At 38.7% G+C, this 65,633-nt stretch overlaps 2 protein-coding genes across 7 annotated transcripts; both read left to right on the top strand.

Moving 5' to 3' along the window:
• The first annotated feature begins 7,148 nt into the window (after nt 1-7,148).
• LOC139194461 (uncharacterized) lies at nt 7,149-28,712 on the top strand. 6 transcript variants are annotated; one of them, XM_070819099.1, is made up of 5 exons: nt 7,149-7,350; nt 16,719-16,993; nt 17,243-17,342; nt 17,954-22,211; nt 27,895-28,712. In XM_070819099.1, exon 4 carries the CDS (start codon nt 19,551-19,553, stop codon nt 20,850-20,852), a length of 1,302 nt encoding a protein of 433 aa, XP_070675200.1. In that variant the 5' UTR covers nt 7,149-7,350; nt 16,719-16,993; nt 17,243-17,342; nt 17,954-19,550; the 3' UTR covers nt 20,853-22,211; nt 27,895-28,712. The 6 variants fall into 6 exon arrangements, with proteins under 6 accessions (XP_070675200.1, XP_070675197.1, XP_070675198.1 ...); XM_070819100.1 differs by lacking the exon at nt 7,149-7,350 and adding an exon at nt 7,363-16,491; XM_070819096.1 differs by lacking the exon at nt 16,719-16,993.
• A 9,139-nt stretch (nt 28,713-37,851) lies between these two features.
• LOC103425480 (outer envelope protein 61) lies at nt 37,852-44,429 on the top strand. The gene is made up of 11 exons (XM_008363566.3): nt 37,852-38,284; nt 38,869-39,099; nt 39,769-39,825; nt 39,927-40,055; nt 40,157-40,234; nt 40,372-40,442; nt 40,678-40,727; nt 40,816-41,017; nt 42,364-42,898; nt 43,555-43,698; nt 43,972-44,429. The coding sequence occupies exons 1-11, from the start codon at nt 38,183-38,185 to the stop codon at nt 44,116-44,118; spliced, it is 1,746 nt and encodes a 581-aa protein (XP_008361788.3). The 5' UTR covers nt 37,852-38,182; the 3' UTR covers nt 44,119-44,429.
• The last annotated feature ends 21,204 nt before the right edge of the window (nt 44,430-65,633 follow it).

The following is a 65,633-nucleotide window of genomic DNA, read 5'->3' as shown; positions in this document are numbered from 1 at the left end:
CAATTCGGCTAGGAGGTACAGAACAGTATAAACCTAGCTTCGGCTGGAGTCTACCGAATGGTGATGCCATGCTTTGGTAGGTATGCACAGAACAATAATGCTCTTCTTCGACAGAGGCCTACCAAACCAAAATTTGGGTCCGTCTCTCTCTCACAATCCTATTTTTCGAATGTGTTTTACAACATATGGTAGAATCAGGCCTGCCAAGAAGTGGAATCACTCTCGAAGCATGACATTGGAACCTAAAACTTCAAAGAATAAAAGATAGTATTCCCAAACCTCAACCCTGCTGAATCTAACTCTGTTTTGACGGAATAAATCATTGGTTATGCACTTGTATGTGCCCCTGCCAATGTTGTTGATGAGTACCATTCCTGTAGTCAAATTTTGAACTAATTTTGCTCCACCTAACACATTTGGAAGAGCGAATTTTGACATGAAAGGCCTATTGGCCGAACCCCCTTGTCATTTTGGTTTACTTTGTGATAATTTACTTGGAGAGCAAGTTTCTCTCCTCCTTAATACTATAAATAAAGGCATAAGGACTGGGGAATTAACACACAATTCCTCGGGTCTATTCTCCAATCTCTTTCTCTTCCCTTTGCCGCACCTCTCTATTAAATATAGTCCACAACAATAATATATATGTATGTGTATTTCTGTTATTATTCAGCTTAACTATTTCACTTTTGTATCACTTTGGAATTATTTGTTATAAATCAAAGTTAACGCCAATTAAAGCTTGATTTGCGGATCAAATATTAGAGAATAAATCAAATTGTAATTACTGTAATTGGGTCCTAAAATTCAGCTATTTGCCTGGTAATTTACTTGACATACCACCAACCCGGAATGTCCACTTGGACATCCGAATTGCGATGTGTTGGCCAACACCTGGAAGGTGATGAAGCCATAAAGTGTAGTGATGTGGAAAAAGTGAATAAATTAAAACCTAAAAGTGACTAATTTAGAGTGCACATGTGAGCATGATTAAACCCATATCACACAAGTGATGTCAGAGCATAGATAAACTGCAGTAAAGAAAAGTAAGGACATTTGTACCTATATGAGGAATCCCATACATAACAGCTTTTACCAACAATCCTCGTCATCACAAAACCTCTACCACTAAAATCCTGGAGGGGCAAAAAACAAGGGTGAGTGGGCCTGAAAATAAAGTTTTGTAAAACCTTTACGAAAAGTGTAACCCCTCGCTGTAAAACAAGTATATGATTTCCCAGAAATAATATAATATTAGTATGTAATAATGTACCCTGCAGCAAAATTGAGTGAAAGATGTAGGGTACACTAACAAGATATATCAACATTTAACCTCAAATCGATATCACAAGAAAACAATGCTCATTAATTTATGTAGGCACACAAGTCCATTGCAAAGGTATTCAAACAATGGAACATGCTAGGTGTAGGTTTTACATTATAGTACTACATCACGTGAGCTGCGCTAGTCGCATAACATACAAGTCCAACACATCATGCAAAAGGACAGGCTGGCACCTAACTCTGGATCCAAAACGAATGTAAATGATGTATGTAAACTACACGTGAAGCTAGTCATTGGCCCAGGATAGTACAAATAACTAAGAGATACCATGCAAACATTTAATAATGAGCAGGTAAAACGCAAAGATATCATGCCACAAGTTTATGCTCACAAATAATATTAAAAACATAAAGTGTACGAAAAGTCTATTTGTAAAGCTAAACATGGCATGTCACATCAATATATATAAAAGAAGTTGTTGGGAAATCACACACACACACACACACATATATATATATATATATGCGTAAAAACAAAAGACCCACTTATAGATACTTGCAATGTCACATCCATTCGAGTTGGGAAAGTTGGAGTCTCCGATACTAATCGCACCTAAGCATAATATTGGGACCTAAGCATAAATTTTGGAAAACGGAGTGCGGATTCAGAATTAAAGCGTCGAAATACGCTAAGTGGGGTTCCAGAGAATATTCCAGAATCTATTTCGAATTGGGCTGGGCCAAATCCGAAAGAGGGTCATGGGTTGGGCCGGTTATAGGTTTGGGTTTTGAGCCTTTTTTTTTCTTTTTTTTTTTTTTTTTGTACCGAGTTGGGTTGACTCGTTTAGACTTTTAGGCCAGGTTAACTATGGCCCATAGATCAGGTTGGCCTTTTTTTCTCCTTATTCTCCCACCGGTTACTGCTACAACTGCCGAAACTGGCGATTTGGGCTGGAAAAACTCCTAAGCTCCTAACGAGCTCAAAACTTAACCATTTTCAATGAAATAAAAGTCAAAATGAAGCTCGTGAAGTAAAGGTTCAAGATATACCTATGAGGGACAGAGTTGGCAAAAAAACGGCTCGAAGTCGTTAGATCTCCGTCGAAAAACAAGAGGAAGGGTCACCAAGGTATTTCCTACACTAAAACATCACCAACTTGCACAAATGATCCAGAAAACAACCCAAAACAATGATAATGACGCGATTTGAGGGTGTAGGGTCCCTACCTTGTCGAAAAAGTTCACAGTTCGCCAGAGTTTTCCCTTGAGTTCACACTGAGTTTCATGGCATGTCGGTCTCTGTTCGAGTTTAACATTCATTATGAAATTCTAAGACTCAAGAAGGGGTGAAAGGGAGAGAGGTGGAGGTTTGAGTGGAGTTCGCCGGAGGAAGTGGCGAGGTGTGTGTGGATCTCGGGTTGTCGAGGGGGAGAGAGAGAATCCCAAGTTTAAAGAGATAAAGGGAGAGGAAGTACAGGGAAAATGGAGTGGGGAGCTAAGGTGGTTCGTCGGAGTTGCAGCGACGAAGTGGTGGTGGTGTTCTTGGGGAGTGAAGGTGAGTGAGAGAGATGAATGAGGAGGGAAGATGATAGAAATGAGATAGAGAGAGGGAAAAGAGAGAGTGGCGTGTGAGAGAGAGAAGAACCAGTTCTTAAAAAGAAATGATGGTGATGTGTGAGTGATAATAAGAATTGATGGTTGAGTGTGTAGGTTTAGATAGAGAGGGAGAAAGTGATGTGAGACACATCATGAAGAAGGTGGAGAGTTCGAGATGTGGGGGTCCCACATTCAAAATAAAATAATAAAATATCTTTTATAAATATTAAAATAAAGATATAATAATATAAAATTTTGAATAAATATATATATAATATAAAGTAGTAATTTTTATTAAAGTATGTTTTAGATTCGTATTTCCGTAAAATTTTCATCGTAACTTCGATTTCGATTCCGCTTTCGTCCACGTGTTCGCAAAAAAATGAGTACTATTTAGAAATAGTAAAATAAGACCGGAAAAGTGAAAGGAAAGTTGAGGTCCACGTGGAAGGCCTACGTGGCATCTCAAGGGTATTTTGATAATTTCACTACTACTGAGAATAAAATATGATAAATCTCGAGACGGGATGTCACATTACTCCTTTTAGACTAGATGTGTTTCTATATAAGGATTATAAACGAGTTGTACAAAGATACATAAAATATAAGAAAACCTTTTCTTCATTATCAAATTCTTTATGGTATAAGAGCGCCATCTTGGTGCCTGCTATTGCTCTCTTTTGCTTCCACCAATATCATTGACAACCATGTCTAAAACTCCATCAGAGAAGAAGCCCACCACCATCATCTCGCCTACAGAGGTTATGGATTTCAACAATCCTTATTATATTCACCACTTAGACCACATTGGGCATTCTCTTGTCACTTGAAGGGTGACAACCACGCGACGTAGAGTCGTGCCCTGATGATTTCTCTAGAGGCTAAGAACAAACTCAGGTTTTTCAGTGGCTCAATCAAAGCGTCGTTAAAGGAGTCTCTTGTGATAAAACCTATTCTGTGGTTTTTCAGTGAGCAACCTGGGAGACTCTATATGTCTTAAGTATAGTTATATCAGGCAGACTACGAACATTGGTATATAGCCTCGTTGTCTGGAGTCTTCCAATGCACCATCTGACTTTTGGACAGTTTATGCAACCTAAGGGTTATGGGTTATACACTCAAACCTAGGCTCTGGCCATTTGGGAGAATAATCGAAAAGAGTGAACCAAAAATCAGCTGAGTAGTGGCTTTGAATTCCTGCTATGAAGTACGATTACTTCTTTCCAGGACCAGTGTACTAAGTCAAGTACGTTATGCGGCAATCCCTTGCCTAAAGCAAAGTCTGAATGAGGCATCTAGACTAGGAAATCCTCAAGATGAATTTTATTCCATCAGAACCCTGATTCGCAGAAGTAACTTTGCAAAGTCAACTAAATGTGATTTGATCCGAAGAGTTCAAGTCCAAAGCATATAGGGTTTGCCAAAAGGATTCCAAAGGTGTTTTCGATGCAATGTGCATACGATCAAGTCCCTAACAAACTTTTGTTTAAGGTTTACTAAGGACTAACGTGCAATTCGAACTAGGAAGGAATCCCTTATTGGTTACATGTTGCAATTATTAAAAACATCATACCCAAAATAAGGCATGGTGAATGAAGAAATGGAATTAAAGTCATGCTCAACTTCTTATACAACACTTAAATTAATCTTCTACAAGTGTTAAATAATCATTATTACTCAACCAACAAGTCTATTGAAACATGTCGGATTGACATTAAGATCTGGAGGTCATTCCGGACAAGATTCGTCACTTTCTCATCCTTAATCTAATCAATGCATCAAAGCAAGTTTTAGAGCAAGAAAATTTTCATGGGTCATATGCTTGGTGTCGGAGTAAGATGGTACTCTGATTATCGCAGTGGAAATCTTTATAAACACTAAGTTTAAGGATAATATTTTTCTGCAATGTTATCGAGGGGATCGTCTGAAGCTCACCTAAGCCTACAACCTTATTCTTTTTTAACTCTATATAGTCTCCTAATTTAATAGGGATTACTCTCTCAAGGTCTCGATAAATATCGTAGCCTGGGTATTTCTCTCTTAGTATTTTATGATCCAAGACTCTTTCCGACATCTCTTTGAACTTCAATGATCTTATATTCTCTGCACCTAACATAGGCTCACAAAATCTCTACATGTTGTTTGGCTATGCGTAGACATGGAGAAGCATCTCCTACGCGCCTAAGCCAAGGCACCTTCATCAATGATGTATTTTGATGTAACACATCATATATACTCTTTTCTTAGAACTACAACAATGATTTGATTCTCCATCCCTCGAGATATGTCTGTATTCAATTACACTCCTCCTCTCCCAATCAACCCATTCTCCCCTTGCCGGAATTTATGAGAGTTTCGACTGAATTACGCCTCCAGTCTTCCCTCGCTAGAGTTTATGGGAATTTCAGCACCGACAAACAAAACTGAAACCAGATTGGATCATTTAAAGTTGAACTGAGCCAATTTTCATAAAAGGAAATTTTGGTTTTCAAATCGAACAATACCAAAGCTTTACCTTCGATTAGTCCCAGGTTCCAAGCCCATTTCGAATCGATCCTACTCCTACTTAGACCCTCAGATTGATTTTTGAGAGCCATGGACCCAAAATTACCAAAAACAATACCACTCTTTGTCCATTGTGTAACCATTCTTTGCTAGATGAGTTGGTGTGAAAAACTCCAATTCTAGCTTCCTTCGCAATGAACTCGTTAGAGAGCAAAGCCTGCTGACTTCCCCTATTTGTCTCTATGGAGATTTTTTTTCCATGCTTTTTAACACCTGAATCACGGTTCATTCTCATATTTCAAACAAAAGAAGAAAATTAAAAACAAAAAAATTATCAAACAACTTCCAAAACAACAATTAAATAAAAAATTTATATGACACAAATACATGATGGTTACAAATAGACCCGGCAGTTTCTGACACGACACGAAAATAACGGGTTTCGGGTCAACACGATAACTAATTGGGTCATTATCGGGTGACCCATTAAGAACGGGTATACACGCAGGTAACACGTGGGTAACCTATTTTGACCCGTTAAGAAAAAAATTATGTTGATAATTTTAAAGTTTAATTACTTAAAGATTTATTATAAAATACAATAGCCATATTAATATATACAATATATTCTATATTAAATATATAGTTTTGTATTATTATTCTATATAAGTTAAAAAAAAAGTTTTAGTCATTATTTATTTTTATTATGAGAGTTTCTTATTATCATTACCAGGATAAATTTTAATTAACATGTTGCTGTCCAAAATTAAAATAAACTAGTATATTATTTGTATAGACATGAGCTAAGAAGACATACATGCAAATATGAAAAATGTGAAGGAATATATAAACACTCGTGATTCATCATTATTCCTCCATGAGTAGATAATGGTTACACTTACATTATCGTTTAGATTTTTAAAATCCTCCAAACCCTCATGAATAATATTTTTTATTTGAGGGAAAAATTAATAATAATTATTGTAGATGTGTAAAAAAATGTAAAAAAAAAATATATACAATCACTCATAGTAACAAGCTTTACAACTTTCATGAAGGGGTCAGCTTCGAAATCCAACACTATAATCCATAACCTTAAATTTATATTTAACCGTTGATTGTCATTTACGCTTTATTCTTCTTACTGAATTTTATTTTTAAAATTTTATTTTTTGAAAACATGATCATCTGGCGGATGTAAGAAGATGAAAGGTTCAGATCTTTGATATCACGTTTCGATATTTATGGTTAACTGAAATATGAGTCGATGTTATATAGTTTGTAGAAACTTTGTAAACATCAAGCAATATTTTCACTAACTGTAAAACTCTGAACATAATATCAACGATCCAAACCGTTCATCTTCTTGCATCCTCTAATAGATCATGTTATCAAAAAAGAAAATCTGAAAAAAGAAAATTTGATGAGAAAAATGAAACGTAAATGTAAATAACAATCAACAGTTAAATTTTTATCTATAATTTATATGATTATAGTGGCGAATTTTGAAGTTAAGCTCTTCACGAAAGTTGTAAAGCTTGTCATTACAAGCTTTTATAGATTTTTTTTTCTATATTTTTTGCACTTCTACATTAATTAAAAAACTATTAAAGACTTTATTTAAATAACAGTCGTAAGATAAATGAGAGTAAATTTCTACCGTTGGATTCTATTTTACTTATATTATTAGAACTTTTTGGACAAAAAAAAAACCCTTATATTTTCCAATATTTTCCAATTTTACCATCTGATCAAAACAAAAGCCCTAATCCCTTTCTCTCTCCCCACTCCCGTAACCATCTCTCTAGACCTGCCGTATGTTCTTCCTAACCCCTCACTCCCACCATATGTTCTTCTGGTAGCCTCTCTCAGTATCTCTTTTCTCCTCCCTCGTGTAGTGGACATAATCATTCTTGTCATCTCTGGTCTTCTCTACATCTCTGCATTCTCCAAATTCCACTCCAGGTTTGATTTTGCCTCTTAATTTGGCTATTTACTTGGATGAAAAATATGTAAGACTTTGGCTATTTAATGAATAAGTTCCATTACTGTTTTTTCATTTTAAGTTTCGTTACTACTTTAATCGATCTCCGCAAGAACAGAGTTTTTCTGTACTTAGAATTACCTGATGATGTTGATTTAGATTCATATGTGGGGAGGGAATTTAGAGGTTAAAAAGGATGAGGATATGGATTTTGGGAAGCCTAGGATGGGGATGCCTATTTATATATCATGTCGAATTGGAGAGAAAGAAAGAGGACGAGAGAGAGTTCGATCAGAGAGAGGATACGAAAAGGGAGATCTGGGTTAGATGGGAAGGAAGCTTTCTTTTAATTGGTGGGTTAGACGAGTTTGTTAATACTATTTTGTCTCTAAAATGATTTGTTTTGTTGCTTGTGTCTGGAAGAAAGTTGCGAAGGGTTTAGGTACCCTTTATTTATCTGAATCTTGACTTGTTATTATCTTCCTACAATTTTTTTGGGTATCCTAATTGCAAGGGACTATTTGTTCTAGTTAGGGTATCTATCGTATGTTTCGCCATACTTGGAATACATAATAGGAGATGAAAGTAAAAGAGATGACTTATCTTTCATAGATTCTAGGTCATTTTGTAAGTCATTTTGCTGCCTTTGCTTTTATGGTGGTGAAAGATATTGCTTCCACATGTATTCTGATTCTGCTACATTTCTTTGAACTGCTTGTGAATTACTGATAAAATGGTTCTTGAAATTCATTTAAGTTAGTAGTAGTTGGTGCCTTGAACGCTTGAACTGCTTCCATCCTCAAAATGGTTCCTATATATTGACAAGTATACCAATTGAATTTCACTCAATGCACCACATCGAAAACTTGGTATTATCTTGTCTAATGCTGAATGCTTTATTGATGGTAGAGTAAATTCGAGTTTCAACTGAGACTTCAAGAGTTTATAGAGTTGGTACGAGCTGAAAATAACTTATGAGTATCTCATATGCTCAGATTAATCTTTGTGGTGGTAGTACCCTTTGGGATATAGTTTTTCACAGATTAATTTTTATATCTGTTGGTGTTTGGGCCCAAAATAATATTATTGGGCCGATCATAGGTTTATGTTTGGTCCAAAGCTTTTCTGAAAATGCTATGGGTTGGCCAGGAGTCATAGGCCGCTCAGTTAAGGCGGTCAAGTCCTATTGCAAGAAAGAGTGATTTGGATAAGAACGGATGGGTCTAGTCCTAGTATGATAAGGAGTCTCAATGGAATGAGGACGTTGAGATTTGAAAAGTGAAGGTGGCTGGATAAAGAGTTTGGTTCAAAGTCCTAGTGGAGGTAGGATTGGCCGAGTTCGAGTTAGATTAGGATGAAGAAGCCTAATCCGAGTACAGTTCTGATTCGGCCAAGATGAGATTGGCTGCTATAAATAGAAGGGGGTGCGTCATTCAAAGCCTCTTCAATTCAACACACAAACTGCCTTGCGCAAACCTCGCCCTACGCAAAACCTCTCAAACATCTTGAGATTTTTATTTTCTTCTTCACCGACACATCTTCGTTTGGATAAACAACATTATGAAGGCAACCAGCGAACATCTTCAGTTTGGATAAACATCACTGTTGTCGTAGAATCAGCTGACCGAGAAGCACCTTCAGTTTGGATAAACAACACAGCGACAAGGCCGATTGATTATCTATCCAAGTCTCGATCGAGAAGGATTTTCGAGTCATTATTGGGAAAGGTCATGTCATTAACCTTCTCGGCGAAGTGAGGTGTTACAGATTATCAGGCTTGCACATTGAACGCCGAGTTATTTTATGATTGGATACTCACAAGTAGGATTTAGAGTTTAACATTTTGACGACCGAACTACATTTACGATTAAGAACATTTGCTTTAAGTATTTGTGCCCGTATAGTCTGGTGTCGATTCAGCATGCCTATACTTTTACAAATATAATCATTGTGGTCGAACCCGAGGCCGAGACGTGCTCCTTCCTCAGTTGCAGTCGTAAGGTCAAGAAGTCAACAGCGCATTCAACGCAACATTAACAAATTTTACTCACCGATCGAGCTCGGCCGTCAAGTTGGCATGCCTCGGACACAACTGAATGATGTAGTTAGCTTATTAATTATTCGGCCTGCGCACCACATAGCCTTGGTAGTTTTTAGGATCAACATTTTGGCACACTCGGTGGGACCGATGCTAAAACCTCGGAGTTCATGACCGATGAAACACGGTCAGTAAAAAAGAAAGCAATCATGGGAAAGTCAACGACCGGCCTTCCAGTTCAGAGTCCTGGACAAGAATTGTCACATGCAAGCAATCTTCTTGTTACTGTGACCCTTGAGGTTGCGAGTGCAACATACCGAGAAAAAGAAGTTTGTCTCGGTAGCCAGCCTCGTAACGCAGAAATTCTCAACAAAGCTGCAGGTGTTTTCATTGAAGGAATAGTAGATGACTGCGATGAAGATGATGGTAAAGGTTCTGATCCACCAACTAGATCTTTTCTTCGGAGAAGACTCGAATAGCAATCTTAAGTTCTCAGCCGAGAAGTAAGAAGCATACTTGAAGAAATACGTAGTAATGGCGAGGCACACAACAAAATGCTCAAACTACTGGTTAGTAAAATTTACGACATTGGGCCCATCGATAGTTTTCGACAATTTCCACCTAAGGGTAATCCGTTGTCAATGCTACAGGCCGACACATGATCTGCTTGGCTTAAAATTATCGACTCGGATAAAAAATGAGGATCAAGCAGTAGATCAGACGGATCCGACCAGAGAGGAGAAACAACATCCGTGGATATGATTGAAGTCCAAAGAATGATCGTTTCAGCCTTGAAAAAAGGGCTGAAGTTTCCGAAATTCATCCATCCATACCTAGCTTATGTAGAAAAGTTTGAATATCCTAAAGGCTTTATGATCCTAGATTTAAGCTTTTTTGCTGGAGAATAATCCATGTCCTTGCTAGAACATGTGGCCCGTTTCACTGCGCAGTGCAAAAACGTTAATAGTGACTTCCATAAACTGCGACTATTCAACTTCTCGCTGACAGGCTCGGCATTTGCATGGTACATCAATCTCCCACCTAACTCCATCCAAAGTTGGGAGGAACTGGTCGAGAAGTTCCATTATTAATTCTTTTTGCCGGGGATGGAAATGTCAATTTCTTCATTGGCTAGGATGGCTCAATCGTCTGATGAGTCACCAATGGATTATCTCACAAGGTTTAAATCGGCCAGAAATTGGTGTCTAGTACCTTTACCTGAAGTTGAATTTGTTAGGCTTGCTTTCAATGGGCTGGACGTGGAGTACAAAAAGAAATTCTTAGGGGCAAACTTCTGAGATAACTAGCTAAGCACGTCGAGCAATATGATTATTTGCTCCGAGAAGAAAAGATCTTGAAGTCCCTATCCTGGGAACGATTTACAAAAATTCCACGGTTAGCTACGTATCGATGGAAGGTGAGGATTCCCAATATGTTAGTGTGGACGCGGCCGAGATAGTGATAGATAAATCGTACGTTTGCAAGGTGTTGGCTTAAATTAACTCCAAGGATGCCAAAACCTGTTCGGCTATTGAAGAGACAGTTAAAACATTAAAAGTTTAGACTTTCAATATCACCAAGGCCGATGCAATTTTCGACCAGTTGTTGATGGTAAAGATCATCAAACTTCGGCCGAAACATAACATTCCTAAGGCCGAAGAGTTGAGAAAGGAAAAATGTATTGCAAGTATTATAATTCGAATAAGCATACCATAAACAATTGTGTCGTGTTCCGTGATGCTATTCAAAGCTGGATTGATAAAGGCAAGCTAAAATTTCCTGAAAAATAGATGATTGTCGACGTTGATCCCTTCCCTTTAGCGATAGTTGGCATGGTAGATGCTCATTTGCCCAAGAGTAAAGGGAAAGGGAAGGTCGAGTTCATTCCAGTACAACACGTCCCAAAACAGAATTCTCGGCCGCGAATCAAGATTGACCTATTTTCCAACAAACCACACACAGAGTTTTCAGGACCGGCCATAATCGAATTTATGTCACACTCCAGTGCAGAGGAAACTGATGAACCAATGGTTTTATGCAGCAGTTGTAAAGCACGAGTCATTTTAACTGAACCAAAGGAATGACCACCTCAGGCTCCTACACCACGGTAACCATCCAAGGCCACGACAACACTTCCAAAGGAACTTGGCCTCGCCAAAGCCAGAAAGTGTTAGATAGGCTCGGCCTTAAAAAACGAAAGGACGACCCCACCTCAGCCAGACGACATTTTGATTTCGACGTGCAATTTTATAATGAGGATTATTACTCGCGTAACTCTAGCAGCTCAAGTTCATCAACGAATCAAAATTTTTTTAACCCGCCTAAGCCACGCGACCAGCGTTAGTATAGCTACAATTCTCCCATGGGTGTGTATACTGCCTTATCCAAATCCCAAAAACGTCAACGCTAGCAGATAGACTGCATGGCTCGACGACAGGCAGCCCAAGCTACTGCGGGTACCAAATGGCAACCAAAAGAAGCCGCAGGAAGTGGAAATGACCGACAAACCCCGATAATCATGGCCGAATTATAAGGGAAAAAGGTAATTGATCGCGACTTTGAAACTACCATTGAAGAGTTCGAGAAGTGCATCAAGCTCCTCCTTCGACCTGAGGATATGAAAGCTCGTTTCGAGCACTTCAAAAAAAGAAGTCGAAAGCAAGCGTCCCCCATTATCCTCGCAAGAGCCGTTAATAAAAGTTTAAAGGAATCTACACCCTCCATTCCTCGACGAATCCTTGGAGTACATGCAAGAATTTCACAAGAAACATTTTGCCAATGATTTGTACGGCCTACCCAAGGCGTGTCAAAAAGCTCTCAAGCTCTTGACTTGGCACTGATTTGCCATGATGCCGAGCAAATTATCTAGAAAACCACCGATCCAGCAATGAAGGCCAGATTTCAGCATATAAGTGAAGTTCAGGTCCTCAATTTCGAAGTCGATCCATACACAGACATAGAAACCGCCGAGCTCTTTTTTTCTCTTAATGACCTTCAGTATTTACGACATCATTTTGAAGTCTTCTCGGTTGTATCTCTCTTCGGTTTTATGGCTGATGAGAAAGATCGTGTGGCACGTTTGGATGCCTACCTAGAGATAAGGGATGCCCAGATCGCTTATGAAGAACAAGTTCGTAAAGTACTGCAAGGGCAACATTAAACACCAATAATGAATGAGCTCGAGGAAAACAGTCAGAATCAAACATGGTCAGTTTACATACCATAAGGGTAAGTACCTATTGAGGCACAAGATGATCAGGTCGAGGATGCTCCAAGGCATGATACCACAATCCTCGATAACCCGGAAGACAACGACGAAGATTCGATGGGCCCTTCAGTCTTCGAAAATATGGAAATCATCATGGTTCATGTTCTACTTACTGAGTTTCACCCAACTACACACCAACCAAATTTTTTGGATGGCGATGTGGTTGCCGAGGAAGCAACACAAGTCGATTTCATCGCCACCACAGAAGATGGGCAAGCAAGTAAAGACAACAAACTTAAAGCAGCTTTGGCCATATTGTTTCCCCGCTCGACCTCTGTTAATCTTTAACATTTGAAGTCGTTGTATGTCACGACTCATATTGAAGGTTATCCAATCTTCAAAATTTTCGTTGATTGTGGGGGGACGGTCAATATCATGCCCGTATCCATTATGAAGGCACTACGATGATTTAACGACGAACTCATTCCATTCGGAATAACCATAAGCAGTTTTGTCGGCGACAAGTCTCAGACCAAAGGAGTTCTCCCTTTAGAGGTAAGCGTTGCAGGTCGCACTCATATGACTGCATTCTTTATCGTCAACTCCAAGATCGAGTATAATGCCTTGCTCAGTTAGGATTAGATCCATCAAACAAATTGCATTCCCTCTTTCTTATATCAAGTTCTCATTTTTTAGGACGGCAAATCAGTTGTGGTTCATCCGACCGACAATCAGCCATTTGTAACCAATATGATTCAGGCACGATATTATGACGATCACGTCGGCTATATTACCTTGCAGGGTTTGAACGAGGAAAGATGACTGACTCGAATTTCGGTACAAAAAACAGTTACGATGGCGTCGAGACTGTCCATCAGGATTTGACAAGACTTTGGTTGGCCGAGCTGCGATTTCATCTACAATGGAACGACTGCTGGCCCATTGGTATGCTATTTCTAAGAAACCAAATTCGGGTGTAAACTTAATAAAATTTTTGGCCGAAGGAGATAACGGCCTAATATTTTCACTTGACAAAGTTCAGGCTGCACCAGCCGAGCTTGAGGATAGTCAACATCAAGTCAAGGATCCTTTGGAGGAAATAAACGTTGGAACGGCTGAAGACCCATGACCTTTGGTCATTAGTGCATTGTTACCCCCCAACATGTAAAAATCAAGCTTTGTAACTTGCTCAAAGAATTTAAAGGTTGTTTTGCTTGGAGTTACCATGAGATGCCTGGTTTAGATCGCACACTAGTTGAGCATGAATTGCGCATCAAACTTGCGTGTAAACCATTCCCCCAACCACCTCGACGATTCTCAACCAAAGTACAACTCGGCATAAAAGACGAACTCGTTCGACTTTTAAAAGCTGGGTTTATTCGGATAGCTCGATACGTCGAATGGCTGGCAAACATCATCCCTATTTTAAAGAAAAGTGGTGCCCGGCGCATCTATATTGATTTTCAAAATTTAAACTTGGCAACTCCTAGAGACGAGTATCCAATGCTAGTTTCAGATTTGTTAATCGACGCAACGACAAACCACGAGATCTTATCTTTTATGGATGGACATGCTGGTTATAACCAAATTTTCATCACCGAGGCCGATATTCATAAAATTGCTTTTCGTTACCCGAGGGCACTCAGCACATGCGAATGGGTCGTCATGCCATTCGACCTCAAGAACGCCGGTGCCACATATCAACAAGCCATGAATACTATTTTCCATGATTTGATTGGTACCATCGTCGAAGTCTACATCGACGATGTTGTAATCAAATCAAAACATTAGCAAACACATCTGAATGATCTCTGTCAGGCTTTCTTACTTATACGCCGGTACAACCTTAAGATGAATCCCACCAAATGTGCTTTCGGCGTATCAGCTGGTAATTTTTTAGGATTCCTTGTACATCATCGTGGTATTGAGGTAAATGAAAACAAGGCTCGAGCAATCATCAATGCTCCACCCTCGACGACTAAGAAACAACTACAGTCATTGCTTGGCAAGATTAACTTTCTCCGTCGATTCATTGCCAATTCGACAAGGAAAATGAAAGCCTTTTCCACGTTCTTAAAACTTAAGGATTCTGACATCTTCAAATGGCGTGCAGAACACCAAGAGGCATTTACGAAGATCAAGGTCTCCCTCACAACTCCACCCATCTTGGTGTTGGAGATATGCCCTGAAAGTCAATCTTTGGAAGAAACCTTTCAGGACAATGAATGAGTGTATAGATGACTCTTATACATCAAAAGGCAAAGATACTAATTAGGACTGTCTCAATAAATGATATATGTCCTAAATAGTGAATCCATGGACAATGGATCGATGGAAAAAGTAATCTAATGATGTTAGACTACAAAGACCTTCACATAACCATCATGTCCAAAAAGGTTCTTGGTCATAGGATTGTCAGAGGGATACTGACAATGCATAGACCAGTACATATTATGTCCCCTTTAATTGGAAGGATGGAAAGTCTCATCCCATTCGTGTAGTGACACTAAGACAGGTATGTAGGTGCTCATTATGGGAATAAGTTCACTGAACACAATCGAACGAGAGTACTTGCAAGGAGGTCTACTCACATGTCAAGCAAGTAACTCTAATGGTTGGAATAATGTAAGTAATCATTTGACCTGAGACATCATAGTTGTCTTGGGGATACGTTGCTGATCATTTTGATAATGAGACGTGACCACACCTCATCTTGGGTGTGTTCTATGCATTGTTGGGGTCAATGATTTATTCTTAGAGGCATGTGAATGATCAACAAGGGATCTCTAATCCTCGTTATGAGAGGATGAATACTCTACGATATGATTCGGGAATCTTCAGCCGAAGTATCTAGCGTAATAAAGGAAAGCGTTCCTATACGACTCAATTGAATCATATAACATGAAATAATCACATTAGGGGTTTGACATAATATATCCATACCCTAATAATGTGATTAAGAGTATTGTTTTAGAGAAGGATCGAATTACATTGTAATTCCAACTGAATAGGTTCTCCGAACAAATTCTACATTAGCTTGGGTAGCCATGATATATGGTTAGATGTCACTCATGGCTTGTGAGTTCTTCTAGATGATTAAATAAGTAGTCGTCAAAGAAGAAGGAGAATTAAAAGTAAGTTTTAATTCACTAAGTGATTGGATTAAATATAATCAATTGGATTGGTGCCAATCACCTCACTACCTTGCTAATTAGAACCTAAAATGATTGTACACCGATACACTCTTGTAATGAGACAACTAATGGATGATGGAATAAATTAATTGGATTAATTAAGTGTTATGATTGATTAGAAAGTCTAAAGAAATCATAGAAGCGATGAAAGATCGTTTTTGGACTTAAAGAAAAGTTCGGGTTAATATGGGCCCATTAAGCCCAAACCCATTGGGCTTTTATTTAAGCATAGGATGACTTGAAATAATAAAAGCCCAAAGCCCAAACAACACTAAAGGGGCCGACCAAATAAAGGGAAAGGGAGAGAGAGGGAGTCAAGTTGTTGGCTAACTATCTTTTAGATATAAAATGAACTTTTAGTGAAAAGTTTCATTAGGGTTTTGTGTGTTCATTTTTCACAAAAGAAGAAAACATCTCTCTCTCCAAAAACACACACAAGGCCGGCCACCATAAGGGAGAAGTAGCTAATCATCTTCTCTCTCTTTTGGTTATTCCTCCATCCATCTCACTACACTAGTGGGTGTGGATCTTTAGAGGTTTTCAACCTTGGAAACTAAAGGAGAACCAAGGAGCACTCATTCTAGCAAGGTGGAGGAAGCAAGGAGGGAGGCTAGGCTCAAGGAGTTCCAAGAACAAAGAGCTTGGAGGTGGTCAATCCTTGGTCTCAAGTCTAGATCAAGAGGTATGAAACTATACCTTCACTTTGTTCTTCAATAATTTCTTAGATGCATCATATATGAACCTATGCTTCTTGAAGGGGGTTTTCATGACTATAGCTTTGATATTATGTGATAACATGCTTCCGTTGCTAATGTATATAAATTTTGAATTGTATATGCATGCTAGTCACTAGAAATCCCACATAAATCTCATTATTTCCCTTCACTTGGTTCCGCCACGACGTGGCAGACCTCTTAAGTTGTACATCTTGGTTGTCGAAGAATCCATCAGATGCCTTCTTACACAAGACAATGATGCTGGACGAGAGCAAGCCATTTTTTATCTTAGCCGAAATCTCAACCCACTAGAAATTAATTATTCCGTCGTCGAGAAGCTTTGCCTCGCCTTATTTTTCGCTGCATCAAAACTCATACATTACATGCTCCCGTCGGTCACTCAAGTCATCGCCCAGACCGATGTCATTCGTTACATGCTCACTTGGTCGATAGTAAAGAGCCGAATCGGTAAGTGGACAATGACATTGTCCGAATTTAGTTTGCAATATGTGCCCCAAAAAGCTGTCAAATGCCAAACGTTGGCCGATTTCTTGGCCCAACACCCCTCGTTGTATGAGTTTGGGGGCAATGACATTGAAATTGGCATGGTGGACTGATAGGAGCATATTTATGCGACTTAGTTAGCTTGTTTCTTGGCATTTATGTTGTTAGTTCATAGTTATTTTAGTATTTTAAGCTATTTTCGTGTGTTTGTAGGTCTAAAGGGTTAATGTGGCAAAGAAGTGCATTTTGGAGCATTTTTGGGCATGGAATGGATGGCATATGCTTGGAGCAAAAGGAATGGACGAAATTTGAAGTTTGTGCATCATCCTCTCCTTATAAATAACCATTTTAGCACACTCATTTCACCCAACACATCCATTCACCTACCACTACACCCATTACATCCACCCACTACACCCATTACATCCACTCATTACATCTCCAAAACCAAAATCCCCCTTTTACTTTCTTATTTCAAAGTGTAGAAAATCTTTTTTGTTTGTGTTTTAGAGTGTTTTGAGTCAAGTCAAAACCCAAATTTCGTCCAAAGTTATGTTAGAGTCAAAAACTGCCTAGTTTGTGTTTTTAGGCAGTTTTGAGTGTTTTTAAGTTGTTTTGAGTCTTGTGAACCTGTTTTGAGTACTTTGAGTGTATTCAAACGTTTTTAACTTTGTTTTTATGTTTTTGAGTTAGTTTAGAGGTTTTAGCAAGCCCTCCTAATCCTCGGTTTAGAACGATCCCTACTTGCATTTATATTACAATTTGACAACAAGAGGGTTTAATTTGAATGCTTAACTTTCATCACATCAAATTTTGGCGCCGTTGCTGGGGATTAGCAAATTGCTAATCCCTTGTTATTTCTTTTTGTTTATTTTCATGTGTTTTTGTTCATAGTTGATGACTTTACTTGTTTTTTTGTTTTAGGTGGTTTATGACTCGAAGTTCTCAACCTATTCATAAGCACATCCGTGACTTTGACGACAATTTTGAACGAACTTTGAGATGAGCAAGGAATCAACAAGAACCCCAACCATCTCAACCTGTACCAGATCTTGGAGAAGACAAAGTAGAAGAGCAAGAGGAGCCCACGGCACAGGTTGTAAAGGAAGATCCCAACGTGGCAGCGGACAATCGAACAATAAAGGAGCTTTCCACTTCAGGATTGGACAATGTCGCTCCCCTATGCATCCAATACCCCATGGCTGCCCTAGGGAAGACGGACGAGTTCGAATTGAAATCAAGTTTGTTGCATCACATTCCTAGGTTCCATGGGATGTCCATGGAATATCCTAATAAACACTTGAAGGAGTTTGAGGTTGTTTGCTCGAGCATGACCCCTGTGAACGTTGATGGAAGCCATCTGAAAATGAAGGCTTTTCCCTTTTCTCTCTTAGAAAAGGCTAAAGATTGGTTGTATGAGTTAGACCCCGGAACTGTCACATCATGGAAGAATATGAAACGAGCATTTTTGGAGAAGTTTTTCCCAACCTCTCGAGTCATTCTACTACGCAAAAGGATTAGTGGCATTCAGTAAAACCAAGGTGAATCATTTCCCACTTACTATGAGCGTTTTAAAACCCTTGTTGCTTCATGTCCACAACACCAGATGAAGGAGGAGCTTCTTCTTCAATATTTCTACGAAGGGCTTCTACCAATTGAACGCCAAATGCTAGACGCCTCAGCGGGAGGAGCTTTGGTGGACAAAACACCCATGATTGCCAAGACCTTAATAGCTAACCGAGCATTGAATGCTCAACAATATGAAGGCGTTGGTCAAAGGGACACCCCACGGCAGCATGTGAATGAGGTAAGTTCCACATCCGACATTCAATCGCAATTAGCTAATCTTACTTTCATTGTGTCTCAGATGGCCGAAGGAATGAGGATGAAAGAACCAAGTGTATGTGGTGTGTGTTCTATCCAAGGACATGCCTCTGAAAAGTGCCCGCAATTGATTGAAAATGGTGGATGGGAAAGTGCCAATGCAATTGGATTTCAAGGTCAAAACCAGCCAAGGAACGATCCATATTCTAATACGTACAATCCAGGTTGGAGAGACCATCCAAATTTCATGTGGAGAGAGCCTCAACAACCCTAACAACAAGGAGGCTTTAGGCAGCAACCTCCGGGCTTCTATACCAAGCAATACGCACCAACACAAGCCCCACAACAACCTGCCCAAAATACCTCAGGTACATATTTAGATAATGAGACACTTCTTAAGTTACTCACCAATTTGTCTCAGGGGCAAGAAAATCAAGCCAAAGCAATGCAAAATCAAGACAAAAGGGTGGACCAAATGGAGAAGCAAATTGGGCAGATTGCAGAGTTTGTAGGACAATTCAGAGAGCAAGGTAAGTTGCCTAGTTCAACCGTTATGAATCCGAAGGGCGGATTTGAATCTGCCAAAGCCATCATGTTGTGTAGTGGAAAAGAAGTTGGAAGTGAGTCTGACACTCCCAAATCTATCTAAAAAGAGGATGAAAAGCTGCAAAACGAGGAGGGGAGCACTAGTACACCCATGGAAAGGGTGAATCAACCATTGCCCCAGGCCCCTATCATTCCTAAATTGGCCAAACAAGGTAAGTTAAGTTCAAATTCACTTAATACTAATTTGACCCATGTTCCTTTTCCTCGTAGGTTCATGCAATCGAACAAGGACGAGAGTGAGAAGGACATTCTTGAAACATTCCGAAAAGTGCAAGTAAACATTCCACTCCTTGAGGCAATTAAACAAGTCCTGAAATATGCCAAATTTCTCAAAGAGTTATGCACAACCAAGAGAAGAATGTCAAACAAAGAGGTAGTTAAGGTAAGTGAAAATGTTTCAGCCGTATTGCAACGTAAACTGCCCACTAAATGCAAAGACCCAGGAAGTTTTACGATTCCCTGTGTGATTGGCAATACTCGATTTGAAAATGCAATGCTAGATTTAGGTGCATCTATAAATGTCATGCCTTACTCTATTTATGCATCTATGAACTTGGGTGAATTGAAAAAGGATAGTGTGATTATACAATTGGCTGATCGTTCTAACGTATACCCAAAAGGTGTTTTGGAGGATGTTTTAGTGCAGGTGAACCATTTGATCTTTCCGGCAGATTTTTACGTTTTAGACATGGAAGATTCAGTCCATTCCACCTCTTTGCCGATTCTCCTTAGTAGGCCATTCATGAAGACATCCCATACAAAGATTGATGTATTCAAGGGAACTTTGATGATGGAATTCGATGGGGAAGTTATCGATTTTAATATTTCTGAAACTATGAGATATCCCGTTGATGATCACTCTTGCTTTTCTATTGATGTTATTGATTCTTTGGCGCAAGAGTATCTGGAGGAATTGAACGAGGATGCCCTTGAAATAGCCATTATGAAGGGCATAAAACTCAAAAACCAAGAACTTGGGGCAATGCAAACCCATGGCCAGATTTGGGATCCCAATGCCGTGCCATTTAATGAGGAAGTTGTGGAGGTTGTGGCTGCCCTTGAGTCACTTCCACGACAATATGGTAAGGTTCCGCTCTCAATTTCAAGTTTAGTTTCTACTAAGATGTTACCTTCTATTGTTCAGGCACCTACTCTTGAACTTAAGCCGTTGCCGGACCATTTGAAGTATGTATTTTTGGGAGATGACGAGACATTTCCCGTCATTGTTTCTTCAAGTCTCACGGCACATGAGGAAGAAAAGCTTATAAGGGTGCTACGAGAGCACAAAACAGCCATAGGGTGGACCTTGGCCGACATTAGGGGAATTAGCCCCACCACTTGCATGCACCGCATACTTCTTGAAGAGGGGACTAAACCATCCCGAGAGGCTTAACGCCGTCTCAACCCTCCTATGATGGAAGTTGTGAAGAAGGAAATAATCAAGCTCTTAGATTATGGCGTGATCTATCCTATCTCCAATAGCCATTGGGTTTCACCAGTTCAAGTCGATCCCAAGAAGTCTGGAGTTACCGTTGTCAAGAATGATGAGAACGAGTTGGTACCTACACGAATTCAAACTGGATGGCCTGTTTGTATTGACTATAGGAAGCTAAACGCTACAACAAGGAAAGATCACTTTCCATTGCCATTCATCGACCAAATGCTTGAAAGGTTAGCCGGTTGTGCGTTTTATTGTTTTCTTGATGGATATTCTGGATATAACCAAATTGTGATAGCACTGGATGACCAAGAGAATACCACATTCACATGTCCCTTTGGAACTTTCGCCTATCGTCGCATGCCATTCGGCCTATGCAACGCACCTGCCACTTTCCAAAGGTGTATGGTAAGTATATTCTCCGATTATGTTAAAAAGATAATTGAGGTATTTATGGATGATTTCAGTGTATTTAGGGAGTCTTTTGATAATTGTTTGGATAATCTGACCTTGATCTTGAAACGATGTGTTAAAACTAACCTTGTGTTGAATTGGGAAAAATGCCACTTTATGGTTAAACAAGGTATAGTTTTAGGCCATATTGTTTCAGAAAAAGGAATTGAAGTAGATAAATCAAAAATAGACCTTGTACGTCACTTACCCTCTCCTACTTCGGTTAGAGAGGTTCGTTCATTTCTTGGCCATGCAGGGTTCTATAGGCGTTTTATCAAGGATTTTTCCAAGATGTCCAACCCCCTTTGCCGATTGCTTGAAAAAGATGTGCCCTTCTAGTTTGATGAGGAGTGTGAATCAGCATTTAAGCAGCTCAAGGAGAAGCTCACTTCGGCCCCTATCATTGCTCCTCCCGATTGGAGCCTTCCTTTTGAGCTTATGTGCGATGCATCCGACTATGCATTAGGCATTGTTTTGGGGCAAAGAAAAGACAAGCAGCCGCATGTTATATACTATGCCTATCAGACTCTCAATGATGCCCAATTGAACTACTCCACAACGGAAAAAGAACTTCTAGCTGTTGTCTTTGCTTTAGATAAATTTCGATCTTACTTAATTGGAACTAAAGTGATTGTTTATACTGATCATGCAGCTTTAAAGTACTTACTAACGAAGAAGGAAGCAAAATCGAGGCTCATTCTTTGGATGCTTCATCTTCAAGCGTTTGACATCGAAATTCGAGACAAGAAAGGAAGCGAGAATGTGGTGGCTGACCACTTAAGCCGAATGGTCCATGAGGAGCATGAGCATGACGTGCCCATCCCTGAAACTTTCCCCGATGAGCAGCTACTGTCCATTGAGGTGAGTGAACCATGGTATGTCGATCTAGTGAATTACTTAGTGTCTAAACAAAGTTCCTAGCACTCTCACTTAGCACCAATGTGATAAACTTCGAAAAGATGCACGTTTCTATGTTTGGGATGATCCCTATTTGTGGAAGTATTGCTCTGATCAGATTTTGCGTAGATATGTGCATGATTGTGAATTTCTTTCGATCCTAAGATTTTGTCACACTTATGCTTGTGGTGGACATTTTGGCACTCAAAGAACGGTATTAAAGGTTCTTGAATGTGGATTTTATTGGCCCACGTTGTTTAAAGATGCTAGAACTTATTGTCTAACGTGTGATCGGTGCCAAAGAATGGGAAACATAGGTACCAAGGATCAAATGCCGCAGCAACCCTTATCCTTTGTTGAAATTTTTGACATTTGGGGTATTGATTTCATGGGTCCTTTCCCTGCATCTTGTGGTTTCACTTATATCTTGCTAGCTATTGATTACGTTTCAAATTGGGTGAAAGCAAAAGCCACTCGTACTAACGATTCTAAGGTTGTTACAGATTTTGTGAAAACTAACAGTTTTGCTAGGTTTGGAATGCCTAGAGTTCTCATTAATGATGGAGGCTCCCACTTTTGTAATCAAACCATTGAGGCTTTGCTCAAAAAGTACAACGTTACACATAAGGTTTCAACACCTTATCATCCTCAGACTAATGGGCAAGCCTATCATCCTTAGACCAATGGGCAAGCCGAGGTTTCAAACAGAGAGATCAATCAAATCCTTGAGAAAACTGTGGGGCCAACAAGGAAGGATTGGAGCTTGCGCTTAGACGATGCATTGTGGGCTTATCGTACGACCTACAAAACTTCCATTGGCATGTCCCCTTTTCGGCTCATCTATGGTAAGGTATGTCATTTGCCTGTCAAGTTAGAGCACAAGGCACATTGGGCTGTAATGACCTTCAACATGGATATAGATGATGCCGGGGTGCATAGAAAGCTCCAATTAAATGAACTCGAGGAGATTAGGCACGAGGCATACTAGAATGCTCAGATTTACAAGGATAAGACCAAGGTGTATCATGACAAGATGCTTCGTACAAATACATTTTCCAAGGGACAGAAAGTGCTCCTATTTGATTCTGGCCTTCGGTTATTCCTCGGTAAGTTACGCTCTAAGTGGATTTGACCATTTGTTATTACTAATGTTTTTACCCATGGTGCAATCCAAGTCCAAAGCATAAAAACCGGTCATAAATTTAAGGTGAATGGGCATCGTTTGAAGCCCTATTACGACCTGTTTGAGGAGCATATGGTGGAGGAAATACCCCTCCATGCCGTGAGCCCTAATGGAGTTTAAAATAAGGTATCGTCCGGCAACAAGACGTTAAAGAAAGCACTTTTTGGGAGGCAACCCATGTATTCAAATGAGGAAGATTTTTGAATTGCTCCATGATTGGTTTTGCTTTCCTAAAAACCTTCCATTTTCTGTAGTTTTATTTTACCATGATTGTCATTTTTATTTGTTGCTTGTTTAATTGTTTTTTGGTGTGGGTTTATTTTTGAAACACTGACAGTTATGCAAGGTATTTTTACATTCATAAAAAAAGAAAGGAACATTAAGCAGATAAATACAAGAGGGAGCCTTCACAAAGGCTGCTTAGGAGAAGTCTCAGTAGTCGGCGGAGCCCCAGAAGGAGGAAGCATCAGAGGTTGATCATTTGGAGCTTCATTACATGGTACAGCCCCAGAAGACGAAGGCAAATGTTGTTGGAACAAACCCACAAACCTCTGATGATCAAGTAAAATCTGACCATCAAATTCCTGCATCTGGTCAATCTTCCTCTTCATGTTTGTAGCATAGTTATGTGTGAGCCTGTGCAACTGTTTATTCTCATGCTTAAGCCCTCTAATCTCCTGCTTGAGACTCATCACTTCATCCGCCAATGATTCAACTTGATGGGTTCGGGCAAATAGGCGTTGGGCCATATTAGACACGGAACCTGCGCACTGCACACTGAGAGCCAGGGAATCCTTAACAGCCAACTCATCAGACCGTTTGGCAAGTAGTCTGTTATCTTTGGGAGTGACAAGGTTCCTGGCCACCATCGCAGCTGTTATATCATTCTTCATCACCGGATCCTCAACGGTAAGGGGACCAGTAAGGGATATGAATGATGGGCGCCATATGTTGTCTGGAGAAGGCGGGACTGCCTCTTCACCAAGGGTCATGTCAAAACAACGGTAGGAGGGCCAGACATTTTCAGAGGTGTTAAAAAAAGAAGAGGTTGGACAAGTCAAGATCGTAGAAGTGCAAAAAGGGAGTTTCTACAGGCAGAAATTCAAGTGTGCTTTAAATGTCCTGCGTACCTCTATAAAAATCAGCACTCGATGGGATTTCAAAGATCGAAGAGGTGAGCTCAGAAATCGAAGAGGCCAACTCAAAAATCAAAGAGGCGCTAGCTTTCTCAAAAGCTGGGCTTACTCAGAAACCACGGCCAATCTTCTTTTCCAGATTTGTCCGCACTTGTCACATGCAACCTTTGCACTCGACAGGATTTCAGAGATCGAAGAGGCAATTCCATATATCGGAGAGGAATCTGCTTTTCCAGATGTGTCAGCATCTGTCACATGCAGAGTAAGCTTTGCGGAAATCACGGGCAGTTTGTCGAAGCGCCGATTCCAAACATCTGCTTTTCCAGACATGTCAACATCTATCACATGTGGAGTCAGCTTTGCAGAAATCACGGGCAATTTGTCGAAGCATTTTTACAGACGTGTCAACATCTGTCACATGCAGAGTCAGCTTTGCAGAAATCACGGGCAGTTTATCGAAGCGCCGATTCTAGATATCGAAGAGGCACTTGTTTTTCCAGACGTGTCAGCGCCTGTCACATGCACACTCAGCTTTGTGGAAATTACGGGTAATCTATCGAAGATCTCTTGTGAAGTAGAAAGCACGTGAAGTTTACTATTAAATCATCCAACGGTTGCTGACAAGAGTGAAAGAATAGTATCGGTTATTAATTCCTATAAATGTCACCCCTCACCCTCCATTGCAAGGCAGACATACATAACCCTTCTTCTTCTCCGAGAATACCTTTCCAACAAACCCTCTCGAGTCACTCAGTGTTCCTTATTCCTTGGGGTACCTCTGCAAACAACTCATCCAAAGCAAAAGTATTTCATATCATGAAGGTTGAAAGCAAGAGTATTTCATATCATGCTTTCTCCCTGTCCTTCTCCTTGTCGTTGTTTTGGGACAAGGAGAAAGAGAGCAATCAGCCAGCACTTGGTATCAATCTTCCGATTTGGAACCGACTGCCTGGAACCCCTTCCTGATTGCTTACCTAGCCTTGCTCTCGAGTACTCATCTTCATCATTTTATGCTTCCTCTTCGTCTACCACATCTGCCTAGGGAACAGATAAGGGAAGTGAAAATGATACCTCGAAGCATGTAGAGACAATTTGCCAATTCATCCTTAGCTAGGGACAAGGAGAAAGAAAGCAAGAGGTGGGCACTTGGAAAGATTGAAGAAAGAAACAGACCAACACCTCTACCTCGTGCATGCCTGCCGTGCAGAAGAAACAAGCAGAGAAGAATGCAGATTGCACAATCAAATCAACCCAACAGAAGGAGTTTGATTTGAAACCAAGGAACTCTGATATTCCTTGCTCAGAATTCCAAACCAGTTCGAGATCAAAACTGTGGAAAGTCAACAAGATCATATATCTCCAAAACCAGATTTGCATTCTTAAACTCTACTCTGTCTGTTTTTTTTTTTTTTTTTACTTTGCTATACTTGTCATGTTTATTCGTTGTTTGTTTATTTGCTTGTTTTTGTGTGAGTTTATGCTTGAAACATTGAGGACAATGTTTCATTTAAATGTGGGGGGGTAACCATTGTTTTGCATGAAATTCGTAAGAGTTTATCACCCATTCCTTCTAGTGTTATTCCTTGCTGTTTTAAGTGTTTTTAAGCTGTTTTGGAGTGTTTCAGTGTATTTTGACATAAAAATCCGAAAATCTCATAAAATTTTGAAAAATTGTTTTGAAAAACCCAAAAAGAGTTGTTTTTGTATGTTTATTTGTGTCTTAGGGTACCTTCCAACACAATGATGAGGATTTGGTTTTTAATTACATGACTGTTAAAGAGAGTTATAAACATGGATGAAAATTTGATTTACTCTTTGGTGTATGCTTGGTTGTGGTTATAATTTATGAATTCACATGCAATCATAAAGGAAAAATCAATTTTTGTAACATGCTTGAAGGAAGGAACTCAAATGAACGCTACAACCTTGTGAGACTTGAGCCTAAACGTTTATTTGGAGAGTTAATAATCTGTGCACTATTGTTTTCTAAAGTCGTTGCATGATCTCATTATTCTTTGCTTGGTTGCTACTTAGAAAGCGTTTCATCATTTAGTTCCAATTGCTAGAACTCATGCCTATTTCATTCAAAGCATGCTATTGATTTGCATAACACATATTCAAGATGAAGTTGTGTACCACCACATCCAAATTGACGTGCCCTATTTCATTATGTGCTTAAGTTTAACCCCGTTGAGCCTTTTGTAGTCTATGTTCTTTGTTAACCCACACTATCCTCACCTAGGCTAGATTAGGACCATCCATACCCTTGTTCTTGAAGCATAGTAAAACATAATTTAGAAGGAATTCATTTTGTTGAACTTTTGCAAAAAAACAAGTGTGGGGGAAGTGATTTGTGTGTGTGTACCAAAGTCCTTAATTAGGCACGGGTAGAAAAGAAAAAGAAAAAAAGAAACATTCATGGAAAATAGAATGAAAAGAAGAAAAGTTGTGAAAAGAGTGAAAAAAAGTTGAAAAAAATGTGAAAAAAGAGCTCTAAAGTGTTGTTTGTTGAAGAAAGGGTCCAAAACGTTGAATTCGGCCCTAAGTGTTGCTTGAATCTTCCCTTTGCGTTTAAAAGTTAATTTCTGCATTATTAAGTGGATTCCAAGTGTCTATTTCATTACTTTGCTTGCTATTGCTTTCAAAACGTTTATTATCCTTATCCTTTCTTTGCTAGCCATCACCCTTAAACCCCGTTACAACCCTTAACTTTATCTTGAGTGTTATACGTTTCAATATGTGGAGTTTGGAATTGGTTTGAGCATATGGTGTCACTGGTTCTTGCATCTAAGTAGTAGCATTCCATTCATGAGATCATATCTAAACATGCTGAATAACTCCAGAAAATTGCCCTCTTTGTTATACATATATGTGAGTGTTCGTTTTCATGTTTACATCAATCTTCTCACATATAACTAGTGTAGGGTGTGTAGTCAAAAAATGTGTGTGAAAATACAGAGTATCTTGTAAGGAATTGAGTAAGTTCTCTAAGGCATGTTACTACATTCAAAACATCGTTTTAATTGGTTAATTGTGAACTAGTAAGTGGTGACTATAAGTATGTGCTCAAGTGTAAGGATGACCAAAATCTGTGGGAATGATGATTTTTAACATGTCATGTTTCATTAAAAATCCCTGAGGTAATTGTTGGAAGGTCTAGGTTGTGTTTTGTTTTGTTTGTTTTGTTTTGCTCGAGGACTAGTAAAAGCTAAGTGTGGGGGAATTTGATAGGAGCATATTTATGCGACTTAGTCAGCTTGTTTCTTGGCATTTATGTTGTTAGTTCGTAGTTATTTTAGTATTTTAAGCTATTTTCGTGTGTTTGTAGGTCCAAAGGGTTAATGTGGCAAAGAAGTGCATTTTGGAGCATTTTTTGGGCATGGAATGGATGGCATATGCTTGGAGCAAAAGGAATGGACGAAATTTGAAGTTTGTGCATCATCCTCTCCCTATAAATAACCATTTTAGCACACTCATTTCACCCAACACATCCATTCACCTACCACTACACCCATTACATCCACCCACTACACCCATTACATCCACTCATTACCAAACACTCATCCACTACACCCATGACATCCACTCATTACCAAACATCTACCCACTACACCCATTACACCCACTCATTATCAAACATCCACCCACTACACCCATTACATCCACTCATTACCACAACACTCACCCATTACACCCATTACATCCACTCATTACATCTCCATACACTCCTCTCCCTAGCCTATAAATACATCCACCCTTCACCATAATTTGGGGGGAATCCATCCAAAGACACTCCATTTCACATCTGACAACTCCATACACTTACACTTTCATCTCTTAGCCGTGCAAATCCATTCCATCCATATATCTATACACATCCTAGACACTTGTGCTACAACAAGGTGGTGAAAACAAAGGTCCTTGGCGTTTCAAGCTTGGAACTTTGGAGCGTTTTAGGTGTACTTCGTTCTTGCTTTCAATGTCTACTTTATTATTTTCTAATTTTGTTGCAATTATGAGTGGCTAAACCCCTATTTAGTTAGGGGGAAGTTTGAAGCCATGAACATGCTTGAGATTTTAATTGATTTCTTCCAATTGTGATTTGATAAGTTGTGATTGCAATTCAATTATCTATTTTATTCATAACTGATTCTTGTATGTTTATTAAGGATGCATACTTAGTTTTCATGCATGAATTAGATGCTAGAATATAAATGAGTTTCACCTAATCGTTACAAGTTTATATTCATGAGTAGTGAAGGTTGTTTATCACAATCGCGTTAATTGAATTCTTGGCAATTGTATCATGCATTCATAGTTATAATTGCCTCGTCAACACTTATGATTTTCATTGAACGTAATGATCTCTGATTGTATCTCTATTATGCATTCATATAAGGGACTTTTAGAAAATGATTTGGGTTGTTGCATGCATTCATCCAACTCAATGAGTAAAGGAAAATCTGAGGATTAATTTGTGCATCACGGTTAATCTGGAGTGTTAAGCATCATAGTTTATTGAAAAGCAATTGGAAATCGATTTATATACAAGTGTGTCATGTGTGAAGAACGGACCTCTAACTAATCCATCATCATCTTATTTCTTAAATTCGTTTTACAATCTGCCTAGTTTTATAACTTGTTTGTTTGTTTCAAATTCATCAAAACCAAAATCCCCCTTTTACTTTCTTATTTCAAAGTGTTTAAAATCTTTTTTGTTTGTGTTTTAGAGTGTTTTGAGTCAAGTCAAACCCAAATTTCGTCCAAAGTTGTGTTAGAGTAAAAAACTGCCTAGTTTGTGTTTTTAGGCAGTTTTGAGTGTTTTTAAGTTGTTTTGAGTCTTGTGAACATGTTTTGAGTCCTTTGAGTCTATTCAAACATTTTTAACTTTGTTTTTATGTTTTTGAGTTAGTTTAGAGGTTTTAGCAAGCCCTCCTAATCCCCGGTTTAGAACGATCCCTACTTGCATTTATACTACAATTTGACAACAAGAGGGTTTAATTTGAGTGCTTAACTTTCATCGCATCATGGACAGACGTGATAATTACTAGACAATGTATTTTGATGGTTTTAGTACTTTAATCTCGGCTGGCGTTGGGTTCGTTATTCAATCCCCAAATCACAGCCGCTAGTATTTTTCTTTCAAGTTCAATTTTGATTGTACGAATAATCATGCTGAATAGGAAGCCCTTGTCATTGATCTCGGTGTCTTACATGATTTACGGGCCATTCGTGTCCTTCTCAGTGATTCCGAACTTGTGATTAATCAACTTAATGGGACTTTTTGTTGCATGAGTTGTACTTTGGTGCCCTATCACATGGTTGCTAGCTATTTGGCCGAGTCTTTCGACAACGTTACTTTCAAACACATTTCACGAGTTCACAACACAGAAGCCGACGAATTAGCTTAAATAGCCTCCGAAGCACAACTCCTAGAGGTGTAAACTAGGGCGAGAAATACATGTGTCATAACGAGCACACTCAACCTTGATTAATCAGCAAGTTCTCCAACATGATTACGTGATCCGTACACGAGTCATGTCTTTACCGTCGTTGTTGGAGCGGAATAACCCTATAGAGGTTTACGATGTTGAGGCATTACTAGACGATTGGAGAATGGCAATGATGCAATATCTCGATAACCCCAATGAAAAACACGACCGACGGACAAGGGTTCATTCCACAAACTACTATCATACCAGAATGAGTTGTATCAAAAAGGTGAGGATGGGTTATTGTTCCTATGCCTCGGCCCACAATAAGCTACTCAAGCAATGGCAGAAGTACACGAAGGAATTTGCGGGGTTCATCAATCTGGACGAAAGATACGTTGGCTGCTTCGATGATACAGCTATTTCTAGCCGAGCATTCTGAAGGATTACATCGAGTACGCAAATGGATGTGTGCATTGTCAAATTCATGGGCCTATATAGGGAGTTCTGGCCAAATCACTCCATTCAGTCACCAAACCAAGGCCGTTCAGAGGATGGGCCATGGATGTAATCGGCAAAATTGCACCATCTTCCGGGACAACAAAACATGTGTGGATACTTGTCGTAACAGATTACTTCACCAAATGGGTCGAAGCCAAGTTATATGCCGAGTTAATGTCTAAAGAAGTTTGTAATTTTGTAGAAGAAAACATCGTGACTAGATTCAACGTACCAGAAACAATCATAACAGATAATGGTACGATCTTTACATCCGGCAGGTTTCAGGAGTATACGGAAAATCTAAAAATTCAACTTGAGCAGTCTACACTGTATTACCCGCAGGCGAATGGACATGCCGAAGCAAGTAATAAGGTTTTAATCGGTATTCTCGAAAAATAGGTAAAAGAAAGGCCTAGTATGTGGCATTTAAAGTTAAACGAAGCGTTGTGGGCTTATCAAACTTCACTCCGATCGGCAACCGAAACGACTCCATAAGCGTTAACATATGGCCACGATGCTATGTTAGTGGTTAAGCTGAGTATAAACTTGTTGCGAGTGATCGAACAAAGTAGTTTGTTCAGTGCCGAGTACAGTCATGCCATGACAAGAATTAGAAGACTTGGAAGAAATTAGGCTTGACGCTTATAATTTATCGATGACACAGAAGAAGATTGCCGAGCAAGCTTATAATCAGCGAGTCAGACAAAAAACATTTGGAGAAGGCGAGTTGGTTTGGCAAACTGTGCTACCCGTAGGGATTAAAGATCCTAGGTTTGGCAAATGGTCGTCGAATTAGGAAGAACCGTTTGTTGTTCATAAAGTTCTCGGCAAGGGGGCAGAACACCTTAAGGATCAGACTGGTTTAGTTCACAAGTTACCAATAAAAGGGAAATTTTTAAAGAAATACTACCTAGTCACTTGGGAGATGCGAGAATAAAAGATCATTTTATTGATTTTGCAAAGGGACGTACAAGTCAAGTTATAAAAGATTCCTAAAGCCAAAATCCTAGGGGGTCGAAGGAAGGAAGGCTTCAAGAGCGGCTTTTAGCTCCAACCACCTTACTTCGCCCATTATGACTTCTGCTTGCCTCGTCCTTTTGTTAAGTTGAAGTTGTTGGATCTGTTTTATACCAGCCGCGAAGTTCGTCAGTCGAGCCTTATTCACCTCAAAATCCTTTTTCGAGTTCTGAAGCAACAACCAACCTTTGCTGTTGAAGCTCGGTAATTTGACGTTGAAGCTCGGCAATTTGATGATCAAAGCCGGCCAACTACACTTTTTTTGCTTTTATAGCCTCAACCTCCCACCGGCTGGCTTCATGAGCAATCTTTGCAGCCTTTAGGTCATCCTCAGCACAGAGAGCTTGTTCAAAAGTAATAAAGTGTTGTTGGGTCCACTCCAGGAGATCAGATAAGTGGACAACATTTTCGGTGTTCAGTAAGCCGTCGGCTGCAAGATCGTTCAGGCACTCTCCTACATTGAAAGACCTGTGAGGCAGAGAAGATATGATTTCTTACAGCTTGGCAAAAGCATTGGATTCAGCTACGGAAGGCTCGACCTACACAACAGATGGCCCAGCTATTCCAGAAGTATTCAAAAAGAGAGCGTCAAACTCGGTTTCCCATGAAGGCTGCACATGAAAAGGTTTTAGGAAAAAGGAAAATCGTAAAGAAAATAATAGAGAGAATTTGTTTTAGACCTGCCGATAGGAAACTTCAGCCATGTCCCCTGGTTCATTGCTTGAACCTAGAGAGCTTAATGGCCGAGCCCAGTTCTTAAGACTGCTTCTTAATTCACGCGGCCGATGAAGGTTATCTACGTTTGACGGCCATTGAGGTGGCCAGGAAATACAAATAACACCCTTCGATGCATAGAATTTTTGGTGAAATAAATAATCGAGCAGCTGGCATTTAATGTTTTTCTCGGTTCAGATTTGTTATAGTAAAGGTAATGAGAGAAAGAGATTAAGCCTTACAAAAGCCGAAGTAACTTCAGGCTCGACAATGGGCCTTTTTCCACAGTTGGCTGCAGGAGGATCAACCTAGTCAGTTGCCTTAACCACAAGTGGAGGATTGTTGGTAGAAAGTTTAGTTGGTCGAGGGCGACTCGTCAGCGGGGTTTCTTTGATGCCGTCGTCCTGAAATAAAAGTGGTTAGCATTCAAAATCTAATTGAAAAAAAAATGACGCCAGCAACGTAATCATACCTCCTCTTCCAGAACGACCACTGGTTTGGGTTTTGGATCCAGAGGGAGATTTTTCTTGGCCAAGGTGGCCACTTCTTCCAAGACATAAGCAACGGCCGGCTTTGTTGCTGCAGGTTCCTTGACCACCGGCTTATTACGGGATGAACCTCAAGTGCTCGACCGGTATGAGGGTTTGATTGCGTGTCCGTTAATGCTTAAGCAACCAGAGCACGAGGAGACTCAGCGGTTGCTTCTGTGGTTTAGCTGGAGATGACATGAATATCCCGTTCCCCTTTTTTCACCAATTGCTTGACACATTTTTTAAGACAGGGAGCATCGCCAGTTGTTTCGGCCTCTGGGCGAGACCATTTGCCCGACAGGGTCGGTGAGGCGGTCGTGGTTTTCTTTAGCGAAGGAGTAAGTTTTTTCTTGGCCACGATCGCAGCTACCACAGGTGTATGAATGCCTGAAAACATTAAAATCAAATCAGAAGGAAGTTTGAACAAACGACCAAAGGAAAATGATTGACAAAGACAAATACCTTGAGTCGTCTCTTTGGATTTTGGGGCAAGGGTTTTCTTTGGGCGGTCGCTGAAAGCTTTTTTGATGAAGTTCTCGACCGATGTGTGAAAGAAGTCCTCAGTGTATGTTTCCCACCAGTCGACGAAGGTGGCAATGCTAAGGGTTTCAGACACATTAGGCCGAAGATGGAATTTTTGGCATCTTTCTTGAAATTCACGAATTGTCTCCCTGCATTCTCTCTAGGAGTGTCATCGACTTAGGATGGAGCGGGAAGTGAGTAGAGGCATCGGGTAATCTTGGAGGTAGCCAAGTTGCTGAGTAGTGAAATTAGGATGGTAGACTTCCTAGCTCGCTCGAACGAGCATCGCAACCGAGGGGAAAGTGGCGTGTTAACACGAACGACCCCTAATTTTGACGAAGATCAACATCTTCAGCTTCACTATATGCTGATGATGGAAGCTTGATGGAAGGGGGATACTCTTGACGACAGCATATTGGAAACTCGTCGTCAGAGAGGTCTTCTAGGCCGAATAAGTATTTGAAAACTTCTTCAGCCCGGTGAAGAGGCACCGGTCGAGACGCTAACTGAAGGCCGAGCGCTTTGGTGGGTTAGAAGCTGGGGATCTTTGGTCGAAGGGTTGCAAAATAAACCTGCAGCCAAAGTTGGAAAACCCAGATATGACTGTTCTGGTGCGGATCGATTTTGTTGATGGTCGTCTTGGCGAAGCAACGCAGGAGATTGGCAAGGATGGCTGGACTAAAGGCCAAGATATGACCGATTGCCAGGGCTTCGACAACCAGCATATTCTCGACCAAGCACTTATTCAATTTGGTATAACAAATAAGTAGAATAAGAAGGCTTCGTGCTCCCCCTTCCAAATGTTTGCTTCTCCTCGACCAGCGAAATGGAGGATGAGAGTGTTATAGTTGAAGAAATTCTTTTGTAGTTTTTGAATCTCTTCTCTTGAGGGTTATTGACCTTTTTTACTCAACGCTTCGACAACACGCTCATCGAATAGAGCTTTGAGGTTGAGGATAGATGGATGCCAGAAAATGCGGCATCAACAGAGAGGTCAGAATGAGAGGTCCCAAGGATAGTTGAGACGTCAAAGATGGTGGGGTCGATAGGGCTAAGGGAATGACCATGGTGTTGGTGGCCGAGCACCAAAAGGTCCATGGTGTTGGCATCTATGTCCATGACGATGTCCACGGTCGAGAGTTTAATGGCATCATAGATGCCAAGAGTCTTCCATTCTTGGCCGAAATTTTTTTCCATCTATTCGAACCAAGCTTCCCAAGCTGTGATGGTTGAGGGCCAGGCTCCTTGGGGCTTGGTCAGGTCCCACTTCGACCAATCGAACCCTTGCAACAAGGGTGTAAGGCAATGATCCTTGAGGAGAGTGATGATGAACAATAGTACGACGTCCTTGAAAAGTGGCCCTAAGATCTTGTAGGAGGCGATCAAATCACCTTCGAAGCGCAGAGTTTTGATGACGCTTCGATCGATGAAGCCTTGGCATTTGTTTCATTCGTCGAAAAGCTTGGAAATGAAGAAAGCCATTGATGAAGAATCGAAGAGTTTCTGGGTTGAGAGTTTTCTTGGTTTTCTGGGAATTCGAGGGCCAAGAGCAAGATGGCTTTAGGAGTGAGTGAAGTGTAGAGTTTGAATGAAGAAGAGATGGGTATTTATAGGGGTTTTGGACTGAAAACCCAACGTTTTAAAGTTTCAAATAAAGGATAAGACTAGTCGGACAATTTAACAATCATTATGGAGATTCGGGAAATCCATATGAAGAGGCCAAGAAATTCACAGATTGAGGCTACATGATGACATGCGACGGCGGATTCAATGATGAGGAGATGTTTGATTATGTGCACGACTCAAACAGACCAGAAAATTCACAGTTCAAGGTTATAATAATAGTTTGTGATAGGGTTTTGAGGTTTGAGAAGACGTTTTAGTGTCAAGGACGAACATGTTAAGCAGGTGCCATGTGGTAGGATGTCTGACAAAATTAAGATCGAGCTCGGCCGTCAAGTTGGCACGCCCCGCACACAACCGAATGACGTAGTTATCTTATTAATTATTCGGTCTGCGCGCTACGTAGACTCGGTAGTTTTTAGGGTCAACAATTGGTTATCCAGCTTTTATATAACTATTAAGTGTTTTGAGTACGTCATTTCTATTTTAAACCAAAATGACATTTAAATTAGGAGTGTGGAATTAGCAAGCTTAAGTATGTTGTCTAGGATTAAAGTTCATGTCATGCTTTTTAGTAATTGCTTACACTTGTGAATAGAGTTGATAGTTCTAGGTCAGCGGAGGGAATGATGGGTATATTAGACAGTTTCAGGTGAAATTCATCTATTGTTGACCTTAAAGAAACTTTTTCTTCGTGCCTTTATACTAGGATGTACTAGAACTATTTAAGACTTGATAATCATATGATTTTCGAATTTCATCTTCTCCATCGGCTCTTTCTTGTACTTTTGTACTGACATGTGCTGATTAATGTCTTCTTCAATATGGGTATGTCTGTCTGCGTGTGTGTGTGTGAGTGAGAGAGGGAGCCATCGTCACAAGAAGAACTTCCTTGTGCTGGATTAGGATTAAAATTGAATATTTATTAATGTTCTAGTTTTGCTGCAAGAATTTGGTTTGTAATATCCATGTTTGTTCATGTTTAATGTTCTAGTTTTGCTGCAAGAATTTATAAAGCTATTGATTAATTATAAAGCTTTTAATGTTTAATTACTCACTTCATTGCTTAGTAATATCCATGTTTGTTCATGTTTAATTACTCACTTCATTGCTTAGTTGTACTAAAATAATGTCTATCCTAGGCATGTTTGTTCATGTTTAATTACTCACTTCATTGCTTAGTAATATCCATTGTTACTGTTAGTAATATCTTACATGTTTAAAAAGTTATTAATTAATTTATACCTATTTTGTTTCGGAAGCAATGGATGCTAGAGATTTAGATTCAATAAACAAAATAAGGAGTCCGTGGAGATTATAATGGAAACAAAACGAGATATTGGAAGCAAAAGTATAGACAATACAAATACGAGTCTTGCAAAGAAAAAGGCTAAAGCAAATCTTTTGGGTATGTAAATATTATGTAATGTTCTAATGTTTTTTTTTTATTTTTTATTATGCTCTTATTTTGGGTATGTAAATATCTACTTAAAAGAAAAATATGTTTTTATGTTTTGGATGTGGCAATATGATATGTATATACTTATTTAGTATTATGTTTTTCTTTTGATTATTTATTGGTTTAAAATATATTTTCTTTAGCGGGTAACGGGTAACGGGTCGGGTCATATTACCTGTTAATATTATCGGGTTGATTTCGGGTGGGGTCATTTACCTGTTTATTTTAACGGGTGTTACACAATACAATCCGTTAAGATATAGTGGTGATATTCCCACCCTGGTGTCTTATTTCCCCACCCATCTTTTTATGAATTTTTTAATTACAAATTTATCCATTTGTAAAATGACTAATAGGGACCTTACTTACTCCTTTTTGCATTAATTTTTTTTTATAAAAATAGAAAAGAAAAGAAAAGTTTAGAAAATTTGTCTCCCATAAACCCTATCTCATCATTTTCATCCCCTTTCATTCAGAGAAAGCAAAATCGTTCAGAGAAAGCAAAAAGAAGGAATTTAGAAGATGACATTCCTATGGAACAAGTAGATGACTATGTTTCCGTGGAACAGGTAAAAGATAATTTTATGTGGACCATCTTGATTTGTCGACATGAATAATTGAAGCATAGCTTTGTGACTTTTTATTTGAATTTGCATTAGGTTAGGGTAGAATTTGTTTCATGTTTTCGTATGAGAATTCCTAGAATTCGTTGGCATTGTTTTAATTAGGTTAGGGAAAATTTTGCAATTGGTTAATTGATATCGAACCTGTTAGCGAGGGCTGGGGAGGTTCCACCAACAGTGTCACAATCTTGCTCTGAATCTGTGCCTTTTAGTAAATTTTCCAATTGGTTAATTGATATCGAACCCGTCAAAGTGCTTCACAGAAACCTGAATAGGTTATGTAATCACCAAGATTATCAGCCTTTAGAAAGGCAAAGGCATCATCCTCTGTCAGCGAAGCTCTTCGTAGTTGGTACTGAATTGTGAAAATTTATCCCATTAGAAACAGAACGGACAACAATGTGACTGAAAAAAGTATACAAGCAATGAACATGTATTGTTGCTGCTGCTGTTGTATCCGAGGTTGTTCCTTTTTGGTCAATTTCGTTTATGGTTTATCACTGGGGTTTTTTGTTTTCTGAGTTAATGGGGAGTAGCTTCATTAAATTTTAGAGAAATTTATCTCTAATTATATATAGGGTTATTTTAGGAATAATAGTGGGTGAGAAAATAACATTTTAATTTTTTAACTTTTTATAATAGGTGTAAGTATAACGTGGGAGAGAAAATAAGATAACAAGGTGAGTTTAACAGCTCTTTTAAGATATTGGGTATTGCACAAAAATGACAAGAATGAAGAAAAAGAATGCACGACATGCCAGGTCTAGTTACAAAGTCGGCTAACGAACGTGCAATGCCACAATGGCCACGTGATTAACATGTGGCGTGATGCAGCTATAAGAGCGAGATGACGCGGCAGACCACCAGCAGCCAAGGCGAGAATCGTAATTGCGGAAATAAACGCGATTATTCCGACTCTTCCTACCATTCCATCAAGCTTCCTTTTTCCTATTCCATTCGAAGAAGAAGACGACGACGACGACGACTAATTCAATTGAATTGATTCAGGTTCGGTGGGCGACCTTCTCACTTGTTCTTCGAGAACCCTATTTTGTTCTCTTCCCGCTACTATAAATTCCCCCAAAATTCAATCCCCAAATTCCAACTTCTTTTCCCCACGCAGAGATTCTCCGATTCTCCCAAATAATTTTCGCATCGGATCAAAACTCTGATCGACTGAATTGATTGAATTGAGATGTTTAACGGAATGAATATGATGGATCCCGAGTTGATGAGGCTCGCTCAGGAGCAGATGAGTCGCATGTCCCCCGCCGAGTTCGCCAGGATCCAACAGCAGGTCCAATTTTAACTTCTTCTTCTTTCTCAATTTCCCAATTTTTAGGGATTTGATTCGATTTGGATTTTTTGATAGATTGTGTTCAGTGTTCCTTTTTGTTTTTTTTGCATAATCGGGTGATTTGATTAAGTACCAATATTGAATTTGGACTCAATGCTTTTATGCATTATGTGATTATTGGGATCATTGGGTCTCTGAAACTTGCGCTATGGACATCGTCTTTGTTACATTGGAGCCGTATGCAGTCAACTGAAATCCAATCCACTAAACAATTTGATATATGGACAGCCTTAATCCTTCGCATCACTCGTATGTCATACACTTCATATGGTATAGTGATGCATTGCTGGTGGGGTTTTACAAATTGGTTGACTATGGAATGTTTACGCTATATAGGAAATTTGGAGGTTTTTCTTTGTCATTAGTTTTGCTGGCACAGCGTTAGCCGATGTTTATTCCCCAGATACCGACACGAGAAAAGAAGTTCCCACAATTTTTTTTCCTTTTATTTCTAAATTTTAGTTGATTTTGGTTAAGTGGTGTAGTTGGTGATGGTGGTGGTTGTTGTTTGACTGGCATTGCAGATGATGGCTAATCCAGAATTGATGAAGATGGCCTCGGAGGGCATGAAGAACATGAGGCCTGAAGACTTGAAACAGGCTGCAGAGCAGTTGAAGCATACACGTCCGGAAGAGATAGCTGAGATTGGTGAGAAGATGGCTAGTGCCTCGCCTGAAGAGATAGCAGCTATGCGTACCCGTGTTGATGCCCAGATCTCTTATGAACTCAAAGGAGCTCAGATGCTGAAGGATCAGGTTGGATACTTAGATGTTATGTGGGACTATAATTCTTAGGATTAGAAGATTTTACACTATATATGTTGAAACTTATTCCGTTTTTTCTATTGTTAATAACACAATCAAATGATTCATGGCTTTGTAGTGTAAGCTGATTCTCCCAGCCTTAAGATTGGTTTTATTTTCTTTAGTGTAGATCTGTTATTTTGGACCCATTTTAGGAAAATCTTGATTTTGATGCACAGTGTACATCCTTCATGAGTCGTGAAAATCAATTTGTATGACATCAAGAAATTGTAATGATACCAGTAGATTTTACACCTGTGCAGTTGTATTATTTAAACTCAAGTTTTAGAGTTGTAACTTTAGCATGTGTAAACAGTTTCCTGATTCTCTGATTGAAATCCATTTCTAGTGGAGATTTTAAGTCATTCCAAGCTTACAAGTGTGGTATGGGCTGGGTTAGGGTTGGGAAAGATAGGCTGATCATTAGGCTCTGGTAAGGTTATTTTTGGAAAGCTAAATATCTGGCTGCTTTTCTGATTTGATAACCTATAGACTTGCTCTTTAATGCATAAGTAATCAGGATAAAGACAAATATTATCGTCTACTGACTCGGTCATTGTTTCTTCATACATTTAAGTATTGTTTTGGTGTCTAATTTCTTTTCTTATATCACATTTGCAGGGAAATGCACTTCACAGCCAGGGCAAGTTCAATGAAGCCATGCAGAAATACTTGCTTGTAAGTGCAATTATAATACCTTTGTTTTCTTTTTTTACCCCTTTACATTGCAGAGTCAGGCCTCCAACTGATCATAAATACTCCTGTGTCTAAAATTATAGGCAAAGAAGAACCTAAGTGGGATTCCATCTTCTAAAGGCAGGTCGCTTCTGATGGCATGCTCACTCAATTTAATGTCTTGTTACTTGAAAACAAGGCAGTATGACGAGTGTATAAAAGAAGGTTCTGAGGTATATGATGAAACATGCTCACAGATACATGTATCTTCATGTTTTTTTCTTGCAAGCTACTGACTTTAATATATTTTAAATGATATATCTTCTTATTTCAGGTTTTGGCATATGACGCAGACAATATTAAGGCTCTTTACCGTAGAGGTCAAGCGTATAAAGAAATAGGTCAATTTGAAGTGAGTATGCTTATATACATATACATATGCATATGATTTGTTCGCAGATAATTCTGAAGCATCTTTTGAAGCATGTTTGGTTTTCATAATTTTGACCTTTGTTTCCTATACCTGATGCTCATTGTTTCATCTCTTAGGGTGCTGTCTCTGATCTGAGCAAGGCACATGAAGTTTCACCTGATGATGAAACTATTTCAGATGTTTTAAGGTGTGGCCCTTTCTTTTGTTCTTTGTTCATATCTGTCTCTGATCTGATCATCCTGTTCTTGTGGCTTCATTGAAATATGCCATATGCATGGCTGCTATATGGTCATAATTAACACAAGTATAGGGGCATTTGAACAGTGATGTATAGCCTTTTTCTTTTCCAATTTTTTCTCAAATGCTGGGATAGAAAATGGAGATTGTTTTGACATTGTAGATGATATATATTGTTATTACAGGGATGCCAAAGAAAATTTGCGTAAAGAGGGTGGTTCGTCTGGACCAAGAAGTATGCTTCTTATTTCCACCTTTAAAATTCTTGATCTAGATGCATGGACCCATATCTTTATAGGTATTGAATATTGATTGTTTGATAGGAGGATTAGTAATTGAAGAACTAACTGAAGAAGTTGAGACTGTGTCATCTGCCAACCATAAAAGGTCTTCTACAGAGTATTCTGCGGCACAACCAAAGGAAACTAGCAATGCTTCTCGGACTCAAAGCGCATCAAACACTGAGTTTCTGTCAACCAATGCAGACCGTTTGCAGGATTTTAAAAGTGACCCAGAAGCTATCAGGTATGTTTTGTTCATAAAAAAGAGTCTTCTGATTTTATGATGCTATTTTAAAATCTTTTTTGTGTTGAAAGCATTTGATATATAAAACTAATCCACTCATGTTGTTTTAGTTTTTATTTTGGAGTTTCATTTTTTGTGCAAGAGGCAGAGGGAATGTATATGGGGGAAAGGAGAAATGGAGAAAGATGGGGGTAGGTAGTAGGAGAAAGGATGGAGGAATATATTAAGGGCGACCCCAAGCCAACAAGGCTCCTCGCTTTGCGAGGGTCTGGGGAATCATCTATCGAACACAATCTTACCCTTGATTTGCAAAGAGGTTGTTTCCACGACTCAAACCCATGGCCTTTCAATCACAAAGGAGTAACTTTGAAAGTGAAGACAATTATTTGCAGTTCATTTTGTGTATCTTTCCATATACACTTCTTTAACATTCCTTCCAACATCCGTCTTCCATGCTTCTTCATTTCTCCTCTCTCCCATAAACTTTCCCTTTATCTATACCACAAGAAATGAAAACTAAAAACTAAACACAAAATGGCTATCAAGCAGGCCCTAAGTTAGCCAATAAATAAATAAATCAAGCATAAGAAGTCTTGTGCGTCACAGTGTGTGGTGTGCGCATCTAGTGGAAGTCAAATGCGACACATTTTCATGTGATTTGCATGCACCAGAGATGTATGTTTGTATACATCCTAAATTTTGAATGTGGCCGTATGTGCTCATGTGCATGTAGGAGGGAGGAGGGTGCCGTGTGTTGCAAATATAGCGTTTAAGAATGTGAAAACAAAACAAATTCGGAAATTGGAAACAAATAACCAAGACAAACCACACCAAGAATTAACATGGTTTGGCTATAATTCCTAATATACTTTGGACAACTCATCATGGGCTGGAAAAATCCAACGGGGTGAAGTTGGGATACATTTGGCTGAACATGGTATTTAAACATTTATTCAGAAGTGTAAAAGCTAAGAAATCATATGGATGTACTTTCACTTGGCATCTGATAAAAGTAGAATCAAACCTTTATAGCAATATGAAGCCCATTCAGTTTCAAAGAGAACTTGGTAAGGTACACAGTTGGGACTCTCTGTGGCATTGTCTCTCCATAGTCCATACTGAAATAATATTCCAAATAGGATGTTCTATATCAGATATCATAATTGTCATAAGTTAAGGTATTTCTTTTTGAATTTTTGAAATTTCCTGCATTCTGCTCCTGAAGCTTCTTATTTGGTTTTATTTTATAAATATTTGATGTTTCTATCTTTTCATTCTGTTGATTTTAATAATATGCATCCTGATGACATTATACTATTATACTTGTTTCTGTGCTTGGATTTCAGATCGTTCCAGAATTTCATTTCAAATGCTGATCCTAACACTCTGGCTGCTTTGAATCCTGGAAACTCCGAAGAGGTTCCTGCTGACATGGTTAAGACTGCCTCAAACATGATCAGCAAAATGTCACCTGAAGAACTTCAAAAAATGCTTGAATTGGCTTCCAGTTCCAATTTCAACAATTTTAATCCTGGATCGGTTCCTCCAAATGTCTCACCAGATATGCTTAAAACTGCATCTGATATGATGAGTAAAATGCCACCGGAGGAGCTACAGAAAATGTTTGGAGTAGCATCTTCTTTGAATGGGAGAGGTTCATCTTCAACACAAGGACCAGTCACTGGTAACAGAAGAAGTTCGTCAGATTATTCAGAAAGCAGTGAGAATTCTGCAGTAAATGCACCTCAGGATATGGGTGAAACTAGCTCTCAAGGAATATTTCCTAATTTTAGGAGTTCTCCTCAGTCGAGCTTCCCTGCCTCTGCTGGTGATTTGCAAGAACAAATGAGGACCCAAATGAAAGATCCTGCAATGCAGCAGGTTCGTTCAAATTCTACATTAAAATACTATTCTTTGCATGTCTATTTCATTGGTTCTCAAAGTGCAAGGTCTGCATGTTCTTTCTAATTATTTTTGTTAAGATTTTAGAAGCGGGAGCATAAGTAGTACTCGGATGTGTGCAAAAGTTGCGCTTAGACAAAAAGTCAGTCATTCATGAGAAAAATATCTGATAAGATACACTCAAGTCATGTCATTGGAGCTCAAAACCATCATAAATTTGGCTATTCATTGTAGAAGAAAATTTTCTGATTGGACTGCTATTGTTCGAACACCTTCCTCATGCAGCAAACCCCTAACTGTCATAGGAATTTACTGGACCTTAAAAGTGAAAAGTAAAGGTTTTTAAGCCCTGAAACATGAGCAGTGTAGCAATGGATGATCAACCATCTTGCGACTAATTTTACACATCGCACCTGTTCTACATGTGATGTTTTGAAAGAAGGATTTCTACCTCAAACTTTTTTAAACAGGCTGGTATATTAGTAGATTCCTTACTGTGCCCATAATGTTGATAGCATAATGACTTGAACCTCAAGCTTTTGATTGATGACGGTTTGTTATATTTTTTGGTAGAGCAATTTTTATCCTGCATGATAATGCGTTCAACTTTTTTATTTTGGTTGTTTTTCTGGCAGATGTTCTCATCAATGATTAAAAATATGAGCCCCGACATGATGGCAAACATGGGCGAGCAGTTTGGTTTCAAGCTTTCTCGGGAAGAAGCTGCAAAAGCTCAGCAAGCAATGTCGTCTTTGTCACCGCAGGACCTGGACAGAATGGTAACTTCCTACTCGATTTAATGACGTTGATTTTCAATGCATTTACTTCAATTTTTGTTAGTATTTGTCATACAAGTGTAAATATCCACCATATCTTAAAACGAACCATTGTTTCAGTCGTGAATTGGTGTGTTGATGAGTGATTTGATATTGAAACATACGATTCCATATCTTTTACCCATTATTCTCCTGCAGCCAAGTGGAGCTGTGATTTAGTGCATTCAGTATGGATTTTGTTTATTGATTATTTTCTTTTGTAACTTCTCGTTGCAGATGAAATGGGCAGATAGGATTCAAAGAGGAGTGGATGGTGCAAAGAAGGTGAAAAATTGGCTACTAGGCAGATCCGGTCTGATTTTGGCAATATGCATGCTAGTTATAGCAGTAGTGCTTCATCGTTTGGGCTACATCGGTGGTTAGAGTGTGTCATTATGCTTGTAAATTACGAAAGATTCATTCGAAGTCTAACGTTGAGCTAAGTTACGGTAGCAACAGGCGAAAGCCGATATCTCTGTGGAACGCATCAAAAGAGGTGCTGTGAAAGGAAGAAAAGGAAAATGTTAGAGAGGGACGGGGTTGTGATTCGATATTGGTTAAAATGATTACCGGGGGTACTCGCTTTTTGTAATGAAGTCAGCGTATGAAGTATTTGGATTCCATCTCTTAACATATTTGATTGATTGTCCTTGTCATATGTTCCGTCATTTATGAAGATTTTTTAACCTTTACAATAGGCTAGCAATAATGTGGATTAAATTTACCTTTGACGAGAGTTGAATCTAAAGACCTTTTATTTACAAGTGAAGAAAAATGCTACAAAATCGTAGTACTAATTGACAATGTTTTGCCACAGTTGAACACTAAATATTTGTTCATGGCTAAAACGTACCCATATTAAAATGGATACAAACCCTGCTCACAATACCAAACTGTTCCCATATTTAAAAGGGTAAATTACACAAAACTATCTCAATTATAGGTCGAGCTACAATCTCATATCTTATGTTTTAAACATTACAATGTTATACCTCGTCTTATGAATTCATTGCAATATCATATCTCTGTTAAATTTTTGTTAAGTTTGTTGTTAAATGATGAAATGGCAAGTGCAAGACCCACATCCTCACTCAGCTAAATAAAAAAATTAATTAAATATTAATAAATATAAGATAAAATCAATTAATTTTTTTTATAAAAAATTGTGGGACCCATCCAATACCACCCATTACCTCACTTAGACCTGATAATTTCTTACACAATCTGTAATATGACACGAAAATAACTAGTTTTGGGTCAACACGATAACTAATCGGGTCGTTATCAGGTCATACGATAAGAACCTGTTAATAACGGATCCTTAACAGGTTTACACTGGGGTGATATGCAGGTAACTCATTTTGATACGTTAAGAAAAAAAAAATTATTTTGATGATTTTAATTTTTTAAACTACTAAAAAGGAAAGAGATCATCTTCGGATCTTTCCCTCCAAAGCCTAGGGATCAAGAGATCCGGGCCTTTAAATTTTGATCTAATGGCTAAAAACAAAGAAGTTAGTATAAAGTTTTAAAACCTATAATAATTTTTGGCTGTTTTAATGGCTCAGATTACTTTATCCCTAGGTTTTGAAGGGAAAATCCAAAGATGATCTCTTTCCCTAAAAAAAACTTAATATGAAATACACTAGCCATAGTTTAAATTTTTTTGGAGTGCTAATAACAATTCTCTCACATCCCGGCCCGGGGCGGACCACTTCCCGGGCACGCTCCACCATCGTAGCACGATATTGTCCGCTTTGGGCCCCGAACACTCCCTCACGGTTTTATTTCTGGGAACTCACACGAGAACTTCCCAGTGGGTCACCCATCATGGGAGTGCTCTCGCGCACTATTCGCTTAACTTCGAAATTCCGATGGAACCCGAAGCCAGTGAGCTCCCAAAATGCCTCGTGCTAGGTAGGGATAGGAATATACATTTAAGGATCACTCCCCTGGGCGATGTGGGATGTCACAATTCCCTATTGTATATTAAATAGGTATTATTGTATTCTTATTTTATACAAATTAAAAAATTAAAAATTTTATTTATTGTTATGGTATACTATAGGCAAAGAGTGAGATTAAAAAAAATTATAAAATACATTAAAAATAAATAAAAAATCACAAAAATATCAAACACATTAAAAAAATTATAACAATTATTTTGCAAGTGCCAAAAATGTGAAGAAAAAAAAACATTCAAATGTTGGTGATCACATCCTCTACGCTTTGAAGATGGGTACGTCGTCGTTTGAATTTTTTAAAACCATACAAACCTTCCAAAATAGTATTTTTAAGGGAGTTCAAAATAAATAAAATTCATAATCATTAATGTACAAGTCTGAAAAATGTGAAATCATATATAAATACTCGTGATTGCATCCTCAAGACGATGGTTACATGGTCGTTTGGATTTTTAAGACCTCCAAATCTCATTAATAGTGTTTTTTTTTATTTGAGTGCAAAACTAATAAAATTAATAATTATTATTGTAGGAGTGAAAAATGTAAAAAAATATATATACAAATCGCTCGTAGTGACAAGTTTTACAACTTTCGTGAAGATGTCAACTCCGAAATCCAACACCATAATCCATAAACCTTAGATTTAAATTTAATTATCGATTGTCGTTTATGCTTTATTATACTAACTGAATTTCATATTTTAGATTTTTTTTAAAGTGATCTTTTAGCTGATGAAAATAAATGAACGGTTTGAATCGTTGATATCACATTCCAATATTTACAGTGAACTGAAATATGAATTGATGTTATATAGTTTATAGATACTTTATAAACTTTGAGCAATATTTTCACTAATGGTGAAACTCTAAACCTAATATCAACGATCTAAACCGTTCACTTCATGCATCCTCTAAAAGATCATGTTTTTAAAAAACAAAATTTGGTGAGAAGAATGGAGCATAAATGTAAAAGATAATCAATAGTTAAATTTAGATATATAATTTACGTTATTATAGTGGCAAATTTCGGAGCTGAGACCTTCACGAAAGTTGTAAAGCTTGTCATTATGAGTGTTTATATTTATTTATTTTTTCACACTTCTACATTGATTAAAAACCTTGCTTAAACAATAGCCATAGGATTTAATCTCATTTATGTGAGATTGAATCTTTACCATTGGATTATGTTTTACTTATATCAAGCCAAAGTTCTAATACCATTCCCTTGGTGATTGATGAAAACTGAGGGGTTTAATTGTCAAAAACGTGCAAGGTTCCTCAACCTTGAAACGCAACTCCCTTCATTTTGCATATCCTTCAGCATTTGGTATTTTGTAGTAATGTGCTAATGTTTTTTCATTAAACTCTTATTTTGGGGTGTGTAATACTTGAATAACAAATGTTTTTTATTTTTATGTTTTGAATATTTATGTGAAATTGTAGTATGCATATACTAATTCAGTATTATGTTTTCCAATTTTTTTGGGTCAAATTATGTTTTTCATTTTCATTATTTATTGATTTAAAATATATTTTCTTTAACTGGTAACAGGTCAGGTCATATTACCTACTAATATTAACAGGTCAATTTCGATTTGGGTCATATTACTAGTTTATTTTTACGGGTTTTACACAACACGGCCAGTTAAGATATTGGGTATGTCATGAAAATTACAAGAATGCCAGGTCTAAGTTGGATGATGTCTTACAATGTATGTCTAGATCTATTAAGGGAAAAAAGTTTCTCCTAGTATTGGATGATGTGTGGACTGAAGACACTAAATAGTGGAACCAATTAAAGTTACCATTAATGCAAAATGGTGCTTAAGGCAGTGGAATATTGGTCACTGCAAGAAAAGAAAAGGTTGCTAGTATGATGAGATCAACCCTTTACACAATCAATCTTGAAGAGTTGAGTCAACAACAATGTTTGTCAATCTTCAAACAAATGGTGTTTCCTAATAGGGAAGTAGATGGGTATGGGGTGTTTGGAGATATTAGTAGGGAAATTGTAAAGATGTGTAAGGGTTTGCTTCTTGTTGCAAACACTTTAGGTAGTCTCATGGGCAATAAGAGAACAATGTAGGAATGGAAAGATTTTTTGGATAATAAGATATGGGATTCGAAAGAAGTGGAGCAAGAAGTTTTCTGACCACTGCTTTTAAGTTATTATGATTTGAACCCTACATAGAAATGTTGCGTTTTATATTGTGGTATCTTTCCCAAAGATTATGAGTTGGAGAGGGATATATTGATAAATCTATGGATAGCACAAAATTATCTTAATTCAGAATAGAATAAAGATAGGGAATAATTGGTGACATCGTTTTTTATTACTTAGTTGCATGGTTGTTTTTCCAAGATTTTAAGAAAGATGATGCTGGTGGTAAGATTATAAGTTGCAAAATGCATGATATTGTACATGACTTTGTGCACTTTCTCACCAAGAACGAATGTTTGATTATGGAGGCTAATCAAAGTGCTAACAATGAGATAGAGGTATTTGGCAGCAAGATTCGCCATTTAACCTTAACATCTGTTCCCTATGGTTCAGATTTACTTCTTACCTCATGTTACAAATGCAAAAAACTACGTACCCTCACAATTTTGGCTCAAGAAAATCACTGTGCATAGACGTAAATTTAGTTTTGCAATTGAAATGTCTTAGGACATTAAATTTGATTGAGAGTTCCATTGAAGAACGCCCAGGGGAGATTGGTCAATTGGTACATTTGAGGCATCTTGCTTTATCTTACAATTTTTGGTTGGAGAAATTACTGGACAATATTTGTACTTTATACAATTTGTATACCTTGGTCATTTGGTATTGCCGTTCTTTAAAAAAATTGCCTCATAACTAAAAAAAAAACCTCTTCTTTGAGGATATGAGGGCTTGAGAAGAGTGGGAAGGAGTGAGAGGGTGGAAGAAAGAGGATTCTAAATTTCCTACAATTATGCCATGTCTTTCTTCCTTGGCTATTTGGGACTTGCAGACTATATATATAGCTAATCATCAACGTTTTTTTTTGGGGTTATTTTGCTTATGAATCTTCAAGTATTGATTACTAGTGGTGGCTCGCACAGGCATCTTCTGTGAGTAATCCTATTTGAAAATGTATTTTTCTGTGTATATTTGTTTCCTAGAACTCCATCTTGTTCGGTTTCACTGCATTGAACCACAACAAGTGGCCTAGTAGTAAACAAAAAAAAAATGTGGGAGGTCCTAGGTTCAATGCTCCGAGCTGGTGAGTCTGCTTGATTGTAGCCATGGGTAGGTGAAATTCCCTATAGCCTCTCCGGGCTCGGAAGAGGTGGATAATTGTGGCTTGAACTAATCTCCCTAGGAGGAAAACCTAATTCTATTTGTGAATTTGCATTAGCTAATGATGTTAAACCAACTAACAAGTTTCATGCTTGTCTAAAAAGAGGTTATATTAGCTTCAAAGTCCTGCAAAGAAAGCTAGCAAAAATTCTTGGTTAATTCCTCATTGAGCTTTGGACTTATGCAAATTCTTTTGCAATTCTTACAAAATCTTACAAATTTATTGGTTAGTATTGTGATATATTAACATAACTGTATGATCATTAATATGATGTAGATTTATGAAGACTTGTTGACAAGTTGTGTTTTATATTAGTCTGCTTGACAGCTATTAAATGTATTGCTCGAGTACTGGATCAGTTGCTAGCTAAAGTAAAAGCCTTTTGCTATTTGTGAATTTGCATTAGCTAATGATGTTACCAACCGACAAGTTTCATGTTTGTCTAAAAAGAGGTTATATTAGCTTCAAGGTCATACAAAGACTTGCAAAGAAAGCTAACAAAAATTCTTGGTTAATTCCTCAGGGAGCTTTTGATTTATGTGAATTCTTTTGCAATTCTAACAACATCTTACAAAATTTCTTGATTAGTATTGTGATTTGTTAACATTATGGTATGATCATTCATGTGATGTAGGTTTATGAAGACTTGTTGACAAGTTGTGTTTAGGTTTTATATTATTGTCCGCCTGACTGCATTGAATGTATTGCTCGAGTTATGAATCAATTGCTAGCTAAAAATAAATCTTTTGCTATTTGTGAATTTGCATTAGCTAAGTTGTTTTGCTTTTGGTGAATGAAAATACTCAAAATTTTTATTATTGATGTCTCTGGTTCTTTCGTGGATGTCTCTGACCTTTCAATTTCCTAGCATCAATTCGTATCTCAACCTACTTTCTACTAAGTTTCCAGGAAATATGAGTCTTGTTGGCAACTGTTTCAGTTATTTTTTTTTTGAAAAACTAGAGATAACATTACTAGGGCCAAAGCCAATGAAGCAGGAAGCCCACAAAGAGGAGCAACACAGGGAACAAGAACCACAAAGCAGAGGAGGGTACAAACACCAACAGACGCTGCCCTAAGAGCAAGACGTCGCCCCCTCCACTGCAGGGAAACAAAAAAAATTACGGGGGGCAAGGAAGCCCATCTTTGTTCAATACATGCACCAACGAAGATGGAGGAGTATTAATCCAAGTTAACCCGCACATCTCCGTATTTCTGCTCGACGTCAAACAGTGCGCCGTCGTATTGGCCGATCTCAGAACCCAAGACCAGCGGCAACATTGGAAGGACTCCACAAGCCGTAGAATCTTTACCCGAATGGGAAAAGCCTCCCAATTGCCAGAAGAAGCTGCTTTCTCCTTAAACTGAGTGATTTGTGTTGGGGAAGATTTTTTTCAATCTAGGTGATTTGTATGGTTCCATTTTTTCTTTTTTTTGGTAGTATATCGATTTGAGAAACTTCTTCTTTCAAATTAATATCTTTTGCTTGTTTCATCACGCAGGTGCAGCTGAGACCTTGTAATCCAGATGTTCTTGATGGGTCTCTACTGTGATCTGACAGTGCGGACATAGGTGGCGGTTTTAGAACTGTTAGGATGGTACATTCACCTTAATCTAGATTCTTTTCATGGTTACAAGAAACTTGGGGGTGTTCATGGTGGCACTACCATAGTCCTGTGAAATAAAAATAAGAGGTAGAAAATTGTACTTGTTAAATGTTTGTTACTTGTGAAATGTTTGTTACCTGCAAGTAAAACAATTGATACATTTTTATACATATTATGAAATTTTATCACTAAATATGATTCGTTATCAAAGTTTATGAAAAGTAAAGATAATAGCACTAACTGAAACAGTAAACTAAGTTAGCATCTGTAAATGTACTAAATGACTGAACTTATCAAACATACCACATCAAAGATATCGCGTTCTCGATCACGTACCAATCGCCGGAATATTTTTTGTCCTTTAAAATTTATTGTTATGAATTATTACACATTTTTATCTCCCCTATAAACATTTTTCATGAGGGTTTTCAAGGCTTTAAAAATTCAAACGGTGATGTAATCATCATTAAAGTGTAAAGGATGCAAACACCAGTGTTTAGTATTTTTTTTCACATTTTTCGCACTTATACATTAATTATTATGAATTTTATAGTGTAATTTGATTTTCCTAGAAAATAAAAAATACCAAAGTCCACTAAAAATTTAATAATAATTAACATAGAAATGGGAAAAATAAGAAAAAATAAGTCAACATTCAAGATCACATACTTTATGCTTTGGCGATGGTTAGATCGTCATTTGCACTTTTGAAATCCTTGAAACACATGAAATAGCGTTTTCCCTATGACTTCAAAAAAAAAAAAATATAGTAATAATTAAATTACAGTTGCAAAAACATACAAAAAAATAATATAGAAACGCTCGTAATGACATGACCTACAACTTCCATTAAAAAATCAACTCCAAAACTTGACACTATATAATCCATAAACTTTAGTGACAAACTCTAACTATCCGATTGTCGTTTACATTTACTCTTTAATTTCCATTACCGGAAACTGTTTTTCCGAGTTTCTTTTATCAAGACATGATCTTGTAGTGGATTGAAAAAGATGAATAGTTTGGATCGTTGACATCACGTTTTGATTTCTAAGATTAGTGCAAATATTGCTCAATATTCTACAGTGTCTATAGAGTTTATAAACATCAAGCAATATTTGCACTAAGCTTAAAAATCGGAATGTGATATCAATAATCCAAACCGTTCATCTTTTTTAATTCAGTACACGATCATTTTTTAGTAAAAAAAACTTTGAAAAACAGTTTCAGATGATGACGTAAACCACAATTAGATGGTTAGAGTTTGTCATTATGTTTTACGGATTATGGTGTAAAGTTTTGGAGTTGACTCCTCCATGAAAGTTGTAGGCCTTGTCCTTAGGATCGTATCTATATATATATATATATATATATATATATATATATATATATATATATATATATATATATATATATATATATTTTACATTTTTCTCACTTTTAAATTAACTATTAGTAATTTTTTATTATATTTTAATTCATTAAAAAACACTATTCACAAGGGCTTGGAGGTTTCAAAAATCTAAAGTTGATCAAACCATAGTCAATGGGTAGAGTATGAGATCACAAGCATTGTCATATGTTTTTTCATATTTTTCACTTGTTAGTTAATTCTTATGATTTTTTTTACATAACCGCTCCCCCCTAAAAACAATGTTCTCGAGGGTTTGGAGAGTTAAAAAAAAAAACTAAATGATGATCTAACCATCGTCAAAGCATAGAGGATGTGATCATGATGAGCATTATCATATTTTTTTTTCAAATTTTTTACACTTATAAATGAATATTATGAATTTTTAACGTGCTTTAGTGTTTTGTAGGAAAAATCAAATTACGTTAAAATATTTATAATAATTAATTTACAAGTCTAAAGAATGTGAAACAATTATGGAGATGCTGGAATCACATCCTTTATGATTTGGTCATAGTTATATGGAGATATGGATTTTTGAAACGTTCGAAACAGTCATGAATAGTGTGTTTTTTACAAAGATTGCCCAAAAAATTGAAAACAAATGTAGTAAGGGTTAGTTTATAAATGGGAAAAATGGGAAAAATAAATAAATATGGAAACGCTCGTAGTGAGAAGGGCTACATATTTCATGAAGGAGTGTGTTTGTATCATACTTGACCAATCCCGAAACTACGGAGCACTGGTCAACGTTATACCGTCAAGGACTTAGAAGAGTTTCCCTCCAACCAGGAGTGCGACATGTGTCGATATCAGAAGCCAATCACAGCGCGACACGTGTCAACATCAGAAGCCAATCACAACACGACACATGTCAATGTCAGAACAAGGCTAGAAACCCTTCTAAAAGGAGATCATTCTCCCACAATATTTCATAATGTCATTTGTACTAAATCATTCACTAGTACTCACTAAAGGAGAGCTTGAACCTATGTACTTGTGTAAACCCTTCACAATTAATGAGAACTCTTATACTCCGTGGACGTAGTCAATCTGGGTGAACCACGTACATCTTGTGTTTGCTTCCCTATCTCTATCCATTTGCATAATGATTCACACTAGTGACCGAAGCAGTCTAGCGAAGGTCACAAACTTAATACTTTCTGTTGTACCAAAGTCCTTACTGATTTTGTGCATCAACATTTGACGCCGTCTGTGGGAACGACACTTATTCCCACTCTCTTCAGCTTTGTTAAGCTGGTTTTCACCATCTTTTGACCAGGCATCCCTTTCCAACATGGGGAGCGAAGGAAGCCACAACACACAGAATGACACCCCTCTTGCACCTGGTGCGAAGCAACGAAAGAAGGTACAAAAGAAGTTTGCTCTTCAGGCTAAAGTCGATGAGCTGGAGGCTCAGAACAATAAGATAGCGATGAAGAATGAGATCTTCCAATAGCAGTATGAGAAAGTCTTCGAGATGTTCCACGAGGCTAGATATACTAAAACACATGAGCTCATCACCTCTGTGGAAGTCAACCATCAACTGGGTGCCTCCCAACACGGATGGTCATTTGCCCTCGACATGGGTATTTCCGTTGAGGAGCAAGCTACTCATCGAAATGGCGACCAACATGAAACTTCTCTCAACCCAGCTGTTTCGACCCGAAGCAGGAGGAGTGGAGGAAGACACTCCTTACATAAGGAGTGGAAGGATCGAAAGCCGTTTTTTACGACTGTCGAGACTTCCTAAAGCAACGTCGAGACCATCTCATCCATGTAAGCTCGAAGATCAATGACCCAAAGGTCTCCGAAAGACTCGGTCCCCTCCCATGTCTCAGGCTGGCTACCAATTTGGGGAAGGGGCAACAAGTCCTAGAGAAACATGAAGGTATAGGGGACTTAGACATGTTCCGACAGACATACCTTGAAAGTCAGTACGATGAGTCCAGGGAAAAATCACATGCTCTTGATTAAACCTTCCTACTTCCAAGAGGAGATGGAGATTTACGAAAGAAAGCTCCAGTGGTACATGACTCCACTCAGGACCCTCTTGTCTTACAACTCCTTAAGGAAGTAAACAAGTTGAAGGCTGAACGACAAGCTGAGATACCCGATTGGAACCAACCTAGGCCTGGCCCTTTTACAAGGAGGATCTTCGACACCCCCTCCAAGCAAAGACAAAGCAGAAGCTTGGCTTGCAACTTTATACTGGAAATGAAGGCCCGATTGAACACCTTAACCTCTTTGAGTCCACCATGGCATACCGGATGCATACCGATGAAGAGCGATGTCTTATCTTCCCCTCCATCCTCTCTGGCGGAGCTCTAAACTGGTATTATCGTATTCTACCTGAGACAGTAGCCTCATTTGAGGAATTGAGAAAACTGTTTGTTTCTCAACACATTTTCCAGACCAATCGCTTGCACTCTGCGGATGACTTGTACACTATTCACCAAAAGGCAGACGAGTTATTACGTATGTATGCTGGCCGCTTCAGCCATGAGTATTCCCATTGTGCCGAGGCAGACAACAAGACTGCCCTCAAAGCCTTCACGGCAAGCTTACGTGATTGTTTCTTCAAGTACATGATCAATGCCAACACTTGGAAGACTTACTCTGAGTTGATGGCACAGGCTTATAACCATGCCTCCACTGAGGCAAGGACATATCAAGGGAAATCCCCCACAGCCACCCTTTATCAGCAAGTAGGGAGTGGAAGCCAGATCCTCATGCCTTACTTAATACTTCGCCAAGTCAACAGACATCAATCTTAGAGAAAAAGGAAAGATTTCCATCCTCACCAGTCCCATTTTAGTAAAAGGAGTAAGGGACACTATCGCGATAACCAAGGGTATCGCCACGATAATGCCCACCCCCAGGTAGTCAACACAGTGGGCCAAGCACGTGTCAGGACAAGCCCTACCCCGAGGTATGAGACATAAACGCCTTTGACCGCCACATGCATGGCCATTTACCCAGCATAGCACACCTGATACCGAAGCTAATGCCGAGGCAAACGGGTTACAAGCCCACGAAGAACACGAGCACGTTTTGCTGTTACCACGAACATAACGGCCATGACGACGAGAAATGTATTACCCTTCATGATCATATTGAAGCTTTGGCGCGTGAAGGAAAAATTAATCGATTCCTCCTTTACCCTTCAAGGGATAACCGTAACCAATGCCAAGTGAACGTGATATATTCCTTAAGTGGTGGCACACCCATATCTGAATCTTCCAATAGGGCCATGAAAAACAGCAAATGAGCTTTAAAGCTTGGCCACCAAGTGTTTCACATGGAAAACATCAGGGGAGGCAAGTATCGAAAGCCTAACTGGGATCCAATATGTTTCTACCCTGAGGAAGAAAGAGGTATCATCTCCCCTCACAACGTCCAACTGATCGTGGAGGCTCACATAGCCAACCTTGAAGTAAGACGAATCCTGGTAGACATGGGGGCTTCGGTCAATATCATGTTTGCTGAAGCTTTCAAGGCACTTAATGTAGCTGAACACTTGCTCGATTACTCGATTTCTCCTCTGATAAGCTTCTCCGGTGATATCGTGCAACCTATAGAGAGCATACACTTACCTTTCACCATTGGTACATGCCTTTACACAGCTACCATTACCACTAACTTCCTAGTAGTTGATTACCCAACAGCATACAATGTTATATTTGGATGCACATGCATTAATGATCTCAAGGCCATGGTATCCACACATATGTTATTGATGAAATTTCCAACCCCCTATGGCAATGGTTACATCAGATGAGATCAACTTAGTGCATGGTCATGTTACAACACTTCGGTTAAGCAACAACACCTTTCTGTGCCCAAGGAAACCTTTTCTATACATGACCAAGTCATAAAGACCAGCCTGGATGAAGCAAACTTGGATCTTCACGGTGGCAACAGTCAATTCGACGATCCTTGAGATGACTCTTTCACCCAGCAAGCACAACCCGCTGAAGAGCTGGAGAAGGTTACTATATCAAAAGATTATCCAGATTGCATGGTGAAGATTGGCACCACCTTGTCACCACCCATTCAGTTGGCATTGATCTCTTTTTTGCAAGAGAACACTGAGGTATTCGCCTGGTCATACAAGGACATGCCAGACATCTCTCCCGATATCATATGTCATCGCTTGAGTATTGGCCCCAAGACCAAGCCGATAAGACAGAAGCAAAGATCTTATGACGCTGAACGATACGAAGCAATGAAGGTAGAAGTTGGAAAACTCAAAGGCATAGGCTTCGTTCGCAAAGTCAATTACCCAACATGGGTAGCAAATGTGGTCATTGTTAAGAAAAATCCGACCAAAGAAAGTCTCTTGCTCCAAAAATCCGACCAAAAATCCGACCTAAACAAATAATGCCCGAATGATAGATTTCCTCTTCTTCTCATTGACAGACTTATAGACTCTACGGTAGGGTGTGAACTCCTGAGATTCATGGATGCTTACTCAAGATACAATCAAATCCTCATGAACCATTCGGACCAAGAACACACAGCCTTCATTACTGACAGGGGACTATATTGCTATAAAGTCATGCCCTTCGGCTTAAAGAATGCAGGAGCGACTTATCAGAGACTAGTCAATCAATGTTCGCCGAACAGATTGGGAAGAGCATGGAAGTTTACATTGATGATATGCTAGTCAAGAGAAAACATGCTGACCAACACATCGCTAACCTATCTGAAACTTTCACCATTCTGAAGAGGCATCGAATGAGGTTGAATCCCAACAAATGTGCCTTCGGCGTGGGCTTTGGCAAATTCTTAGGCTTCATGATAAGCCAACGAGGCATTGAGGCTAATCCCGAGAAGATCAAAGCAATCCTCGACATGAAGAAACCGGTAAATTCAAAAGACATTCAGAGCCTTACTGGCAAGGTGGCAGCCTTAACTAGGTTCATCTCTAAGGCCACAGCCAGATGTGCTCATTTCTTTAAAACACTTAAGGGAAGTAAAAAGTACATTACATGGACTGATGAATGTGCCGAGGCATTCAAGAACCTCAAAGACTACATGAGTAAAGCCCCTCTGCTCTCCAAACTTGAGGTTGGTGACATTCTTATTATTTATCTGTCGGTATCGGCTTCAGCAGTAAGTTCTGTTCTCATTCAAATGGATGGTAATGTCGAACGGCCTGTTTACTGCGCTAGCAAGGCCTTACAAGATGCAGAGACACGATACTCCAACATTGAGAAATTGGCTCTAGCATTGGTCATGTCTGCTCGAAAACTTCACCCTTATTTCCAAGCATACTTTATCATCATGCTTACCAATCATCCTCTTCGACATATACTCTAAAGTCCTGACACTTCGGGGCGAATGATAAAATGGACGATAGCATTGGGTGAGTTTGACATCTCCTACCAACCAAAGCCAACTGAGAAGGGCCAAGCAATGGCAGACTTCATCGCCGACTTCACATATTCTGTTAACATTGTTTTTATGCCTAAAGAAGTGGTTTCATTACCCTCGGAAGCTTAAAAAATAAAACCAACAGCCTCAGCATGGAGTCTATATGTTGATGGCTCGTCTAACCAATAGGGTTGTAGAGCAGGACTAGTCCTTACGACCCCTGACAAAGTGGCGATGAAGTATGCTCTTAGTTTCAAATTCAAGGTGTCGAACAATGAGGCCGAATATGAAGCCCTCCTAGCAGGCTTACGTTTGGCCAAACACCTTGGGGTTAAACGAATTGATATCTTCAGTGGAGTATGCTTTTCGTTTGAAATTCAAGGCGTCGAACAATGAGGCCGAATATGAAGCCCTTCTAGCAGGCTTACGTTTGGCCAAACACCTTGGGGTTAAATGAATTGATATCTTCAATGACTCCTAATTGGTGGTTAACCAGGTTACCGACAACTTTGACGCTAAGGATAGCTCCATGGCAGCATATCTTGCATAAGCACAATTGTTGCTCAAGCACTTCCACTACTAGATCACCCAAATTTCTCGAGTGGCAAACAGTCATGCATATGCTTTGGCTTGCCTCACCTCAGCGGTAGAAGACAAGATTGGGAGAAAAATTTATGTCGAATTGTTGGCAGCACCAAACACCATGGCTGCGGAAGTGTGCAACTTACAACAGGGGGATAGTTGGATTACCTCGATTTATAGATTCCTTGCTCATGGCACCCTTCCAAATGACAAAGTCCAAGCTAAGCAGATTCGATACAAGGCTACCCGTTACTTAATCATTAATGACCAACTCTACAAGCGGGGTTTTAACCTACCATACCTAAGATGCCTTACGCCCGCAGAGGCGGAAATTGTCTTTCGGGAAATACATGAAGGAGTCTACGGAGATCATGCTGGATCTCGATCCCTAGCACATAAGGCTTTTCGCCAATGATATTACTGGCTAACACTCACCAAGATGCCATCAAAATATCTTGCTCATGTGATAAATGTCAACGCTACGCAACTATTCCTCACTCCCATCCCGAGCCGCCCACTCCTATGATCAGCCATTGGCCCTTGGCCCAATGGGGACTTGATTTGATCGGCCCAATGCCTGCAGGGAAGGGTAAGGTCCGCTATGTAATCGTTGCAGTTGACTACTTCACAAAGTGGGTTGAAGTATAACCATTGACAACCATTATTGAGGCAAAAATAGAAGACTTCGTATGGAAGAACATCCTTTGTAGATTCAGCATTCCCAATGCGATAGTCACTGACAACGGGCGACAGTTCGACAACAATAAGTTCAGGATGTTCTGCTCGAAGTTCAACATCAACTTATGTTTTGCCTCCCCAGCTCATCCCCAGTCTAATGGACAAGTCGAAGACATCAACAAAATAATCAAGCGAACTTTGAAAACCAGCTTGGACAAGGCTAAAGGTTGTTGGCCAGAATTTGTACCCCAAGTTCTTTGGTCATATCGCACTTCGTATCGGACATCAACAGGAGAAACCTCATTCTCACTTGCCTTTGGTACAAAGGCAGTTGTCCCAGTTGAGCTTGAGCAAGCAACGTTCCGAGTCCAGAACTACGTGCAAATTGAAAATGACAAACAACTTACCCTCAACTTAGATCTAGTCGAGGAACATAGAAACCAGGCTCACTTGAGGAATGTCGCCTACAAGCAGCACATCTCCAACTACTATGACTCAAAGGTCAAACCTCGTTCTTTCAAAGTGGGGGACTGGGTATTGAAGAAAAGCTTCACCCACCACAACTTCACCTACCACAAAAGCTTCACCTACAAAAGCTTCACCCATAAAAGCTTCACCAACAAAAGCTTCACCCACAAAAAAAGCTTCACCAACAAAAGCTTCAGCCGCAAAAGTTTCACCAACAAAAGCTTCACCAACAAAAGCTTTACCCACCATAAAAGCTTCACCTACAAAGCTTCACACTATCTTGATCAAGATAGTGTGAAGCAAAATCAATTCATGGTACCCAACAAAGCTTCAACCTCAAAGCTTCACCTACAAAGCTTCAACACCAAAACTTCACCTACAAAGCTTAAAAATATATATATTTTTTTTTTCGAAAATTCGAAAATTCGAAAAAAAAAAATTCGAAAAAAAAAATTAAAAAAAAATTACCTAGGCCTCATCTTCTTTAGGCCTAACAACTTTCATAACAAATATATATGAATAAGGAGTTTCGGGCTACCACTTAGAAAGGAAATGCCTTATTTGTCAACTCCCTCGACCGGAGACGTGGGGGACTCCTACCATATGCTACTGCACCTTGATACTCGGAAGTCTCATGACCACTCAGTGACTTGGATTTTTCAAGTCTCCAACCGAGAAGTCTTCCTCACTCGGGAAATTAAGGGAGCACTACCTCAACATACATGCTTCACTCTCAAAGCTTCAACATACAAGCTTCAACAAAAGAAAAAAGTCAAAGAACTTAGTGAAGAAGGCCTTGGTGTATTTAACACAATATGTTGAAATGAAGCAAAGCTTATTTATTGATATCTCCGATAAGTTACAAATATGTACATATACATGAATGAAAATAAACAAACAAGAGGGAGCCTTCACAAAGGTTGCTTAGGAGAAGTCTTAGCAGTCGGCAAAGCCCTAGAAAGAGAAGGCACCGAAGGGTGATTATTCGGAGCCTCAGTACTAGGCAGAACCCCAAAAGGAGGAGGCACCAAAGGTTGATCATTTGGAGCTTCATTACGCGGTACAGCCTTAGAAGACGAAGGCAATAAATGTCCTTGCAACAAACCCACAAACCTCTGATGATCAAGTAAAATCTGACCATCAGATTCCTGCAGCTGGTCGAGCTTCCTCTTCATGTTTGTAGCATAGTTATGTGCGAGCCTGTGCAACTGTTTATTCTCATGCTTGAGCCCTCTGATCTCCTGTTTGAGACTTATCACTTCAGCCGCCAATGATTCAACTTGGCGGGTTTGAGCAAATAGGCGTTGGGCCATATTGGACATAGAACCTGCACACTGAACATTGAGAGCCAGATAATCCTTAACAACCAACTCATCAGACCGTTTGGAAAGTAGTCTGTTATCTTTGAGAGTGAGAAGGTTCCTGGCCACCACCGCAATGGTCATATCATTCTTCATCACAGAGTCCCCAATGTTAAGAAGACCAGTAGGGGATAAGAAGGATGGACGCCATATGTTGTCTTGAGAAGGCATGACTACCTCTTCACTAAAGTTCAAGTTAAAACGATGGTCGGATGGGCCAGACATTCTCAGAAATGATGAAGGAAAAATGAGGTTCAATAAATCTCTGAAGTATAAAAATAAGGGGAAAATTCCTACAAGCAATAACTTTCTGAACGTACTTCTTGCACACAATTGGTGCCCCTACAAAAGAAAGGGCAACAGGGCCGTTGGTTTAAAAAATGAAGAGGCACCACTTTCTGGATTTTGAGAAGTAGATTTTCCTAAGTAAAATATGTCGACAATCCCCACATGCAACATCAGCTCATCGGGTACCACAGATAACTTTGTCAAAGATCTCTGACAAAGTTTAGACACATAAATTTTGAAGGTCCAGCTACCCTAGCATTACCCACATGGGTAAAGGAACAACACCACTACTTGATAACTGGATAGTCCTTGTGCGTGTCAACCTCCGTGTTCGGTGGCAAGGCAAACTGGCAAAAATGCCCAACCTTTACTCACATCGAGAAAACACTTCCAACAAGATTACTTGCTCAAAAATCGAAGAGGCACCTCTTCCTGAATCTCGAGAGCCAAACTCCCACTAGATTGCTTTCTCAAAAATCGAAGAGGCACCGTTATCCGACTCTCGAGAGCCAGACTCACAACAGGATTACTTTCTCAAAAATCAAAGAGGTACCGCTCTCCAAATCTCGAAAGCCAGACTCCCAACATGATTACTTTCTCAAAAATTAAAGAGGCACTGCTCTCCGAATCTTGAAAGCCAGACTCCTAGCAGGATTGCTTTCTCAAAAATCGAAGAGGCACTGTTCTTCGAATCTCAAAAGCCAGCTCCCTAACATGATTGCTTGTTCCAAAATCGAAGAGGCACCGCTCTCTGAACTTCGAGAGCCAGATTTCCTTGGATAAATCTTATCTGCAATCTTCACACGCAACATCAGTTTTCCAGATACCACAGATCATTTTTTCAAAGTGCTCTGACAAAGTTAAAACACGTGAATCTTGCAACTCCCACTACATTGCTATGACCGAGGAAGGTAAAGGAACAACATTACTACTCGCTATTGGGACAATTCCTATATATGTCGACCTTCATCCTCCACAGTTAGGCAAACCTGCAAATAAAAAAATGCTCAACTTTTCTTCACATCTGAGAGGGCACTCTTAGCAGAGTCTCTCGAAATACTAAGCTTATTCCCCCCCCCCCCCAAAATACCTCTGCAAACAAGCCACACCAGAGCCAAAGTATCTCATATCATCAGGGTTAAAAGCAAGAGTATCCCATATCATGTTTTTTCCCTGTCTTTTCCTTTGACTTTGTTCTTACCTATAAAACAAGGAGAAATAGAGCAATCAGTCATCACTTGGAATCAAGCTTCCAGTCAGGAACTGACTACCTGGAACTCCTTGCCTGATTACTTACCTGGCATTGCTCTCGATTACTCATCTTCAACATCTTATGCTTCCAGAAAAGATACCACATCTGCCTGAGAAACAGATAGGGTAAGTGAGAAGGATACAAGGAAGCATGTGGAGACAAGCACAATAGAACACGTGCCGATTCATCTGTTACTTTGTCAACAGCAAAAGTATCTCATATCATCAAGGTCGAATGCACTCTTGATTTGATGGACATGTTTTGACCCTCAAATTCTTGAGTTGACCTTATACTCTAGAGGGAACCAGAAACCCTTCTAGCCTAAGTCAAGAATAAGCATGTGGAAAGTTACTTCTTCAAAAGCAAAAGTATCTCATATCATATCATATCTTCTCTTTTTTCTTCTCTTTATCCTTCCTGATGCTTGCAAGATAGGGAGAATGAGAATAATCAGCTAGAACTCGAAATCAAACTTCTGATCTGGGACTGATTGCTGGGAGCTCTGATTGCTCACATTGTCTGTCACCTTTTTTGGTGGATCTCCTAGCTCGGCGACTTGGGCGACTCTTACTACATGGTTTGTATCACGCTTGACCAAGCCTGAAACTACAAGTAAGCTTTAAGTGAAATTGATACATTACCTTGTGCATCTCCACCGGTTAAGGATACCACCTCTGGATGGAGGAAAAGTACTTTAAGAGAAGATGCCACATCCACCTATGAGACAGATAAGGCAAGTGAAAACGATACCACACTTCAATACTTAGAAGTTTTGTTATTACTCAGCGGCTTGGATCTTGCAAGTCCCCAATCGAGGAGCTTTCCTCACTCGGGAACTTAAGGGAGCACTATTTGTACCATACTTGACCAATCCCGAAACTACTGAGAAATAGTCAACGTTATACCGTCAAGGACCCAGAAGAGTTTCCCTCCAACCAGGAGGCCAATCACAGTGCGACATGTGTTGACATCAGAAGCCAATCACATCACGACACGTGTCAATATCAGAAGCCAATCACAACACGACACATGTCAATGTCAAAACAAAGCTAGAAACTCTTCTATAAAAGGAGATCATTCTCCCCAATTTTTTTTCTAATGTCATTTATACTAAATCATTCACTAGTACTCACTGAAGGAGAGCTTGAACCTATGTACTTGTGTAAACCCTTCACAATTAATGAGAACTCATCTACTCTGTGGACGTAGCCAATCTGGGTGAACCACGTATATCTTATGTTTACTTCCTTATCTCTATCCATTTGCATACTTATCCACACTAGTGACCGGAGCAATCTAGCGAAGGTCACAAACTTAACACTTTCTGTTATACCAAAGTCCTCACTGATTTTGTGCATCAACAGAGTGAAATCCAAAACAGGAGCCTAGAATCCAAAAATTTTAAGGACAAACCTTAACCTTCAGATTGTCATTTACGTTACGCTTTGATTTATCATCACAGGTTTTTCGATCTTTCTTTTTTCAAAACATAATATTTTAGTGGAATAGATGAATGATTTGAATCATTGATAACATGTTTGAAAATTTAAGATTTGTTCAAATATTAGTCAATGTTCTATAATATCTAGAGAGTTTATAAACAAAGAGTAATATTTGCAATAAACCTAAAAATCAAAACGTGATATCAATGATTCAAACCGTTTATCTTTTTCAATTCACTACAATTTCATGTTTTCAAAAAAGAAACTCCAGAAAAGGGTTTCCGGTGATAAAAAATTAAAGGGTAAACGTAAACGACAATCGGATGGTTAGAGTTTGTCACTAAGGTGTATGGATTATGGTGTTGAGCTTTGGAGTTAACTCCTTTATGAAAATTATAGGCCATGTCATTACGAGAGTTTCTTTTTGTTTTTTTTTTTTGTTTTTTTTGTTTTTTTTTTGTTTTTTTTTTTGTTCACACAAGTAAACTAATTATTACTCTTTTTTTAATTGTTTTGAAGTCATAAGAAAAACACTATTCATAAGGGTTTGGAGGGTAGCAAAAATACAAATGACTATCTAACCTTGCAAAAGCATAGAGTATGTGGTCTTGAATGTTGGTACATCTTTTCACATTTTTCTCATTTCTAAGTTAATTATAATGAATTTTTATAATAATCACTCCCCCTAAAAATATTGTTAGTTAGGGTTTGGAGGGTTGTAAAAATCCAAATGATGATGAAGTAATTGTCAAAGCGTAAATGATGCAATCATGAGCGTTGTCATATTTTTTCACATTTTTCACACTAGTTAATTAATTATTATGAATATTTAATCGTGCGTTAGTATTTTGTAGGAAAATCAAATTATATGATGAAAATCATAATAATTAATTATATGTGTGCAAAATGTGAAAAAAATATGGTAACGATTGTGATCACACCATCTACACTTTGGCAATGATTTTATAGTCGTTTGGTTTAAAACCATAAAAATCCTCGTGAATAGTGTTTTTAAGGGTGTTAAAAATGTGTAATAATTCATAATAATTACTTTTCGAGTGCGAAAAAATGTGAAAATAAAAACATTACAATGCTCGGGATCACATCCTCTACACTTTTACCATGGTTATATCATCTTTTGAATTTTTAAAACCATACAAACTCTTGTGAATAATGTTTTGCCTATGACTTGAAAAAAATAATTAGTAAAAATTAATCTAAACGTCTGAAAGGTGTAAAAAAAAAAAAATTATATATATATATAAATGCTCGTAATAACAAGGTCTACAAATTTCGTGAAAGAGTCAAGTCAAAAAATTTCTGAACAGTATTTGTAGGGGAGCTAAAATTTGTAATACTTCAATTAGGGCTTATGTCTTTACTTTTCCTAAACTTTCCTAACAAATCATATGTAGTCATAACTTTCAAAATATGTATAAAAAAAATGTTTCAACTGTTTTACACGAATGCAACAAACATTTCATAAGAAACACACATTTCACAGGTACAACTTTCCATCTCTAGTTATCTCCTTTAGTTTATTTCATAGGACTATGGTCGTGCCGTCATGAATACCCCCAAATTTCTTGTTATGTCTGTACTCTCAGTCCACAGTAGAGGCTCATCAAGAATATCTAGATTATGAAGTTTTAGCTACACTTGTAGGATGAAACAAAGCAAACGAAATTAATTTGAAAAGAAAAGATTTCCCAACTCGCTATACTCCAAAAAAGAACATACAATATCAAACCACACAAATCACCTAGACTGAAAAAAAATCACCAAGTAAATGATTGGCCTCAGTACATTCAATGGCAGTCAAGCGGACAATGATATAAAATCTAAACACAACTTGTCAACAAGACTTCATAAACATACATGATATGAATGACCATACTTTATGTTACCATTAATCTATTCAAAGGTCAAATTACTTAAGGGCAATAAAAGCAAATCTAGCTATATTAACAAGAAAATGATTGCCTTCAATACAATCAAGGGCAGACAAGTGAACAATAATATAAAACCTAAACACAACCTATCAACTAGTCTTCATAAACCTACATCCTATGAATGATCATAACATTATGTTAATATATCACAATACTAAACAAAAAATTTTGTAAGATTTGAAAAAGAATTCAA

This window comes from Malus domestica, chromosome 03 (assembly GCF_042453785.1).
Source record: "Malus domestica chromosome 03, GDT2T_hap1".
NCBI classification, from domain to species: domain Eukaryota; kingdom Viridiplantae; phylum Streptophyta; class Magnoliopsida; order Rosales; family Rosaceae; genus Malus; species Malus domestica.
This window is presented reverse-complemented; position numbering and strand designations above follow the sequence as displayed.

Bases quoted from the DNA above. Each gene is read 5' to 3' on its own strand.
- LOC139194461 (XM_070819101.1), top strand. From the start codon at position 19,551: ATGGAAAGGGTGAATCAACCATTGCCCCAGGCCCCTATCATTCCTAAA.
- LOC103425480 (XM_008363566.3), top strand. From the start codon at position 38,183: ATGTTTAACGGAATGAATATGATGGATCCCGAGTTGATGAGGCTCGCT. The intron at 40,056-40,156 runs GTATATGATGAA...TTCTTATTTCAG, and splicing joins GTATAAAAGAAGGTTCTGAG to GTTTTGGCATATGACGCAGA. The intron at 42,899-43,554 runs GTTCGTTCAAAT...TTTTTCTGGCAG, and splicing joins AAGATCCTGCAATGCAGCAG to ATGTTCTCATCAATGATTAA.